Source organism: Lissotriton vulgaris, chromosome 7 (genome assembly GCF_964263255.1).
Source record: "Lissotriton vulgaris chromosome 7, aLisVul1.2, whole genome shotgun sequence".
NCBI classification, from domain to species: domain Eukaryota; kingdom Metazoa; phylum Chordata; class Amphibia; order Caudata; family Salamandridae; genus Lissotriton; species Lissotriton vulgaris.
Genome location: NC_141695.1, coordinates 1,029,662,202 through 1,029,734,290, shown reverse-complemented (window position 1 = coordinate 1,029,734,290; position 72,089 = coordinate 1,029,662,202).

Here is a 72,089-nt window from a genome sequence, read left to right as displayed (position 1 = left end):
ATGTGCTCATGTTGCATTTGCGAGTCTGTTTTGTAACACATAACTAATGTTGTTTTGTCTGTCTTATTGTCTTTGTCAACATTAATGCAGCTGATTAATTAATGGCATGTGCTCTTATCGTGTGTGCTTATGTCTTTGTCTATGTTGTGTCCGTTTATCCATGTTGTGTCTGTTTATCTTTTTATCTTTTTCAGATTTATGAAGAATCCTGCTGGACATTATGAAGAATGGTTGATTTTAAATGTGCTGCTTTATCTGTGCGCTTCTGCTAGGTAACATAAATTAATGGGTTAAATATTAGCAATGGAGGGTGGGTAACAGAATGACTTTCATTGCTTGAATTAATCACTCTTTTGTGTTTGTTTAAATACTAGCCCGAGTGAAAGGTTTGAGGCCTATGGGATTTTGGAGAGCGTTGCTTAGCCTGACTGAGAGGAGCCAAGCACGGCCATGTTGGAGCTTTTTCACGGAAAACGTTTCTCTTAAATAAACTGAAGCTCGAACAAAAGACATTCGTGCATGATGTGCTCTGAAAAGTTAATATCCCAAGGTTAAGGAAATGGCCAGAGGCAGTTTGGCCTAGTTCTGGAGGAAACAGTGAACATTTTAGCATAATGTTTCAAATCCACGGAAGCCGGAGTCTCTTCATGTTAAAGGACAATGACAAGTGACGTGTTGGTATTTGGAAGCTGTGGCCTCTCGATGGTCCGACAGTCAGCAACCAATCAGGTTGCCGAAAGACATTAAAAATATATCATTTTGTTAGATTAGTGAGTTAGAAAAAGTATAAGAACTTAGCACTTTGAGGGGAGCGGGGCTGACTGTTCCTGAGGGCAAAGTGCTGTCCGATTTCCCTTGGACACGTAAGATGATAAATGCCTTTATATATGTCTTTTTCTTTACAGGTCAGAAAGCTTAATTTAGGGAATTAGGGTTAATGTTAATTAAAATCCTTTGATTTTGGGCAATCTTGAAATGCCAGACTTTTGTGCCAATAAATTAATAGTTTGAAACTGATTTATTAAAAATGTTTTGCTATTAATAAAAGAGCTTGAAATTGAAACTTTGAATCTTTAAAAAATAAAAGACTTAAAACGTCAAGCTGGTCTTGATTAATTTAGTCATTATCATCAGTTGATCCATTGGCCAAAAGTGGTCTAATTAAAAGTGTTCTATATTTCATATGATTAAAATGTTATACTGCAGTTGTATATAATGTACATAGTGATGTTTGAATAGTGTGATTAATTAGGCCACATGATTCAGCTTCACGACTTTCTGTCTCAGTTTATGGGACTTGGTAAAAATTAGTTTGGTGAGTATTAGGCAGTGAATGGTGGTGTGGAGAGGGAATTTCTTTAGTGGCGCTGGATCAATTTCTCTGGTAGCGGAGTTCGGTTACTATGGTAACTGACATGTTACATGTTAATTACATAGGATACATGTCTAAAATATGTTGTTAGGTTTGTTCACTTCGTTGTATGTAGTCGAAAGTATTTTTCCTGCAGAGTGAAAAATTCCTGGTTGTTTGCCGGCAAAAGAGTAGTGTGACTAGAAAAGTTACACAGTGCATTTGTTCTGTTTCAAAATTGTGGTATAGAATATATCGCAAAGTGTTGTAGACGTACAGCACAAGTTTAGGAACCTTAGAAGTGACTAGTTAAATGGAACAGCGAGGATTGTCTATGATATTGTAGCATTAAGCATAGGGACCTGGTGAGCCTGTTTTAAAACTTTTTGTGAAAAGAGTAATAGATTTATTCGAGCTTGAGTGAAGGGTAAGATGGCGTCGTCTATTCTTATTAACGTTTGACGATTTTTGTGGTTGGTTAAAGTCCTGCCAAGATTTTGTGTGTGCGTGATCAGGGTTTTCTGTTTGAATGCGTGAATGATTTGTGAAAATAGCATCGTCTATTTTAATGCGAAAATAATTCTGAATGTTTGTAAAACTATTACTTTATTTAGCGAAACAGACAAGTGGTTTGTTTATTTGTAGTTACTAATTGAAATTCATTGGAAAAGCATTGCTAAAAATGGCGCTGTGAAAAATTTTGTGAAGGAGGGGTGAGTTTACGGAGTAACACACAGTGAAGCTGCAGCGGCAGTGTACGTCATTTCGGTTCGCGCTGTGATTGGCTAACATACGTCACAGCAAGCGTACTGATTGGTTCACGTGACAGTGACGAGCTGATACCAGATTGGTCAGTTCTGAATACTGTGTTTCGATTGGTTGAGTAAGGTGGTGACGTAACTTAACCTGATTGGCTTGTTAGTGCCTTTCGCGCACGGATTGGCTGAAGCAGCGGAACACCAAGAAAACATTTTGAACGTTTCGAAATAAGCAATTTTGATTTAAAATATGAGTTATTGGTATAATGAAGAGAAAAAGAAGCCTTCATGGTTTCAGAAAATGAAAAATTTATTTAAACTGGACAAGAAAATTGAAACGCGTGGTGGTAAATTCTGAGCTAGGCATTTTCAAAAAAATTTTTTTTTTTAAATGTTATAGGGGGAAATATTTTAGTTTTAGTTTTAGTTTTATAAATTCATATTACTTATATTATTTTTAAAAAAAAATAAAAAAAATGGTTTTTCATTTTTGTTGTTCTTTTTAGAAAATGCCTAGCTCAGATACTTCAAGGTGTTAAATTTTGAGAAGATGTTGCAAAATGTCTTCAATTTGTGTGGTTCTCTTAATATTGGTTTGGTTAATTTTAGCTGTAGTATACCCTTTTGGTATTGATAAACAGAAACTTAAGACTAATATAACAAGTAAGGTAGAGACTAAATAGGAAACACATGCTAGCAAGTATAGCAGAATCATTGAGCATAATCCTGAGATCCATCAAGATAGATCTGTTGGAGATTTTTCTAGCAATTCATTTTCTAGGCTTTTATCTGAATATGTTAAAGTAATGAATGTAAAGGATTGCTATGTCTGTGTGAAGCTGCCTGCTTCTGTCTCAGAGGGGGTTACTTATAATATGTTACCTCTCACTTATGGCATCACTTGCAGTGTAATTGCTAGCCTGTTTTATCAAACTGGTCGTCTGGAGTATAACTACTCAGACTTTGATGAGGTTTTTGCAAACCTCCAAGTTGTAAATAGCTTAACCGCATGCGCGCTAGCGCAATTCCACTCCTGTGCTGAGTTTTTTAAAACCGCACTGTACGTGACAAGCTGGGCTCGTCATCAGCGTGCGAGGAGGCTCGTCATGAGCGTGGAAGGGGTTAAACAAAGTTAAGCCTGCGAAGCAGACGAGGGAATTCTTTTTTGTAACTAATGAACTTAATTATGAATACGCTTATAGAAACAATTTAACATGCAAGATGAGAGCTGAGGAAAAGACTTTCCTGAATATGGTTGAAGAGAGAAGGGCAATTTATAAAAGAAATGAAGTGCTTAAGCATGCTAAGTCAAAGTTTTGGCAAATGGAGGACGCAAAGCTTAATGGTGTTAACACGAATGCAGCCATACATATAGATGAACCAGTTAGTGGTAAGTTTTGCATTAGAAGAGATAATACGCTTTATGATAACTTTTTTGTTGGTGCAAGTCAATGTGAGGATACTTAGTGTATCATAGGGGGATGGGGATTTAAAGGTGAAAGAGATCCAATTTTCCCTGGAATTTATTTTATCTGTGGCAACAAAGCATATTTTAGCCTCCCAGACCATTGGTATGGGAGGTGCTACCTTGGATTAGTTTTTCCAAAGATTTTTCATGTTGACAGAAATGAGAGGGGTACCTTTGAATTTGGTGAACACCTGAACAGATTTAAAAGAGAAAGTTTTACAGAAGTCATGGGAGACAGATTTGGTGCAGTCATTCCCATGGTTGGAATAACAATGAATTCAATCAAGATTAGAAAGGTTTCCACAATTGTAGACAGATTGTGAACAGATACTGCAAGTGGTTTCCAATTAGTAAACACAGAAGTTGTTGCTACCAGAAGCATGGTTATGCAGAATCGTCTTGCATTAGACATTCTGATCGCAAAAGAGGGAGGAGTCTGTGGGGTTTTACATGTCCAGCATTGTTGTACTTATATTCCTGATAAGAGTCGGAATATAGAGTCGCTTATTAAAAACATTACAGAATTTCATGAAGAAATAGAACCCCTGGAGGAAGAAAATTTCACTGAACGAATAGGCAAAAGAAATGGGGCAATTAAAGAATGGTTTTCAGAGATTGGTGGCTCAATCATCGGCAAAGTGCTCAGTCCAGTAATTGTCATTATTATAGTGATATTGCTGTTAAAAATTAGTTGCATGATTCACAAGAGAAAGAAGCATCAGAAGGAAAAAGGAGGATTTATAAACCCAGGAAGGAACAGGAGAAGGAATATGAGTTAGAGGAGATGTGAAGGGCTCAGTTTGAAAGTATCGAGCAAACAGCAGAGACAGAGGTTTAGGGAGACTAATATTGAAAGAACTCAAAATGTGACGTCTCTAAATTGGGTTTAAATTTTTCTAAATTTTGGGTGTTGTTTGGTGATTTTGAAATCACCAGATGAGGGAGTTGATGGAGCGAGTTTCAGAAATAATTTTATTCTGGCTCGTGAAATTAAATCCCTTCTAACATGAACTAATTTATTAATGAGTTATTGCACGATTTGTTGTATTAATCAATCTAGATTAAAGTTCTATATTTCATTACACGCGGGATTAAGGTTAATGTGCTCGTGTTGCATTTGCGAGTCTGTTTTGTAATACATAACTAATGTTGTTTTGTCTGTCTTATTGTCTTTGTCAACATTAATGCGGCTGATTAATTAATGGCATGTGCTCTTATCGTGTATGCTTATGTCTTTGTCTATGTTGTGTCCGTTTATCCATGTTGTGTCTGTTTATCTTTTTATCTTTTTCAGATTTATGAAGAATCCTGCTGGACATTATGAAGAATGGTAGATTTTAAATTTATTTATTTATTTATTTATTTAGAAGTTTTCTATAGCGCTAACAAGACCCGAAGGTAGCAGAGCGCTTTACAGTAAAGGCATGAGAAGGTGGACAAAAAGACAAGTAACAAATAAAGGTGATCATCAAATGACAGTTCGTACAGTAGGACTTCTTGGCAATAGGATACAGAGTTCTCACATAGTTCTGGGGATGGATGTTGATCCTAGTTACCCTGGACCTAGGGAACGGATGAGGAACAAGGATTTGAGTTGGCTCTTGAATTCCGCATAGGACGGTATGGTTCTGATATGTGGAGGGATAGAGTTCCATATTTTGGGGGCATTTCCTGAGAAGGAGCAGTCCGCAGTTTTCTTCTTTCTGGTTTTTGGTAGGATGAGCAGCAGGGAGTTAGAGCTTCTCAAGATTCTACTTTGGCCAGCTTTTGTGAGTTTGTTTGCCAGGTATTCTGGTTTTCCGGTGTGGAGGGCCTTGTGGGTTAGACAGGCCGTTCTGAAGGTGCTACGCATATCCACCGGGAGCCATTCAAGTTCTTTGAGTGCAGGGGAGATGTGGTCGGATTTTTTGCATCCTGTGATCATTCTTGCTGCCGCATGCAATGTTGTTTTTAATGGGGCCAGGTGTGATTTGGGGATGCCTGTTAGGATTGAGTTCCCATAGTCCAGTCTAGATAAAACTAGTGATTGCGTGGCTAGTTTGAGGTCCTTGTTGGGAATGAAAGGTTTGATTTTGTTCAGCAGTCTGAGGTTAAAGAATGCGCTTTTTGCCGAGTTCTTAATGTGGTTTGTCAAGGTTAGTTTGGGGTCTAAGGTGAAGCCCAGAGATTTTACGGAATCAGCTAGCGTGAGAGAACCTTTAAGAGCATCGATCGACTTCAGCCACTCGATGATTTGAGGGTTGTCTGCTTTGTTTGAGATGAGAAGAGTTTCGGTCTTGTCGGGATTGAGTTTCAGGTGATTCTTTGTCAGCCAATCCTGAACATCATTTAAGACGGCATTTACTCGGTGGATGTCGTTAATAGAAGAGGTTTCCAGGTAGATCTGTGTGTCATCCGCGTAAAGGTGGAAGTGGATATTGGCATTCCTGAGTAGTTTGGCGAGCGGTTCCATATAGATGTTGAAGAGCTGAGGAGAAAGTACTGATCCTTGGGGGACACCCCTGTTGACTTGCTGGGATTCGGAGGTGAAGTTCTTCATTTTTATTATTTGCGAGCGGTTGTGTAGAAAGGAGGAAAACCAATCGAGAACTACCTCGCCGAGGCCAGCTCTTACTTGCAGAGTCTTGATGAGGAGCCTATGGTCCACCGTGTCGAAAGCTGCGGATAAATCAAGGAGTATGAGGAGGCAGCATTTGTCAGCGTCAAGGGAACCGTGAATATCGTCTATGATGTTCAGCATCGCGGTTTCTGTGCTGCGGCCTTGTCTGAAGCCGGATTGGAGGGGGTCTAGGAGATTGATGTTATCCAGATGATGAGTCAATTGAAGGAGAACGCATCGTTCCAGTGTTTTGGCAAGTAGAGGGAGGTTAGATATCGGTCTGAAATTGTTCAAGTCAGTAGAGTCAAGACCGGGTTTTTTCAGCAAAGGGGTGACTTGTCCCATTTTTAGACAGTCGGGGACCACTCCACTTTGTAGGGAGCTGTTTATGATTTTGCCCCAGATAGGTGCTAAGGTGAGCTTCATTTTTTTGATTAGTGAGGGGGGAATGGGATCTGAGATGTGAGCTGATGGTTTGGAGGTCGAGATCAGCGAGATTATCTCAGTTTCCTGCACGTGGCGAAAGCTTAGCCAACGGAGGGGGGAGGAGCCGGAAGGTAGGGCCTGAGGGATGGCCGCGTTGTCCTTCGGGAGGAGTGAGTTGTTGATGTCTAGAGATAATTCGATTTTTAGGACTTTGTCGTTGAAGAAGGTGGCGAAGTTATCGCATAGTTCTTTGGACTCCTGCAGGGGTGAGGGCAGAGGCTTGGATGTTTGACGTCTGATAATGTTGTAGAGCTCCTTAGGTCTGTTTTTGGAATTGGCTAGTGCCTCTCGGAAGAAGCTGGATTTCTTGTTTTTGATGTGGTTGTTGTATTTCCTGCGTGCTGTTTTTAGTTGTAAGCGAAGGATGGCTGTTGGGTTGTTTCTCCACTTTCTTTCTTTGGCTCTCAAGGATCTTCTTTCTGCGTTGAGGTCCGCATTGAACCAGGTTCTAGAAGGGGTGGCACGGCTTCTTTTGAGCTTTAGTGGAGCTAGATTATCGAGAATGGAGACTAGCTCGGAGTTGTAGTGGTCGATGAGATCATTGGTCGAGAGGTGCAAAGAGTTGTCTGGAAGAAGTGAACTTAGTTGGCCTTCTAGAATGTCTTGGGGTACTTGGGAGAGGTTTCTTGACCATTTGGGGGGGTCTTGGGGAGGTTTGAGCGGGATGATGGGGTGATTGATGTGAAATAGGATCATATGATGATCTGACCAGTCAACAGGTAGTATGTGGTTGACCGTGATTGAGTTCTTTTGTGCGATGATGGCGTCCAGTGTGGCTCCTTTGTAGTGCGTCTCCTCAGTGCAATGTTGAGTGAGGTTGTTTTCGGCGAGGAGGCTGGATAGCGATTTGATTAGAGGGTTGTGGATTTCGTTCCATCGGAGATTCAGGTCACCAAGAATTATGTTGTTGGAATCACCGAGGGCGACTTGTGCAATCAGGTTGGATAGTTGATCTCCAAACTCGTTGTTTCTGCCCGGGGGGTGATAGAGTAGATGACATAGTAGAGAGTCGTTGTCTTTGGTTTTGATGACAGCGGATAGATATTCGAATGAGTTGTACTCGAAGGAGGAGGTTTCTGTGATGCTCCAGCTGTCCTTGTGGATGATAGCAACCCCACCTCCTCGTTGATCAATCCTGTCTTTGGAGATGAGGGAGAAACCAGGAGGTACCAGCATGTCAAGGCAGGGAGGAGATGCCTTGTTTAGCCAGGTCTCCGTGAGGAACGCAACGTCAATGTCATGTGTGAGGATAGCTTCGGCTAGGTCCGTTGCATGTAGTGAGGCCGATCTGCAGTTGATTAGGAGGCAGTTGGTGATTTTCTCCTGATTGCTGGTGGTTTTGTCTTTAGCCTCTCTAGGTATAGCGGTGAGGACTGGTAATCTCTGTCGTTTGAAGGTGGGTAGGTCTATCCGGTAGCTCGTGATTACTTGGATTTTAGATTTAGGTGAAACTGAGATGGTAGGGTCGTAGGTAGTGGCTAGTAAGGCTGCTTCTCTGTCTGACATAGGAGCTTCTGATCTGCGCGGTCTGGAGGTCCGGTGTTTTGAGCCTGCTAGGGAGTGAGAAGAGATAGTGGTCGGGGGCCTGGTGCATGGGGCTCTGGAGTGTTTGAATTTTTTGGGACTGGAAACCGGGTCCTTGGGATATGGATCGATCGGGTGGGCATTGAGGGCTACTGTGGGCCCCTGGGTGGTGTTGGTGTTGGCGTTGGCGGGGAGGGGGGTTCGGAGAGGGGGTTTGTGGGGTTTGCAGGCTATACCGAGGTTAAGAAGGATTTCTATTAAGCCTTGGGTGATAGTGTCGACCTGGTTTTCAAGAGCTGTGAGCCGCTTTGTTATGGAGTCAATGGGGGGGTTGTGAGCAGCTGTGGAGGGGCCGAGCGTGTTATAGTTAGAGAGGGTGGGTTGAGAGATAGGGATCGGGATAGTGGGAGGGGGAGGTTTGGGGAGAGGGCTAGGGGGGGTTAGACATGGGAGAGATAGGGAGAGGGACAGGAGGGGGATTGGACAGGGGGGGTTTGAGAGTAGGGGGGAGACTAGAGGGGAGGCTCGTTGGCTGGGGACTGCCTGTTGGCAGGAAGGGAATTGTCCTAGGCGGTGGTCGGTGGCTGTGGCTGGGGGGGGTGAGATGGTTAGAGGGCGGGGTGGGGGGTGAGGGTTGGGATTCCTGTTGGTGGTGGATGGGTATGCGAGGGGGATGAGATATGGTGGGCGGGGGGGGAGCCTGGCGGGCTGTGAGTGGATCGAGAAGGGGCGTGTCGAGGTCTTCTCTGTGTGGTGAGAGAGTGGTCGGTGAGGGTGAAGAGGCGAGGTGTGGAGGGGTAGGGAGGGCTGCCTTGAGAGAGGGAAATAAGGAGTCAAAAGCTTCCAGGTTATCATTGTTGGCTTGTATGAGGACTGTGCCATTGGTGAAGATAGTCACGGTAGTATAACCTCTGCCAGCTGATCTGAGCGGAAGAATCGCAGTTAGTTTGCAGCTGTGAGGAGTGGAGGTAGTTTTAGCGATGAGCATCCGCGTTCTGATCGTGGAGATCCAATATTCGGGTCTTTCGGTGTGAAATATTAGATCCATCTTCATCGGTCCTAAGGAGGTCGAGTGGTAGATGTCAGTGATTAGGGTTTCTTTATGTTTGCAGATGAGTTTCTGTTTGAAAGTGCGCCGAAGCTTTGTAGAGAGAAGGGGGGGTAGATGATGGTGAAGGCGTTCCGACTGTGAGGTTTGAGGTGGGCAGGTGGGGCTGGAGAAGGTGGAGGAGGCTGGTCCCGGGCCATCATGGGGATGGAGAGGGGGTGGGGGGGAGCCTGATTGAGTTGCGATGAGGGGCTTGGCGCTATATGGGCCCAAAGGTGGCGAACCGTGGGGTACCAGTGGAGCGAAGAGTAGAGCGAAGAGGGTGAGGCTCCAGGCCTAGGAGGGGGTCTTAAAGCCCGGGTGATTCTGCTTAGGAGTTTGTAGGTAGCCAGGCTCTAATTGGCAGTTGGACCTTTGTGAGCTAGCACCATGGGACTGGTGTGTGGTGGAGACTCTGCGCAGGAGAGGACATGCAAACTGCCTCCCGGGCAAGCACTTCGACAGTCGGAACAGTGCAGGGTCTAGCCTGATGCCGTTCTATGGTTGCTGTAAGTGGGCTCTACCAGCCCTGATCTTTCTGATAGAGCTGCACCCTGTCTGGCGTAGAGGTAGGCTTTAAGTCACAGGACCTCCTTGGCCAGTTAGGGGATAGGTGGCTGTATTTAAAGGGAGAAAGGACGTTCCGTTGCCCCCCTGTTTTTGTGCCCCACACGAGTTTAGCAGTCAGTAACTCCCAGCGAGGTCAGGCAATGTCCTCCTTGGTCGCCATTTTGAGGTCAGGCACGGAGTCGGCGGCGGTGGGGAGCAAAGGGAGCCGGTGAAGAGACTTCTCCTAACAACAAGGTGGTTAAGGCTGAAGTTTTTGCACCCCCGTAATGGCCGGTACCTTGTCAGGTGGAAGCGGTGGCTCCGGTGAAGGTTCCAGTCAGGCGGCGTCTGCTTTGTCCGCCATTTTGAAGACAGGCGTGGGGTTTGCAAGTGGAGGGGAGCAAGCAGCTTCGATGAAGGGATTATTTGCTTTAATGTTGTTGGTCTGGGCTGTAACTTGGCGCCCACATAGCCGTTCGTGCGTTTGCAGGGTGAAGAAAGCGGCTCCGGTGGGGGCTCCAGTCAGGCGATGTCCTTTTCGGCCGCCATTTTAGAGACAGGCGCGGGGAATAAGAAGTGCCGAGAGTCACCGGGACTATTAGCTTTTTAGTGATGATGGTCTGGGCTGTAACTTGGCGCCCGTGACCTTGCTGGGCAGTCCGTGACCTTGCAGGGTGAAGAAGGCGGCTCCGGTGGGGGCTCCGGTCAGGCGGTGTCCTTTTTGGCCGCCATTTTGGAGACAGGCGCAGGGTTTAGCAGTGCCGGGAGTCACAGAGCTCCGGTGAAGAGATAGATATCTTCCGCGAATTGAGCCTGCTTGCGGAGTTCGTGGTTCCTGGTGGTGGCGCTGATGGAGGAATGCTGGATCCGGCCGGTGGTCTGCAGCAAGCGGGTGAGTGTCCTGGGGTCGCGAGGAAGGCAGAGGGGCGCCGATCACCGGAGAGCGAGATCAGGCGGCGGGACTCTGCTTTCCTAGGCGAGACAGGCTGCACTTATCCGTCTTGAGCTTCGGTCGCGTTCCAGGTGTTGGGCAGCGCTAAGGGGGGCTCTCTTTATGATATTTCCAATGCAGCCAGGAGCTCGGTTTCGGAGCTCACTACCCCTGCGGCCATCTGCCCCGCCGGAGGTTATGCTAGGTGACATAAATTAATGGGTTAAATATTAGCAATGGAGGGTGGGTAACAGAATGACTTTCATTGCTTGAATTAATCACTCTTTTGTGTTTGTTTAAATACTAGCCCGAGTGAAAGGTTTGAGGCCTATGGGATTTTGGAGAGCGTTGCCTAGCCTGACTGAGAGGAGCCAAGCACGGCCATGTTGGAGCTTTTTCACGGAAAACTTTTCTCTGAAATAAACTGAAGCTCGAACAAAAGACATTCGTGCATGATGTGCTCTGAAAAGTTAATATCCCAAGGTTAAGGAAAAGACCAGAGGCAGTTTGGCCTAGTTCTGGAGGAAACAGTGAACATTTTAGCATAATGTTTCAAATCCACGGAAGCCGGAGTCGCTTCATTTTAAAGGACAATGACAAGTGACGTGTTGGTATTTGGAAGCGGTGGCCTCTCGATGGTCCGACAGTCAGCAACCAATCAGGTTGCCGAAAGACATTAAAATATATCATTTTGTTAGATTAGTGAGTTAGAAAAAGTATAAGAACTTAGTCCTTTGAGGGGAGCGGGGCTGACTGTTCCTGAGGGAGAAGTGCTGTCCGATTTCCCTTGGACACGTAAGATGATAAATGCCTTTATACATGTCTTTTTCCTTACAGTTGATGAAGCGAGCTTCAGAAAATATTTTATTCTGACTCGTGGATTTAATCTTCCATAACATGAACTAATTTATTAATGAGCTGTTGCATGATTTGTGTAATTAATTCAACCTAGATTAAGTTTGCACCACACATGAACACGCGGGAAATAATAACATGTGCTCTTGTTGCATTTGCAAGTCTGTTTTGTAACACATGATTAATATTGTTTTGTTTGTCATGTTTGTCCTATTGTCTTTGTCACTATTAATATGCGGCTGATTATTCATGGCATGTGCTTTATTATATGTGCTTACATGTTTGTCCTATGTTGTGATTGTCTGTCTGTGTATTATTTAATCATCTTTTTACTCTTTCAGATTTATGAAGAAACCTGTTGGACATTATGAAGAATGGTAGATTTTAAATGTGCTGCTTTTTCTGTGTGCTTCTGGTAGGTGACGTATACTAATGGGTTAACATTAGCTATGTAGGTTGGAAACAGAATGACTTTCATTACCTGAATTAATTATTGTTTTGTGTTTGTTTAAATAATAGTTTTCTGGAAAGTGACGTGAGCTAAAAGTGGCGCAGTGACGCAACCAAAAGTGGCACAGAAAATTGACGCTTTCTGAAAAAAGGCCTGCTGTTGAAAAGCCACATGAGAATGAACTTTTATTGTGAAAAGGTTTGAAAAGAACTGTAAAAGGCACTCTGCGGAGAGGTTTGCTAATGTGCCACGATAAGCTCAGAACGGACAGGCTCAAGGCCAGGATGTGAGTCGCTGCATTTTTGTGCACTACACGAACGATCTTTTGCTACAAAATGTAGCAGCCTAAGGAAGTGCTGCCAGGACTCTGTGCATGAACAATGGCTTTGTGTAAAAGCCTGGACTCGTGGTGGAAGATGTCACAGTTTACTGTGGCGTGAGGTGGTTCAGCCAATGGGGAGCCAGAATTCAGCTGATGGAATGTGAAAATAGTTAGTTTAACCATAGTTTTAGGGTATAAGAATAGGCTCTAGCAGCAGATTATTTTGGTAGCATTCGTACGGTTATATGTTGTTTTTGGCATACATGCTACATACATGATACATATATGTTGGTATAGTCATAGGATCAATGTTTAACATATGTTGAGTTTTTTATTTTGTCAGATTGTTATATGTAGTATGTAATCTTAAGGGTTTTTCCAGCAGTGTGAAAAATTCCTGGTTTGCCATGGCAAGAGTAGTGTGACTAGAAGAGTTACACAGTGCATTTGTCTGTTTCAAAATTGTGGTATAGAATATATCATGTGTTGTGGACGTACAACACAAGTTTAGGGACCTTAGATGTGCATGGTTGAATGTATAGTGAGGATTGCCTATGAAATTGTAGCATTAAGCAGAGGAACCTAGTGAGCCTGTTTTAAAACCTTTTGTGAAGAAAGTAGTAGGATTTATCCAAGCTTGAGAGCAGGGTGAGATAGCGTCGTCTATTCTTATTAACGCTTGACGTTTTCTGTGGTTGGTTCAAGTCCTGCCAAGAATTGGTCAGAAAGCTTAATTTAGGGAATTAGGGTTAATGTTAATTAAAATCCTTTGATTTTGGGCAATCTTGAAATGCCAGACTTTTGTGCCAATAAATTAATAGTTTGAAACTGATTTATTAAAAATGTTTTGCTATCAATAAAAGAGCTTGAAATTGAAACTTTGAATCTTTAAAAGATAAAAGACTTAAAACGTCAAGCTGGTCTTGATTAATTTAGTCGTTATCATCAGTTGATCCATTGGCCAAAAGTGGTCTAATTAAATGTGTTCTATATTTCATATGATTAAAATGTTATACTGCAGTTGTATATAATGTACATAGTGATGTTTGAATAGTGTGATTAATTAGGCCACATGATTCAGCTTCACGACTTTCTGTCTCAGTTTATGGGACTTGGTAAAAATTAGTTTGGTGAGTATTAGGTAGTGAATGGTGGTGTGGAGACTTTCTTTAGTGGTGCTGGATCAAGATCTTAGGTGTTGGCAGTAAGTATGCTATTGTTTTGATGGATTATTTTTCCAAATGGCCGGAGGTAACGTTTGTACGTGAAGTTAAATCTAGCAATGTAATTGATTTTTGGGAAGAAATTTTCTGCAGAGAAGTATGTCCAGCGGAACTTTTGACTGACAACGGTCCCCAATTTTTGCCTAAGGAATTTGGTGAGTTGCTTAAGAAATAGGGTATCAAACATTGTAAGATACCGGTATCATCCTAGGGGAAACGGTTTGATAGAACGCTTTAACCGTGCCTTAGGGGAATGTATTCAGATGGCTGTACAAAGCAATGTTTGTTAGGAGAGTTTGGTAAAAAATATGCTGTGGAATTACAGAATAACTCCACATTCTGCAATGGGTGAAACTCCTTTTTGTTTACTGAAGGGTAGATTTCCATGTTCAATAGCCGTGCCAGCTTGGATGGGAAGAAGTAGAAGGAAATTGGTCAATGAGAGTGCTATAAAAACAAAAGTAGAGAAGTATCAAAGCTTGTATGAGCAGAAACATAATGAAAAGTTAGTAAAAAAAACGAGGGTGTTTGAGTTAGGCATGTATGTAAGAGTGGAAATGGGTACCACTCACTGTAAAGGAAGTTCCAAGTTATCTGATCCCAAGAAAATGTTATTAATCAATGGTGACTTCCTGAAGCTTTCTGATGGAAAATGGTGGAATGCTAATCGTGTGGCCAAGTGCAATGAGACTGAGGTGTGTAGTGAAGAGCTAGAGACCACGAATGAGGTACAGCTGGTTTATTGAAGGAAAGCAGCAGGAAACAACCACGACACAAGCTGGCCAGGCACAAACTGTCACCACCTAGAACACTAGAGGGAACAGAGCCAACTACATTCTGGAATGGAGAACACAGGTAAGGATCGTGGTACAGCATAGAAACAGAAGAAAGGTAAATATACAACACATCTCCTTCCGTAGAATAAAAAGAAAACATGTCACAAAAAGGAAACTTAACGCATAAAGTAAACATGTCATGGAAAGGAAACTTAGCCAAAATGTCATCAAAGTAAAATTGAGCAATCAAACAAGCAAGAATCACCAATGAAACTAAGCATTGAAATGGACACACGTCACCCCTCTAAAAAAAAAAAAAAAAAACTAATCACAACAGAAATCATTAAGGTGTGCAGGGGGTCTACGGCACCTCTGAGGCCTGGAGGCAGGCAAAGGAGGGTTGGAATCAGGAACAGGGTTGGGAGAAGAGAGAACGGGATCAGGGGCATCCCCACCCCCATCGCCCCGCACCAAAACATCCACAGGAGCAGACACAACAGGAGCTGGATCCTGAGAGGGAATGAACATGAACCCAGAGGATGGGGAATCCTGGGCAGGAACAGAGGAAGAAGGTGAAACAGAAACAGGAGCAGTGCCAGCTTTCTGATAGAGAGCGACCCTCCTTAAATTCCATTTTTCTCCATTAGAGAGAACTACATAGTGAGGATAGACCATCTTTACAAGAAAGGGACCACGGAATTTGGACAAACCACCCGAAAGGCGACCGGACTTTATTTTGACGAGATCGCCTTTGGCGAGTTTGCTTGAAACAGGTCCAGGAGGCAGGCACCCAGAACCCTTACCAGAAGGCAGACACACAGAACCCTTACCGGAAGGCTTAGGAACACCTAGGGCCCGTATAGAACGACTACCAGAAACACCCTTAGTAGCAGGTAGGCTCACAGAACTCCCACCAGGAGAACACTTAGCAGGCAGACCCACGGAACTCTTACCAGGAGGCCTTGGAACACCTGGCACCTTACCCAAAACTGACTGACAAACCATGTCCTTGAGCCAAGAGGGAATAAGCTTGGTGCTGGGGACTCTACCCCTCATCATTTCAAAAGGGGATTTGGACTGAGAGGCATGAAGAGTGGTACAATACGCATACACCATCTCACGAACAAGGGAAGAGACAGAAGAACTGCTGGAAAGAGCCATCTGAACAGTGCCTTTCACCAAACTATTAAGGCGCTCACAAAGGCCATTGCCTTGGGGATTGTAGAGAGAAGTCCTATGGTGAGAAATACCGCAATCAGCCAAAAAGGCTTGCATGGCATGCGAGACTAACTGTGTACCATTGTCAGTTATAAGAACACTTGGAAAACCCTCCATAAAGAACAGGGACTTCAGGTGTTTGATGGTAGTTTCCGTAGTAATATCCTTCATGAACTCCACGGACAACCATTTTGAATGGCAGTCCACAATGACAGCGGCAAACCTCTGTGAAAGAGGTAACTCAGACATAGGACCTATGAAATCCAAACAGATGGTGTGCCACGGGATCTCAGGAAACTGCAACACACCCATCTGGGACCCCCCAGCAACCTTCAGTCTCTTTTCACCCACCTTGCAAGTATGACAGTCCTCAACCCAAGAAGACACCATAGAGTCCATACCGGGCCACCAGAAGTTTAACTTGAGACGTTGTTGTGTCAGGGTTTGGCCAAGATGACCCTCATGGGCCAAAGAAATGAGTTTGGATCTCAAATCAACAGGAGGCACAAACTTATCACCACGCATCACAACATTGTCACTGCATACAGACAAATCATCAATGACTTTTAGGAAGGAGTTGCTACTACGACCAGCCATTTTCAGAAAGAAAAAAACCTATGACAGAGCATTCTCAGGAGCTGCCCCCAGAATCTGGAATTCACTCCCTCCAACCATTCGGAAGATCAAAAATGTGGCAGCATTCAAGCGGGAAGTGAAGAGCCTTTTGATGAACAAATACAATAAATAGAGAAGAACATCGATCACTGCCCTGATCTATTGCTGCTTGACTTCAGAACATTTATGACATCAGAAAGGCGAAGTATAATCAATATTATAAAGATTTGCTAATTCTAGGTTATGGAACGGCCCAAAACCTACCTCCAAACGGTATCTTTAAATGACCTTATAACCGCATCCCTCAGGGACTTATAACTATCTACCTCACCTATGTGTATATACTTTGCTTTTGATACAATTGGAGCTGCAACTCACTTTGATCACACTGGCACATGTGTCAAGAATGATTGCATCTCATCTACCTCATATCTGTGATTCTTTTTACTGTCTATATATATGTTATGTTTTTCACCTACCCTATGTTAAGCGCTCTGATACCCACGGGTCTTGTTCGCGCTATACAAAACTCTATAATAAATAAATAAATAAATAAAATAATAAACCCAGTTTCATCAACTGGATGACTTCCTGTAAGACACTATCCCGAGACATGGCATCCACCCACTCAGACCGAGAGAAAGAGCTCTCAGTTAGTAGTAGAACATCATCAATCCAGGCAACATTCTCATCAAAACCCTCCAAACTAAAGCCAACATCAGCACCAGACGGAACAGCCAACCTAGAGAGACAATCAGCCTGGAAATTCCTCCAACCAGAGATGTGGGAAATGTCAAAGTGGTACTCCTGGAGTTTGGAAGCCAACCTCGCCAACCTTGGAGAACCAAAAGCCCCCCCGCCAGGAGAAAGGATGCGGATAAGGGGTTTGTGGTCCGTCTTAAGATTGAAACGAATGCCCCATAAGTAGGGTCGGAAATGGTGAACACCCCACGCAGCAGCCAGAGCCTCCTTCTCAATAACAGAATAATTCTGTTCACACTTGGAAAGAGTGCGTGAAGCGAAAGCAACCGGCCTGTCACCATCCCTATGAGACTGCAACAAAACAGCACCAAGACCATGAGCACTGGCATCCACTAAGAGAGTGGAAGTCTTGGAAGTATCAAAGGGTGCCAGTACCTTCGCACTGCAGATAGCTTCCTTGATCTCCTTGAAACACATTTCTAGTTCTGGGCCCCAAGTAAATTTGCAACCCTTCTTTAACAAAGCCCTCAGAGGCAAGGTCTTCTCCGAGAACCTCTCCACAAATTTGGAGTAGTATTCGATCAAGCCCATGAACGACCGCAACTGGTCCTTGTCAGACGGGCAAGGGGCTAGGCGTATCGCATCAAGAAGATTCTTCTTTGGTTTGACTCCGTTGACTGAGATCTCATGTCCCAAGTACTCAATGTTCTGGACGAGAAAAGAGCACTTCTCCCTACGCAAAGTAAGGCCAGTGTCCCAGATTCTGTGCAAAACATTTCTTAGCACAAGGTTGTGGTCCGCCACAGAGCCTCCAAAAACCAAGATGTCATCTTGAAAGAACACCACGTTCTTCAGCCCCTTGAATATTTCACTGACCAGTCTTTGGAAGACACTCGCTGCCGATATCAACCCGAAGGGAAGGCGAGTAAACTGGAAAATCCCATCAGGGGTGATGAAGGCAGTAAGGTGTTTCGAAGATTCATGGAGTTTGACCTGATGATAGGCACTCTTCAGGTCGAGCTTGGAGAAATATCTGGCCCCTTGAAGAGTGGACACCATCTCTGCAATGTTGGGTAAAGGGAAGGTGTCCGAACGACACACTTGTTCAGGGACCTGAGGTCCACACAGAATCTCAATTTTCCGTCTGATTTTTTAGAAATCACGACGGGCGAAACCCATGCTGATGCTTCTGTAGGCTCTATCACCCCGGATTGAAGCATCTCCTCAATCAGGAGTCTCACCTCATCACGGATAGAGATGGGAATCCTCCTTACACGATGTTGCACAGGCAAACTACCCTTCTTTAGTTTAATAAGAGGGGCATACCCCCGAAGCTCACCCAACTCCTCCCTGAACACAGACCCAAATTCAGAGAGGATAAATTCGATAGAGTCATCATCTACAACCATAATTTGATTCTTTGCCCTAGGGTTGATGACTATATATAGGTCATATTGATGTACCCAACCCAGAATGGGAGGACCATCAATCGAAACATAAACCTTCCCAAATATAGACCTTTTCTCAAAGACAATCTCAGACTCGAAGAAGCCAAGGATTTCAATCTTCTGACCATTGAAACCCTTAGGGGAAATGTCACTGTCATGCAAATTCACCCCCTCCCAAAAAGCGTCAAAAGTAGACTTTGGTATGATGGTATGGCGAGAGCCAGTGTCAACCATCAACAGCACCTCATGGGAATCAATCTTAAAAATGGCTTTGGGTCTGTTTTGTCTTGGATCATCACAGATAACATCGACATCGTCAATGACCAGGAGTCTATCAGGTTCGGTTACAGAGTCATCGACGTAGTCATCAACAATGGCAACTCTCTGCCTAGCTTTTGCCTTGCACATTTTGGAGAAATGTCCAACCTTGCCGCACTTCAAACATTCCTTGTTTGTGGCAAAGCAAAACCTAGCGTCAGAAGAGTGGCTACCACTGCCACACCTATTGCAGAATCTACTTGTTGATTGTTTCTTCGCAGGAGGTTTGGGTCTGTTTTTCACTACAGCAACATTGTCTCCACAGCAATGCTCACACTCCGCCACAGTACCTTTGTCAGAAACAACAGAGACCTCTTGATGAGGAGAAGACTTATGTGAGTCTAGGACCTTCATGCATTTGCTGGACTCCTCAATAACTTTAGCCAAGTCAATTGCATCTTTCAAGGTCGGGTTCTTAGCAGCCCATAACCTCTCTTGAATCTTTTTGCTTGAACACTGGACAACTAGTTGGTCTCTAATAAGTTCGTCGTTCATAGCACCGAACTTGCACTTTATAGATAACTCTCTAAGTCTAGCCACAAAGTCATCTATTGTCTCTGAGTCTTTTTGGCGTTGTGTGTAAAATTTATAGCGGTTCATAATCAGGTTCTCCTCCTTGGCAAATCTGATCTCGAGGCGATCAACCGCTTCCTTAAACTCATCAATATCTGGATTAGCTCCTAGTGTGATCGGTAAGAATCTAAAAATTCTTTGTCCTTCCTTGCCCAGAGTACTCAAAAGGATAGCCTTTTTCCTTTTGGGTGGAAATTCCTGTCCTGTCTAGCGCTTCAAGATAATTGTCAACCATTATATACCAGTCTTCCCATGGTATCTCAGGAACCCCAGGCTCGGGTAAAAACTGAGGAGGTAAAGTAACCACAAACTGTTGTGCCATTTAAAAGGTATAATAAAGTCAAAATGAGGTAAAATGAAGAAAATTAGCACAACCAGGTTAGAAATGTGATTAAAGTATAAGCATACCTCTCTTGCATGAAGATTGGCAAAAGTCCGCAAAACGATGTCTTAGCGCTGTGACAGCTGTGACAGGAATGAGGAAGGAAGGGTTTCAGCGGTGATAAATCGCGTTAAAACCAGTTAAGATGGCCGCCACCGCAACTCGATCGAAATCGAGGCTTGGCAGACAAACAGAAGGAGCTAAGATGGCCGCGCTAGGTAACAGCGAAAACGAGGCTTGAAATCCGCCTATCGAGGCTTGAACCGCAAGCTTGAGCGTTGACGGAGCTTGCCGATGAAGCGTCTCCTAGGCAACAAGCGCCAACAACAGGAAGACGATGACGTCGGAGCCACTGCCGTTGCTGGGGCTAACGCTGCACTCGAGCTTCGAAAAGTACTCACAAGTACACCACAGGAGCACCATTAGCCGGATTTGAGGGGCACCAAGTGGAAATAGGCGGAGTCCACACGCAGCAGGTTCGTTTCTTGTCGAGGATGTTCCGCTGTGTACTGCTAACTGGAACGATGTCTTCAACACGTCAGGCACCAGCTGGAGGTCTGCAAAGCTTGCTGGCCAGCGTTCAAGACGTCGCCAAAAATTGTAGTGAAGAGCTAGAGACCACGAATGAGGTACAGCTGGTTTATTGCAGGAAAGCAGCAGGAAACAACCACGACACAAGCTGGCCAGGCATAAACTGTCACCACCTAGAACACTAGGAGGGAACAGAGCCAACTACATTCTGGAATGGAGAACGCAGGTAAGGATCGTGGTACAGCATAGAAACAGAAGAAAGGTAAATATACAACAAGGTGCAGGAGTGGTTGAAATCCAATCCTAGTGAGGGTAATAAGCATGGTGATGTTCCCAACAAAGATTTCAATACGTGTTCTAATGTTCCCAATAGGGAGTTTAGTGTGCGCAGTGCGCACCTTAAAATAAAACCTAAAAAGTTGCAAGATTACATCTGTGATTAGTTATTTTTTTTGTCCTTTATTTGTTAAAGAAAGAGGATATGTTGTATTATTTTGTTGTATTCCAATTGTCTATGTCATGATGATGTATTCCTGGCAACTGCATCCTAGCAACTTAATTCTTCCACTACAAGAATCCAGTCTGTTGGAGTCACGAAGACGGAGGCAGAAGTGCTCTGGATGGCAGCTGTTGGGGGTTGCTGTAACTTATCTTATGAAAGCTATTCTTCTAAAGGTATTGATGTTTATCTCTTCAAAAGTGCTCATGTTTCTCCTAAGAACAGTTCTAATATTATCTTTACCTTGATATTTTGGAATATAGCTGAACTCGGGAATAAACTTGTCCAGGAGAACTGGAGAGCTTTTATTGACCAGATTGACGTTCTTATGTTCCAGGAAACTTTGGAAATTCTCCCTTCACACAGGCAAAGTTAGGGAACGTTTTATGTTCATGTTAACAAGCCCCAATTTGGTAGACCTTCAGGTGGTCTCGCAGTTTGGCTTAGGATTTCCACATGCTGCTACCAAGCTAGACAGCTTTCTATCAACTCTCCAGATATACTAGGTTCATAAGTTCATTTACAGGAACAAAGTAAAATTCCCCTTTATAAATGTATATTGTAGGAGTGTCCCAAAGACAACTGAGTCTTCAGTTTTACATCTTCTGAGAGACATTATAGTAATGGTAGGAGAGAAGGTTACTCTAATTCTGGGTGGGGATTTCAATATATGTTTTCAAACCCTCAGCCCTGTTAAAAGAAATAGTATGTGAGTAAGATTCATACTGGTACATACGACAACTCCGAGGTCCTTATTTTAAAACTCTTGCAATGGTGGCTCTATAGTTGCTGGACCTCTCTGTGAGTTGTCACTTGAGAGCCAGCAACGGAAGAACTGAGTCTGACACCTTTGGAAGGAATTCCTATCCAAGTCATCTTGACTACATTCTTGTAGATGTTAGTTACTGGTAAAATATGCTTGATATGTAGGTTATGCCCCAATATGAGAATGACCACTTTCCCTTGTCCCTTTCCTTCTGGTGCGACCTGAACAGTCTAGCCCAGAATCATTGTCTCTCTTGTGGAGACTTAGCGATGAGTAATAACCGGATGTAGGTCAGGTGAGAGTGCGCAGCAAACAATGAGGGCGTTCATGCCTAATTATATCAGGATTTTATCCTGATTCCGCTCTTTTTTGCACAGCCTGTTCCTCACAAAATATTGGAAGCCCATGACAAATGGTTTAGGAAATTAAAAACCCGTTTTTTTACTAAACCCCTCTCTGCCAGGAGTAAGCACTCGACCACGGATCCTACGTGGTTTAATAAGAATTGTAGGGCGGCCAAGAGCCATTTAATTAAAAATGGACTCCCCCAAGATATCCGGTCTGCCAGAACTGCCTTTAAAGCAGTCTCAAAGAAGAACACTCAGATTTCTTGGGATACTGCCACATAGGACGATATTTCGATTGCTGCTTGATCCGCAAAACAAAAAGCTATTTGGCCTTACATATCACATGGTGCCATATTGACAAAGATGAGGCCTGAAAAAAGTTAACTATTTTCAATCCCTTTTCAGTGATCCTATTGTGCCCTCTGCGCTATGTTTTAAGGATCAGGTTAAGTCAGGAATTGCTCCTCTTGCTCTTCCTGGCTCAATTCTTCCAAATTACCCTTCAAATGATATACCAGAGTTTTCCACAGTGTCAGAAACGTATTCTGCCATCTGTTCTCAGAAGCCTGGTATGGCTCAGGAGAGGGATAGAATCATGGCAGACCTCTTTATTTCAGAAGCTGACATTTGGACCCTTAGTTCAACTGTGAGGCAAATGCTATTATGGTGGGTGCCAAAATCCCTGTCACCTGGAAAGCTGAAGAGATTATACTGATTTATTGGAAGGGTCTTAAAACTGATCCAGACAACTACCTGCCCATCATCCTTATTGACTCTAGTCAGAAAATATTCTGTAAGCTGGTCTTGTTTCATCTTCTAGCCTGTATTGATGATAATCAGTTCCTGTCCAAATTCCAGGATGGTTTTCGTTCCACGACCAGCCTTGTTGACTATGTCTTTAGGTTCCAACTTATCAGGTGGAAGGAGGTTGACATAAATAAGGGAAGCTTATATATAATTTTTGTTGACCTCATAGATGCTTTTGATATAGTTCCTAGAAGTAACCTTTGGTGTATTTTGAGAGATCTACTTCTTCCAAGTCCCCGTTTTCATATCACTATGCACCTCTGTTAGAAATGGGGGTCTCTAGTTGGCAGAGGTGAGTACCTTTGTCCCAATAGGGACCCTTGCTTCTAGTCAGGGTAAGGGGGATACACTTCTAAGATAACCCCTGCTTATCCCCTTGGTAGTTTGGTACGAGCAGACAGGCTTATCTCAGAGTGTGTGTGTAAAGCATTTGTGAACACATACAGTAATACAGTGAAAACACTACAAATGGACACACACCAGTTTAGAAAAAATAGGTAATCTTGATCTAAACCAAATCAAAACCAAACAACAAAAATCCAAAATACAGTGATAACAATATGACTTTCAGATGGTAGAAATAATCAGTTCAAAGCAAATTGCAGATGCAACACTTTTCACACAAAGTACCTTGGATGCATCACGCAAACCAACAAAACGGGCCGCAGGAAAGGAGATGCATCAGTTCCTTACACTCAGGGAAGGCGATGCATCGGTTCCTTGCTCCAGGGGAGATTATGCATCGGTTCCTTCCTCTGCGCAGGTGAGGTGATGCGTTGGTTCTTTACCAGAGAGGAGGTGATGTGCCGGTTTCTTACTGCGTGGGGAGGTGATGCATCAGTTTCTTCCTGCGTCCCCCAATGATGCAACAGACTTGGTGCCTCGATGCGATGTGACAATCCAGGACAATGCGTGAATTCTGGCAGCCACACAGCAGGGCTTGTGTCGGAATCAGTGCAGTGATCTTGAACTTTGGAGATTGTTGCACTTGATGCGGCGTGTGGCGATTTCTCGAGCCGTGGCAGGCGCTGCGACGGTTTCTTCATCGATGCATCGGAAACTGGTATGGATGCTCACACTTCTTGGTGCTGCATAGATTTTCCAGCTCCCAGCGAAAAACAGTCTCTAGAGGTCCAAAACAACAGCAGGCACCTCTTTACAGGTCAGAACTCCCAACAAGGCAGTTCAGGGGAGCTGGTGGTGAAGTCTTTGTGTCTCTGAGACTTCAGGACAGGAGGCAAGCTCAGTTTCAAGTCCTTGGAGATTTTCTTCAAGCAGGTTACACAGCGAACAGCAAAGTCCTTTCTCCTTTCCTTGGCAGCAAGTAGCCACTGCAAGCCAACCCCAGACAGTAAGCAGCACAGGGGCAGTATTCCTCCTCAGCTTTTCTGGCTCTTCTCCTTGGCAAAGGTTCCTCTTGATTCCCTGAAGTGATCTAAAGTTCTGAGGTCTGGGCCCCAATATTTATACTACAAAATCCTTTGTTCTCTGGTGGCAGAGAAGCCCTGTGCTTGGTCAAAACCGGTTCTGTCCTGTCTGGTGCAGCTTCATGGCAGGAGGTAGACAGCATTGTGGAAGGCAGACCAGGAACATTCAGGTGAAAGGAAATCTCCTCCCCAACTGCAAATGTAGCCCAGGTCTATTCAGCCCAGCCAGACTAATCAGGCTCTCTGGAGCCACTGCTCCTCCCAAGCCCGTCATCCAAAAGCTAGACATGCAATACACAGACCTAGCAGAGGCACACTGGATGGCTAAGCAAGAAAATACCCACTTTCTAAAAGTGGTATTTTCAAACACCGAATGTAAAAATCAACCTCACTAAAGATGGATTTTAACATTCTGAGTTCAGGCATATCAAACTTTATTTTCCTACCTTGTTCCCAGGAGTAGTTATGTTTATAAGATTTTATAAGCAAACTCCCCATTCTATCCTATGGGAACAGGTAGCCTTGCAATAGTGTAAAACGAAATTGGAAGTAATATAGTATCAGGACAAGGCTCTCCTTTTAAGTTTTAACTTATTTTGTTTCAACTCTGGTCTGGCCATTAACACTAATAAAATGAAGTATATGGCTATGCATCGACATAGGGGTTTTAGAAGGGCATTAACACCTGGCGGATTGGAGCTGGAAAGTGTACCCTATTTTGACTACCTTGGTATTGGGCTACCCAGATCCAAGTCATAGGACAGTCAAATTACAAAAAGTGTGCTTGCGTTGAAAGATAGGGCGCCCATTATGTTAAGATTTGCCAATAAGACCTCCTTTGATGCTGTTTCTTGCATCTTGGAAGTGTGGAGAACTAAAGCAGTAGCAGCTGCTGCATATGGTGCAGAACTATGGGGCCACAGCAACTCTGACGCAATAGGGGTTGCTGAAAAAAAGTTCCTGAGGGCAGCTCTTAAATTACCCCAAAGCTCCCCTTTGGTTTTTAAACAAGATCTAGGCATTAAATCTATCTTTTCCAGAGTGCATATTAAACCTATACTCTACTGGATGCAAGTTTGGTCCATTCCTGAGTTGTCACACTATAGGATGGGCCAAACTGATGTGCTGGGTAGACAAAAATGAGTAACCACACTTTTATTGTTAGAACACATAAAACAAACACTTTACTCTTTGGGCTTTCCCGAGTTTTGGTTAGATATAACCACTATCACAACTTCCTCTGTTAAAAAGTTAAACTCCTTCTATTTGGACCAAGAGGAGATGAAAAGGCTAGGTCAGTAGACCTCAAAGATGGGAGCCAGGTTTGATTTTCGTCAGGGACGCTCAACATCCTATGATTCTAAGCAAATCACTTAATCTCCCTGTGCTTAACAAAATGAATGTGTCCATTTGTAACGCAACTTGTGCTCATGTAAAGCGCACTGATACCTTTGAGTCAAGTTTGCGCAGTATAAAACTCCCCCTGAAAAACCTGATTAACCACCAACAACTGGGCCGTCTCACCAAATGGTTTTTTAGAGTTTAAGCCCTTAGCAGTCTTTGAGACTTATATAAATGAGGTTGATCCTCCTTTTAGTAAAGCCCTCTACAAAAGGTGTAGGCTAAATACTTTTCCTTTAGTCACTTTTACAGCTCAATGAAAGGGCGATTTGGGGAGTAGTACATTTTGCCTAGCATGTAAGGGGAGTGCTGAAATTGATGCCCAGCTCTTGTTCTTTTGCCCTAACTATACTAGGCCATTAAGTGCAATGGGGTGACCCTGTAAACCTCAGAACCTGGGCGGGTAATTAAACAAAAAACAATGGTTCTGTCGGACAACAACAGTCAATTCAACGAAGTACTTAATACATAGACTTAGCCATATATCCCATGAAGGATATGTGCAAAGATTGTAAACTGACCACAAACAAAAAGGAAAAAACACATAAAAACGAATATCTTTAGTAATTTGATATATTCAAACGTTTTTGTTTCTGTAATTAATCAGATATGCTGTCCAAATTACATAAAAGCAAACATGGGATGCGAATAAACAAGGTGTCTAGGTCGTGACTGGTGACTGGGTGTGACAAGAGACAAAAAGTAAATACATGAACGTAAAAACTTTTTCAGAATATCCAATATATACAACACAATAGTCACAGGAGGTTTAAATTGTTCCTTTTGTACAGTTGGACTTTGTGCACATGGATATATAACATGGAACATCGACGTTTCGACCCTGGGGGCAATGTGCTGATTTATGCGCATCTAAGGCGGGTCTTCATCAGGACTGGATAATCGTTGGACAGCCTTTTAATAAGGTATAGGATTCGTCTGGTCTTCTAATGTGGGATGGTGCAGGTCAGCCGACAAGCACCTACGGGCAACTAACGACCCGATGGAGTCAGACGTCCTCCTTGCAAGCTAGAGCAATCGCCAGGGCGAAGCAGACCCCTAAATCAATTTGCACCGGCTGTTGCAGAACTACTACCATGAAATAAAGAGGTATGATGAGACCAAGTACATTGGCTCAGAAACATAACACGACGGTTTAATAAAACTGGTATTAAGACTTCTTCTGTACATTGACTCTAGAACCAGAGAGTGCCATAGATGGTATATTATAAATTCTGTTTAGGGCCAGTGGACCAGAATGAGGTGCAGTCCACAAACCCCAGAGGTGTAACAGAGGTTAAAGTCAGGACTGACCTTACTCTCAAAAGTGGAAGCTTGGTCGAGCAGTAAGGCAGTACCAGAGGACAGTGTAAAGCATTTGCTGTACTCACTCAGTCAGCAAAAAGGTTTCACACACTCAAGGACTGAACTCCAGGCCAATTGTTTTTATATCCAGAGATATAGTTGTTTTATTTTTAGAATCAACATGTTGGAAATATAATTTTCTCAATATGAGTACTCTCATGCAATTACTTTGCAAGGAAGCAATAAAGTTTGTGAACACAGTAGATACAGGGGTTGCAGTAGGCAACACAATTCTAAACACACTTTAGCATTGAGCTCAATGGATCGTGGAGAAGTGTGGCTCACTGGTTAGAGGAGGCAGACCTGGAAGCAGAGGTCAGCCTGGGACCAGGGTTCAATTCCCGGCTCGGCGAGTCCTAAAATGTCCATGGACTCGACAATTCTCGTTCCGGTGCCTACTCGATTCACAGGTTCACACTTTGCGACTCTGGGCAATAGCTTGCTTAATCTCCACAACGGCTCCTCGCGGCGAGATGCCTGGCTTTCACCTTGCGGATACCCTGCCGGGGTTATCTCACAGGGGAATACCAGGACGGGTTCCCTAAGCAAGCGCTTAGAAACCGCTCGGTGATTTGCGCTATATAAATTCCTGTACATTGTCATCATATAAGTACAGTTGATTACAATACAGATTACTTTAGTAGTTCCAGGTCTAGATCCTAGATTCAGTCCTGAGGTCTAAGCTGAAACCAGATTAGCAAAAACTTTTAGTTATTGTAGTGAATTTACATGAATATAAAGCTGTTTTAAAAGTTCACACTTAGAAACTTTTCAATGGAAATCCGACAATGTTATTCAATGGGAGAAAATTCGGTTGCAGATAAAGTACGATTGCGTTACGTTTGTAATCCAGTACTGGGCTCCTAGGGCCAGCACTGGGGTCTGAACTAAAAACAGGTAGGTAATTGCATTTCAGTATTTCGTATGATTTTTAAAGAATATTTCAAGTTTTCAAAAGTAGACAGAAGAAATTTCATAGAAAAGCAGACAATGGGTTCCTATGGAGAAAATACAGATTACTAGTAAACCCAGTAAGGATTACTTTTGCGTTTCAGTACTGGGCTACAAGGTACAGTACTGGCTTCTCCACTGATCACAGGTGAGTACTTCGGAATTCGGTATTCAGCTGATTTTATATGAATATTTTCAGTTTCCAAAACTTCACACTTAGAACATTTTCGAGTCAAAACCAATGTTATCCAATGGCAGGTAAGTGAGTTACAGGTTTCCAGGTGAGTACTTGGCTGGTGAAGTTAAGGTTCTGGGCATAGACTCAGGGGTCCCCCAGAGTCAGGTAAGTACAGCTAGTTCACCCTCAGCGGCACCAGGGTGGCCGGTTGCAGAGGTAGTTAGGCAAATGATATCCAACGAGGGAAAGGGGGCCTCCGGTTGGTGGCTGCTGGCTAGCAGGCCACAAGGCTGTGGGAGCTGGGCTTCTGGTCACTTGCTCAGGGCAAGGGGGGAAGTAGGATAACACAAAAGTGGCACAGCCAGCGGCGATCGGGTGGCTGGGTGCAGGGTGCTTTTGAGCCGTTGGGCACTCAATGTTATCCAATGGGTAATGTCAAAAAGGAACAAAGGCTGCAGGCTCGGGGCAGAGACTCTCCAGGGGCGACCAGCACTTCGAGAGGTAAGATGGGATCTTGGAGCACAGGTAGGTACCCCACGGGAAGCACAGGGGGCTGTAGGGCGCCGGGTGCAGGGGTGTCTTTGGGTGTCAGAAAAGCTTACTCTCAGCTGGTCGTGGTTGGGGTGGCCCCTGGTTCTGAGTCTGCAGGCATCGTCTGGTTCGTCGAGGAGGGTCTTTGGGCACTGGACTTCGGGTCCCAGTCACCGGGGGGACGTCCTCGTGGTCTTGGTTCGGTTGGGCACGGCCCGGGCTCGACGGGTGCAGAGTGGGCTGGTACGGAGCTTCCTGGCTGGCACCAGGGGGGTTGTTGCAGCAGAGCCTCTGCTGATGGGAGTCCCAGTCTTTAGGAGGTTGAAGGCAGGCAGGCCCTCTGGGTCTCAAAAAGGTTGCTGTCCGCAGAAGTCGCTGGGATTAGGCAGGAGCAGGTTCCAGGATCGACAGGCAGGTAGGGCTGGGGCCAAGTCAGGTGTTGTTGTCCTGTTGTTAGCAGATGCACTGCGGTTCTTCTTCTTCTTGATCTTCTTTCTTCTTTCAGGATCTAATGAAGGAAGGTTCAGTGGGCCCCCTAAATACTGAATTTAGGGGCGTTACAGGTAGGGCTAGGACAGGGACCAATAGGTCCCTGTCCTGGGGTGGGTACACCCCCTAGCCTGCTCCTCCCCTGTGGGAGGGGGGCAGGGGCCTAACTGTGATTGGGCAGGGCTCCCCATCTACAAGATGGCCGGAGCCTGGGGTCGTGCTTCACCTCGTCTCCCCCACCTGAGAGGTGGGGTTGGCAAAGGCTGGCAGACCCTCCTTCCTGACGTAGTTTCTCCCACCAGTCTTCCCGCCAGAGTGGGGGTCAGGACTGGTGGGGGCCAGCTGTTGGGTACAGCAAATGGTCTGGAGAAGCTCACAGAGGCGGCATGCCTTTGAAGCTTCCCCCTGCCCATCCTGGGGGAGGAGACCTAGCACCTCGCCCAGGATGTGCATTGTTGCAGGCCCAGGAGAGCGGGGGGCTCTCCACCCAGGGGTCCAGCAACATGTTTGCTGTGTGGCAGTCTCTGCAGCCACTCAGCCCAGACGTGGATTGTAGGTTAGGGTTTCAGGGGGCATCTCTAAGATGCCCTCGGATGCACTTTACATTAAATCTCACACTGGCATCAGTGGGGGTTTAATGTGCTGAGAGGTTTGATACCAAACTTGTCAGTCTTCAGTGTAGCCCTTATGGTGCTGTGGAGTTCGTAATGACAACCTCCCAGCACCATATACTCTTAATGGCATCACTGCACTTACAAGGCCCAGGAATGGCCCTGGGTACTGTAAGGAACAGGGCTCATGCACCTGTGCCCTCACCTCTGGCATAGGGCACCCAGCTAGAAGGGTGACTGAAGTATGCCAGGGAGGTGGGTTCGGTGGGCATGGCACACAAGGATGTGCGCTATGTCGACTCTTTGTTTAGTCCTGTACTTAGGCACTCAGCCTGCAAAGGCAGTGTGTGGGTGCCAGGGTACAAGGTCCATGAGGGTGGCACAATAAGTGCTGCAGCCCTCAGGGGTCTTCTCTGGTCCCCATGCCTGGGTACCTAGGGTACCATTTACTAGGAGCTGAAAGGTGGCCAGAGATGCCAATTGGGTTTTTAGTTTCAACACAGTTTTAGGGAAGGAACACAGGTCCTGGGTACCTGATTGGCAGGAACCCAGGGCACACTCAGTCAAAGCACATCAGCAGATCAGAAAAAAGTGGGGGCACACCAATGCAAGAAAGGTGGCACTTTCTCACAATGTGCTTCTAAAGCTGCAGCTGAAAAGAACAGAGACTGAGGGGTCTCAGTTAAACTAAATCCAAGTATAGGTAGATTGACACCAGTAACCTTACTAGAATTTTTTTTGAGCCCTTGTATGTTAGGCAAATTCAAAATTAAATTTTTAGATATTTAATATCTCTTATCTTAAGATATGCGATTTATATTAATTTATGTGTATTTATGTAAATTTATATTTATTTGTCTCATTTATTTGAATGTTGTAGAAGCTACGAATATTTATAAATGAGCACGATTATTTATAATAGATTTTTTTGATGGATTTTTATATTTGTCATATTCATGATTTTGATTTTGTGTATTTATAATTATATTTTATGGATTTTTTAAATGTATTATTCATTTTTTTATTGTATACCTAAACTGTGACTTTAATGGTCCATGACCAAAATTAAGAATCAAAATGAAATGAAATGATACCTTATCCCAAACAATTTCATCAGGAACTGGAACAGCTAAGATGTTCACCAGGGAAAGATCCTTTCGCACTGTGTGTGATGATGAATGGGGTTTCAAAACCTCGTTTACCAGTTCAACAGAAGAGCGTTCTGGGTGAGTGTCCATTCAGAAGCAAGAAAAAGACAGTCACAAAACCAATCTAAATGAAGAGGAAACGTAATGAAATTGTAATCCAAATGTATATCCACAGCGGAATAAGGTATGTCTTTTCGAGGCAAATAAAAATTCACATGGTGCTCTCAAGGGAGGTAAGGCAGAAAATCCGAAGAGAAGTCATAAAAAAGTCAACAAAATAGCCAGAGGCTGTTTGCACAAATGAGAGAGGCTTGTGATGCTGAGTTATTTCTTTTCAATAGACCAGTCCATTCTTGATTACATATAATCTCCCTGGGGATACGGACTGGCTACCAAGTCCTCTCTCTCTCCTTGATAAATCAGTAAGTTGTAAATACCATCATTGTCTGCTTGCAATGTTGAAATCTGTGTAGTCGTATTTGATGATGTAACAGGAAGTAGTGACACTTCAGTGTTAGCTGTCCCTAGCAGGGGAGAAGAAGCTTCATCATTGGTCAAAGCTTGTAACAGTAAGGTAGTGAGAGGAGGCAGGAAAATACCCAGGAGCCCTCAAGACCTACTATATAGAACTGGCCAAATGATATGGTTTGATGAGATCAATAGACAGAAATTGCTTGTGTTTGCTGCCGGCAAAGGGTGGTAAAAGCACAGTTTTGGTACCTTCAACAGCCAGGACAGGCACAGGCTCTCTGTAAGATGGCCCAAATTCCTTCTTGTCAATTATTTTCTCCTGTACTAGATCCTCAATCTTTTAGAATCCAACCATGAGTTGCCGGTGCTTCCTTCACTTCACCATTGGCTGGAAGTTTCTGTTGGATGTTGCTCTGAGTGTCTCTGAAGTTGTTTAGGTCATGTAAAACATCTAAACGCTCACTGATATCACAAAGCCTTTCCGCCACCACTGCACTGGGACGGCCAAGATCTGGCCTGAAAGGAACCAGGAGGACGTGCATTAGTATCCTGATAACTCTCAGGTGGTCATGGTTACGCAAATTATTGCACTTTTCAGTGGACTCCTGTTGAGGAGATACACCCTGTGCCTTTGCCTTTTCTTTATTTTTCTTATTATTCCACTTCTTTTCTGAAGACTTAGGCACCTGCTTCAAGTTATCCTTTTCATAATTACCCTTAATGTGTGGTTTATTATGTCTGTATCCCAGATTTTGTCGACCTATAGATATATAGATTTCCTCAGTAATTTTAGGTGATTCACACTCCTGATCTACAGGAGCAACCTGTCAGTCACTGACCTATAGCCAACGCTGCTGCTTCTCCTTTTATATTACTTAGTATAATTGAGGATACCATGGCAAAATTGCCCATTAATTTCATCCCCAAATTCAGGGTAGGGCCTGCCTCTTACTCATTTTGAATCTATTTAAGCACATCAGACAAAACTGCTAATGATGATGTACTGTCTGTTCTGGTATGTACTGCAGAAAAGACTGTTTCCCAAGTTGCAGAGGCTTCCACCTGGGGAGCCATCCCCATTGCAATTCTATGTTTCTCTTTTGGTCCTGTATGGGGAAACATTGCCTCAAGCTGACTTTTTTTGTGCAATCCAGAACAGAATCTCATTCCGTCTGATGGGAACCTTACCCATTATTGCATTAATGGTTACTGGACAAATACCAGGCATAGCCAATTGTGAATGTGCACCTTGAACAGCCCTTTGTGGGGTGGATAATAGGGTTTGCATATTGATTTGTACTAGATGTCTATAGAGTGTAACTAATTCTCTATATAGTTTTCCGAGTTCTACATCTATAATATTTGCTATATCTGGATAAGGTGTGTAACCGGCTAAGGCTGACCATGTTGCTCCCTCATTGCTGAGAGGACCTAGAGGACATTTTATAATGTATGTGGTAGGGCGCCTAGAAATGAATTCATGTGTTCCTGATAAGTGAGCAGGATTTCTAATTCCTCATATACTCTTTACTGGTTTGGTACTGCTACTTCAGTGTATGTATGTGACCCATGAACAGAATACCTCTGTTTTGTAAGATTTGCAGGCCTCTAACATGACGGTAACATCCCCTCCCATTTGACGGAGTCTGTGCTGTTGTAACATTTCCGTAAATGCATGTCTGAAATTATTTGGTAGAACCACCTGTCCTGGATTAGCCATTGTAGTATTTAGAATATGTGGAATTTAGAGAGGGTACATCTGTGGGGAGATCCATTTAAAGGTTTAACCTTGAACAGCATACAGCTAAAAAATAGGGGTTCCCTACTTAGCTGAGGATGATTTTTCCCTAACACTACGGACATCTGAGGTTAGTAGCTGCTTTGGGCACACAAAAGAAAAACTATATGGGAGGCCTATTAAATAAGTATCCAAGCTAGAATGTGGTGGCGCCTTGTTGAACAGTTCATAATTTCTCAATAATACTGTGCGTTTGTTGAACAACATAAACATTAAAACTGCACCAGACTGAGTCCATGCACACCATTAGGATATGTTGGCCTTAGTCCTGGCTAGCTCACAGTGCACCATCAGTATCCTTAACTGAGCAAGATAATAAGTGGTATCTGCAACCTCAGAACATGACAACACTGACTCGCAAAGGAAATTGTGGAAACAGATCTAGAACCCATTATGTTTGGTAACTGATGCATGTCCAAAGAGAAACACAAGAAATATTCAAATTGGCATTTCAATATTTATGGAAGCAATAACATTCTTGTGTAAAATACGTGTGCTGCAATAATCAATAAAAGGAAGCAAAACAGAGTAATCAGCATCACAAGAATGGTGCTGTTACACAGAATATATGCTTGCATAGAAGTACAGTTATATTTGTGCTCCTACCTATTGCTCCCTATTGAGTGTGCCTAAGGTAGATGAATCTGATAGAATCCCTGTAGGCTGATCTAATCACCAGTTACCTGAGGGTATGTTTCATCTGGGAGCTCGTCTTGGTGTAGAGCTGAGCAACATTCGCTGCCCCTACACCTCTCTGTGAAGGTAGGTGTTTGACGTCCTCCTCCATCCACAGGCTCCTGCTTGCACCTCATCCCTGGCGGACCAGTGGGAGAGCCTTGCTCTTCTGCTGGTTCGCTGGTGTCTGTCTTCGTGCCCGTTTTTCTGTTTTTTGTCTGTCTTTTTGTGTTGTTTTTTGTTATTGTGCCTTTAATTTTCTGCCTTTAATTGTATTTGTCCCTGTGCCCTTTGTTTGTGTCCTCCATTCCCGTTATTGCCCGTCCTTTTCCCGCCGATGTTGCCCCTCCCCCCTGCTGGTTCCCGCTCCCCCCACCCAGCTGCGTTTCCCTCCCCCTTCCCTATTTAGTGGCGGCCGATGCTCGGACGTGTGAGCAAGACCTCTGACCTCCTGGTCAAAGACTCTGCCCTCTGCCCCAGCAGCTCGGCTCCTGTGCTGCTGCCGCTGCCCCAAAATAGCTCTGTGAAAGTAGGTGTTCGAGGCCCTACTCCACCCGCAGGCCTCTGCCTGCGACTCATCCCTGGTGGTGCAGTGGGAAAGCCTTGCTCTTCTGCTGGTCCGCTAGTGTCTGTCTTCATGTTTGTACCTGTTTTTCTGGTTTTCGTCTGTCTTTTTGTGTTGTTTTTTTGTTATTGTGCCTTTAATTTTCTGCCTTTAATTGTATTTGTCTCTGTACCTGTGCCTTTTGTTTGTGTCCTCCGTGCCCGTTTTTTGACGTCCTTTTCCCGCCGCTGCTGCCCCCGTGATCCCTCTCTCTGCTGGTTCTCACTCCCCCCTCCCAGCTGAGCTTCCCTCCCCCTGCCCTATTTAATGGCAGCCGCTGCGTGGCAGCACCACAGGCACGCCAATGGCAAGTCCATCTGCACCCGTCCGCGACCTGACCGCAACCAGTGCCGGGGACCCTGGTTCTCCGGCCACCCGCCGCCAAGAGTCAGCTGTCCTCTTCCTCCTTCCACTCAACCCGGGATGGAACAACAACTGCCAGCTGTCTACACCGAACACCACCCACAGCCTGTTCTGCTGCAGACAGTGCAGACAAACCACCATCCTCCGCACCCCCACGGCTGCGCCCTCATGCCAGACGCTAGCACCCCTGAAGCCCTGAGGTGCATCCTCCTCAACATGCACTCCCTGCACAGACATGCTATGGAGATCTGGGACCTCCTCGACACCCACTAACCAAATGTTGCCTTCTTCATGAAAACGTGGACCAACCCCACCTACACCCCCGACATCGCTACCGCCATCCCCAATGGATACGAGATCCAGAGTAAGGACCACCCCAACGGCCAAGGAGGAGGACTCCCCATCGCACACAAGCGCTCCCTCCGACTCACCATTTCCAGCATGAGCGCCCCCCTCCATGAAGGCACTGGAGCAAGGTAATCGAGGAGCACCTCAACTCTACCTTCAACCATGATGCCCCCCCTTGACCCACACCAACTCTGTAGCCATAGAACTTCACAGATAGATCACCTACTGTGCTGACATGCTCGCCCTCCTCCGCGACCTTGACAGACAGCGCCCAGAAAGGCCATCTGGTTCACTGCCAACCTCCAAGAATCCAGACGCAACTGAAAAGAATTGGAGAAACAGCTAAACTTCGGACGACCGCACCACATACAAGAACGCCATGACAGGATACCACCAACTCATCAGATCCACGAAAAGGACCTGCATCTGAAACAAATCCACGCCAGCAACGCCAAGGAACTCTTCAACATCATTCAGGAATTCACCAAGACCCCAGTGAAGCCACATATGTCACACCCTCCCAGGATCTCTGCAACAAACTCGGCTCCTACTTCCACCTAAAAATTAGATCCCTCTACGACAACTTCAACGTACAAACTCCGGACACCCACTCCACTACTCCCCTCAGCAACGTCAACCTGCCCACCATCTCCTCCTGGACCTCGGCCACCACCGAAGATTATCCCTATGTGTAGTGATTTAGGTGATTTGACCTAAATCACTACACATAGGGATAAACTCGGACTTTGAATCTTGGTCCTATATCCTTCACTGTTTTTATGCTGTCCAATTGGCAAACTAATAAAATACTTTTTTTGACCTAATTGTGACATTTTAAACCTTTCACTTCACTTTCACGAACCAGCTGCGCAGTATTTCTGGCGTTGTAGCACACTGGGGTGGCATTCGACCACTCCCGGTGGGGCCCAATGATGAAGCATGTCACCAACTAGTGGTGAGTGAGGGCCTTTTTAAGAACCTAACATGGTTTCTTCTGTACTTGCACACTTGCTGACAAACTAATCGGTTTGTTCCTACAGTCACTTCAGCAGTGACGCTCCTTTGTTGTTTGATGTATGATTATTCTAGGGGTATAGGAGCGTCTCTATTCTTTCCCTGACTCTCTTGTTGTTACAAGTGAGTCTGCTCCTTCCTCACCAGCAGAAGCCAAAGAATCAGACTCCCGTCCTTCCTCTACGAACCCACAGAGATTTTTCAGGTGTCGATTGTAATGGCATTATTGGTCTTGACTCTTGTCGTATGCTTTTTGCGCGAAATATAGTTGGATAGATGATGCTGAGTGGATAAGTCAGGATTTAAATATTGGACACGAGAAGATAAGAAACTTGCTTAGTCACATCTCATTGGTCTGTACTATGTTCGATTTAATATATTGGCCCCCATTACGGACTTAATTTAAGTGGCCGGCTATTTAGTAATTTCACTTTTAGGGTTTCTTGGGACGAAATTTAAACTCATGAAGATCGTTTTTCTATTGACGAGACTACTTTGCTGATCTTTGTGATCTCACTGTTGGCGGTGGGTGTTTATCACACTGTCAGCTTACTACATGAACATACCGAATAATCAATTGTATGTATGCATTGAATTACGCTAATAGAAGCTAAATATGTTTTTTGTATTTATACTACGTTATACGGCATTATTCAATTTTAAGGACAGCATTTACTGATTGTGGCAGAGAACTATATTTACATTACCCGTACAGATATTGCTGCTCACAGTGAGTTTTTTTGATAGATTAGCACATTGGATATGTGCACTTGGAAGTTGGAACTAAATGTCTACCCTCTTCTTCAGAAAGAAACACATAGGGTGTGGCACTAACTGTTCCTGCGGCTCATTTGTTTCCACTTCTTTGATGAGAACTTGATTAATAATATCTGTAATCTTCATACAAATTTTGCTTTTTTCTTATCCACCCATCTCTACAGGAACACTCCAACTTCCTCTAATCAATACACACTCCTTTTGGACTGACTAATGGCTTCCTAATAGGTGCTCTGTTCTTCAATTTTTATTATGGTGGAGGTTTTTTATGAATTGAGTGGATATTGACTTTATGGATTATAATGGTATTTATGTATCTGTCTGTCTTAGCCCTGATGAAGAAATTCAGGGATAGTCAGAAGTTTTCCCAGCAGACCGGGGTGGATTGTGTGAATTCATTTTGCAAGGCATTTGATGATTGGGTGAAGGGCAGTGAGGTAAAAGGGTTGTAGAATGTGATTGCACAATAGCACCTGTTCAGTCTTTGCTTTCCAGATCTATGGCAAAACCTAGTTGACATTAGGCTCTCTTAACCCAGGGAGCTTGCTAAGAAGGAGTACTGCTGGGTCAGCACCAAGGTCCATAATACTATATCAGGGGGATCACCACAAGGGTGGGCACGGTCCAAAAGAAGGGGGGAGGACATAAAAACAAAGAGTTCTCCAAAGGGCCACAAGCTAGTTCTGTGGGTCAGGGCTTCAATCCCCTGTCACCTGTGAGTGCTGCCCTGCCAAGAGGTGTCAATCCAGTCCTTGGTCTTCAAGGGGGGTTCTGCAGCTGTTTTCTGCAAAACTCCATGCATCACCTGCTCTGCACCAGTCGGAAATGACGCACTCGCCTTCTACGCCAACGCAGTGCCACTTTGGAGACCCCACAGCATTGACAGCGTAACGATGATGCAGCACCTTCCTCATAAGGGGGAGGATGATGTGGGACCAGACTGTGGGGCGTGATGACAACACAGTGCCTCATCATAAGGGGTTCGATGACAATGTGGGACCAGACTCCAAAGGTTCAACGACTTTGCAGTGTCTTCATCGTAAGGGGTTCAACGATGGTGCGGGCCCAAATGTATGACTCAGAACCAACGCAGCTGCTCCCTGACATCAACAAATTTGGCTTTTGTACTCAACTCGCTCTGCATCGCAGTCAGCTTCACTTTTCAGAATGGACTCAGTCCAGCACAACCAGATGTCCCCGGTTGGTGCTTTATGCTTTAAAGCACTATATTCAAATGTAATCTTTAAGAATTAATAACTCCGGTACTATTTATTGGATTATTGTTGTATTGGTCTTGTTTTGTTCTTTAAATTAAGCTTTCTTTTTCTAACCTGTTGTGGGTTATTTCTTTGTCGTATTTTCACTGTTTTACATGTTGCACAAATATTTCACACATTGCCTCTTATGTTAAGCCTGCCTGCTCTGTGCCAAGCTACCAGAGGGTGTGCACAGGTTTATTTACTTTGTATCTGACTTACCCTGACTAGGATTGTGGTCCCTACTTGGACTGGGTCCAAACCGTTGCCAACTAGAGACCCAATTTCTAACAATACCATTTATAGAGAGCAGGAAGAGAAAAGGGACTAAGATGTACCCTTGCCTAACACCCCTGGTGGAGCTAATATGGGAGAACATTCGCATGAGGGGCCATAGTTCACCCTTAGTGTGAGGTCCTGATATATATTGTAACAACAAATTGTGTTATCCTGAGCACTCTGTAAACTATTTCAACAAAATTACTTTAACTTTCCTGGTGGGTGCCCTCGTCGTCGCACGTAGCCTGAACGTGCCTTTAAAAATGAAACGAAAGTTGAGGTTAGGGACACTAGCCTCTGGACTGGGCTCTCCAATAATAACGAAAACGAAGTTTTCTCATTAGATTATTCAAATGTATTCCATTTCCAACACTTCAAATCTGTGCGTTTAAACGTAGTATTCATATGTCTTGCCAACATAATAGAACTCTTATGTTGTGTTAAACATCCTTGTGTTAATCCGTATTTTCAAAATACCCAATGCATTTCGGGTCAAACAACAGCCATGACCCTTCGTCAGGGGTCTAGATAAAGGAAATCAAACAGGACCAAATTAGTCACCCAACACAATGACCAACAATATAACATTGTCACATCACTCTACAACTCACTGCATGATAAAGGAAAACGGAAGAGTCGTGGTTAAACAAGAACTCAAATGCACCAAATTAGAATACATAATGCCTGGCTAAACAATGCTTGAATGAGCAAAAGAATGCTCCACCTTCGTACTGTGGGAGAGTCATAACGTAAGCCACTGCCTATAATTTGAACACTACAGCTTTGCAATACAAAAAGAATGCAACAATCGTATACAAACTTACAAGCTTACACTCGCGTTCGCGCTTCCATGGACTTCAACAAGTTTGTGACTATCCAACTAACTTCATTCTCATAGGCTACGATGTGTGTCACGTGATCGCGATAGCAACCAATAGCGTTGCAGAACCGTGGTTACGTGAGGAGAGTGTACTGGCTTCAAAATAATGACGCTGGATCGGAGCTCACCCACGAAGAAAAGTTTACAATCACGCAGTTAGCGCTAAGCATAATAATTGACATGTGGTGCTCTATAAAATGGGAAATTCCAAAGTGAAAATAAAATGAACATGAAATAGGCATAATTAAACTTTGCTGCACGCGAAATTCATCTCATTGCAAATTGACATATATACAGGGAAACAGGACCTGGGCACAAGTCAATGACAGTCATAAGACCCACGCATGCTCAATGCGATCGTTCAAACCCATAGGCTGGGCAGAGTTCAGTTTTTTGATCCAGTGGAACTCTGCTTTTAGTCTTTGTTTCATGGGATCCATGTCTGGGCGCTGATGGATGACCTCGATCACCATGAATTTTAACTGAGAAATTTGGTGATTAAATTCTTTCCAATGGCACGCTATTGATGACTTGAGGTTACTGAGCCTAATATTGCTTTTATGTTCTGAAATGCGGATTTTCACTTTGCGTTCGGTTTGCCCGACATATACCTTGCCGCATGGGCACTTTATTAAATATATACAATTCGCTGTATCGCAATTGCCAGAATACTCCAATTCAATGGGGAAGCCTTTGGTTGGATGCATCATAATATTTCCACAGATGACGTTATTGCAATGAATGCAATTAAAACATTTGGACATTCCTTTCCAGTTCTTTTTCTCTTTACTCGGGGTGTTCAGCACTTCTTTCAAATTTTTCGATCTTTGATATGCGAAGGTAACATGATCATTATATATATCTTTCAAATCCGGCTCATTTTGTACCAGGTGCCAATGCTTATTGATGATTCTTTTGATTTTCTCTGAATCCGTTGAGTATTTGAGTACACATACGGTTTTTTGGGTAGTAGGTTTGATTTTGGGTGTCAATAGATCAATCCTCTTGATTTTGTCGACTTTAGCTATTGCTTGTATTAGAATATCATCAGGATACCCTCTTTGTTTATACTTTACTGTTTGTTGCGAGATTGATTTTTTGGCTTGTTCTCCATCCGATGTTATTCTCTTCAGTCGTGTGTATTGCGAAAACGGCAAATGTTTTTTCAATGGCTCCGGATGGAAACTTTGAAAGAGCAAACTTGAGTTTCTGTCAGTGGATTTATGGAACACTTTGGTGCTGATCACTTGATTGGCAATGTTAATATGTACATCAAGGAAAGATATCGAGTCTTTAGATATGGTGTGTGTGAATTTGATCCTTTCATTTTGACCATTGAGTGTCTTAATGTTGTCTTCCAATTTTTCTCTAGAACCGCACCAAATCAAAAAAATGTCATCGATAAATCTTTTAAACATGGTGAGACCTTCAGTCCATGTTCGATTGCCAAGTATATGATCGCTTTCAAATTTTTGCATAAAAATGTTCGCGTATGAGGGGGCCCCCCCAAAACCCATTGATGTTCCGTTGGATTGATTGTAAAATGCTCCATTCCATTCGAAATAGCTGTGATACAGTGCATACTGCATCAGTTCCAATATCAACACTCTCTGATGTTCTTCTAGATCACTATTCAATAAGCTCCATTCAAGAGCCTCAACGCCCTCTTTGTGTGGGATAGAAGTGTACAATGCCACGACGTCAATCGTGCATAACCAGTATGTTTGGCTGTGTAATAGTTTCACAATGTTTAACATATTCAAAACGGATGTAGTATCCTTAATATATGTAGCACTTTTCTGGACAAGCGGTTGTAGGAATTTGTCGACAAACTTACCAATTGGTTCCGAGATCGAACCACAGGCCGAGACAATGGGTCTGAATGGTGGTCTAATGGGGTCCTTATGTATCTTGGGCAACATGTAAAGTTGCGGTCTCCTTGGATATTTGAGGTGAAAGAAAGCATGTGTCTTCTGGCTTATCCATTTCATACTCAAAGCGTGATCTACAATCTGATGCAAAAATTTTTGATACTCTGCTGTAGGATCTGCGGTTAGTGGTAAATAGATGTCTTGATTCTGAACATGGTTATTGACGCTAGATGTGTAGAATTCAGTGTCCATTACTATCAGGGCACCTCCCTTGTCGGCTTTTTGAAAGGTTAGATCTTTGTCTTTACTGAGGTTTTTTAGAGTGTTCCATTCTGTGATGCTTAAATTTGATCTCTTGGGTTTGCTGAAAGCAATTTTTTGGATTTCAGACATCACCGATCTCTCAAATGCTTCTATTGTTTTGTGCGGGGTTGGAGCACAAAAAGTGCTCGGTGGTTTGAACTCTTGATCCCAAGTTGGGATGAGGTTGGTTTGACTTGTGTCTTTAAAGAAATACTTCAATTTCAAGTTCCTAAAAAACTTGAAAAGCGAAATTTCCGTTTCTCCAATGTTAGACCTATATGTAGGTACAAACGTGGTTCCTTTGTTTAGTACTGCCAGCTGCATGGAAGTTAATGGTTTCTCCGAAATATTAATCACTAAGTTATTTTCTGTACTTGACTCCGTGTTCGCTTTGCGATTTCCTCTGCTGTTTCTTTTCCTTTTTGCCCTTCTTGTTGCGATATAATAGGCGGAGCGTTTGCTGCTGGACTTGTATCTAAAAAAGTCGGTTGTTGCACATTTACTTGAACAGTTGATGCTACCTCTGTATGTTTGCTGGTTTTTGTTAACGGTGGTCTGTTTTGCGCAATATCTGTGTCGGATACCACGCTTTCTTGTGAGGATGTGGTTGCTGATTGTTTTTGTTGAGATTGTGGTTGCCATTTCCTCTTATTGTATATTTAAGCCCAAGAATAAACCTCTTCCAGTTTATAGTCTAACGTATCACGGCGATACTTTCTAATTTTCCTTTCGTTCACCTCCTTGGCGTATCTATCAAGTTTCAGGTTGACCTCCTCCAGTAGTTTGTCTAAATCAGGAATTTTATTCAGCTCCTCTTTCACAGTTTTAATCTCTTCTTCTATTTCTAACAACACTTTTGACAGTTCCTCGACTATCAGCAGTATCAGGTCAAGGGAACACTTGTTCAGAATTTGATACCACTTTTCCAAGAATTTTTTGTTGTTGGAGCAAAGCATTGGCTTGAGCGCTATCCTGAGTCCCCTAGGGATACTTTGGTTTCTGTGATAGTGTATTAGAGTGGTTGCATGCAACCGTTGATTTATTTCCTTTTTACTTATATATTCAAATTGCCTGAGAATTTGCGCAGTCGTGGTTTTTTGAGGGGTAATGCGTCTGGTCTCCTGGATGAGTCCATATATTTCCTTGGCGGCTTCTGTTGTATAAACTAACGTTTCAGCTCTATTGGTAGTAGAGAGTGCTATATCATCCAATTGCATTTTTCAAAATTGGTGCTCAAGGATATGTGAGGCTGTAATACTGTAACAACAAATTGTGTTATCCTGAGCACTCTGTAAACTATTTCAACAAAATTACTTTAACTTTCCTGGTGGGTGCCCTCGTCGTCGCACGTAGCCTGAACGTGCCTTTAAAAATGAAACGAATATTGAGGTTAGGGACACAAGCCTCTGGACTGGGCTCTCCAATAATAACGAAAACGAAGTTTTCTCATTAGATTATTCAAATTTATTCCATTTCCAACACTTCAAATCTGTGCGTTTAAACGTAGTATTCATATGTCTTGCCAACATAATAGAACTCTTATGTTGTGTTAAACATCCTTGTGTTAATCCGTATTTTCAAAATACCCAATGCATTTTGGGTCAAACAACAGCCATGACCCTTAGTCAGGGGTCTAGATAAAGGAAATCAAACAGGACCAAATTAGTCACCCAACACAATGACCAACAATATAACATTGTCACATCACTCTACAACTCACTGCATGATAAAGGAAAACGGAAGAGTCGTGGTTAAACAAGAACCCAAATGCACCAAATTAGAATACATAATGCCTGGCTAAACAATGCTTGAATGAGCAAAAGAATGCTCCACCTTCGTACTGTGGGAGAGTCATAACGTAAGCCACTGCCTATAATTTGAACACTACAGCTTTGCAATACAAAAAGAATGCAACAATCGTATACAAACTTACAAGCTTAAACTCGCGTTCGCGCTTCCATGGACTTCAACAAGTTTGTGACTATCCAACTAACTTCATTCTCATAGGCTACGATGTGTGTCACGTGATCGCGGTAGCAACCAATAGCGTTGCAGAACCGTGGTCACGTGAGGAGAGTGTACTGGCTTCAAAATAATGACGCTGGATCGGAGATCACCCACAAAGAAAAGTTTACAAACACGCAGTTAGCGCTAAGCATAATAATTGACATGTGGTGCTCTATAAAATGGGAAATTCCAAAGTGAAAATAAAATGAACATGAAATAGGCATAATTAAACTTTGCTGCACGCGAAATTCATCTCATTGCAAATTGACATATATACAGGGAAACAGGACCTGGGCACAAGTCAATGACAGTCATATATGTCGGGCAAACCGAACGCAAAGTGAAAATCCGCATCACAGAACATAAAAGCAATATTAGGCTCAGTAACCTCAAGTCAGCAATAGCGTGCCATTGGAAAGAATTTAATCACCAAATTTCTCAGTTAAAATTCATGGTGATCGAGGTCATCCATCAGCGCCCAGACATGGATCCCATGAAACAAAGACTAAAAGCAGAGTTCCACTGGATCAAAAAACTGAACTCTGCCCAGCCTATGGGTTTGAACGATCGCATTGAGCATGCGTGGGTCTTATGACTGTCATTGACTTGTGCCCAGGTCCTGTTTCCCTGTATATATGTCAATTTGCAATGAGATGAATTTCGCGTGCAGCAAAGTTTAATTATGCCTATTTCATGTTCATTTTATTTTCACTTTGGAATTTCCCATTTTATAGAGCACCACATGTCAATTATTATGCTTAGCGCTAACTGCGTGTTTGTAAACTTTTCTTCGTGGGTGATCTCCGATCCAGCGTCATTATTTTGAAGCCAGTACACTCTCCTCACGTGACCACGGTTCTGCAACGCTATTGGTTGCTACCGCGATCACGTGACACACATCGTAGCCTATGAGAATGAAGTTAGTTGGATAGTCACAAACTTGTTGAAGTCCATGGAAGCGCGAACGCGAGTTTAAGCTTGTAAGTTTGTATACGATTGTTGCATTCTTTTTGTATTGCAAAGCTGTAGTGTTCAAATTATAGGCAGTGGCTTACGTTATGACTCTCCCACAGTACGAAGGTGGAGCATTCTTTTGCTCATTCAAGCATTGTTTAGCCAGGCATTATGTATTCTAATTTGGTGCATTTGGGTTCTTGTTTAACCACGACTCTTCCGTTTTCCTTTATCATGCAGTGAGTTGTAGAGTGATGTGACAATGTTATATTGTTGGTCATTGTGTTGGGTGACTAATTTGGTCCTGTTTGATTTCCTTTATCTAGACCCATGACGAAGGGTCATGGCTGTTGTTTGACCCGAAATGCATTGGGTATTTTGAAAATACGGATTAACACAAGGATGTTTAACACAACATAAGAGTTCTATTATGTTGGCAAGACATATGAATACTACGTTTAAACGCACAGATTTGAAGTGTTGGAAATGGAATAAATTTGAATAATCTAATGAGAAAACTTCGTTTTCGTTATTATTGGAGAGCCCAGTCCAGAGGCTAGTGTCCCTAACCTCAACATTCGTCCTGATATATATGCCTAATAAAGGGACGTTCTTTCCCAACACCCATCTTGCCCATCAAATCCCACAGCTTGAAGCGATTAACTAGGTCAAAGGCACATGATAATTCTATTTATGTCCAGATGTAACTTACCCATTTTAGCTGTTATGAGGATGAGATTTAAACAATGTTCAACAGTGCCAATACCAGGTCTAAATCCAAATTAGATTTTCGTCAGAACATTTTTTACTGCAGCCTATTCTTCAAGGCGAGTAAGTAATTCTTGGTCCAGGATCTTAGTACTGGAGTTAAGTAGAGAGATCGGCCTATACCAGGTTGGCTGAGTTCTATCGCCCTTTTGAAAAAAGGGGACAACAGTAGCTGTCCTCAAAGAATTTGGGATAGGGCCTAACACAATACATCTAATAACATTTGTCAATAAAGGAGTGCACAAGTTTATACTAGTTTTAACAATATCGGCTGGAACTCTGTCTGGGCCTGGGGCCTTTCCAGGAAGACATTTTATAACGGCTAGGGTCACTTTGTGGACTTCAATAGGGCTTGGGAAATTGTGGGAGTGCTCAAAATGTTTGCTGCAGTCTAAGCTTAAATCCATGGGGTTGATTTTCTGGCAAAAAAATGTATGATTTTGTCCTGTTCTTCGTCACAGCAGCCCCCGGGCAAATCCAGCGCAGCAGGATTGTGAAGAGCATTTAAGCGCGATGTCGGAAGATGCGGGCAGCACCTCTGAGTAAAAAGCAGGCTGGAGCTTGTGGTCCAAAAAGCAGCACCAGAAGCCCAAAACACCAGTGTGTGCAGCAGTGGTGTACTGCACTGCAGAACTGTGAAGTGCTTTTAAGTAAGATGTCGGAAGATGCTGGTGGCTCCTCCGGGCGCTAAGCAGGCTGGAGCTTGTGGTCCCCAAGGCATCCCCAGCAGCCCAAAACAGTGGTGTGCAGCAGTATAGTCTAATTTTTGTCAATAAAGAGAGTTTGGTATGAGTTAAAGGGTTTTATTATAAATCTTTTAGTAAGTCATCTCTATTAAATCACAAGTAAATCAACGCATTTTAGTAATTGGAATCTTATTAAAAGTCCATAATTAATAAGCCAAAATGCAATAAAAAGCATTAAGTGTTTCAACAAAAGACATAATCCCTATTCTAAGAATCAGGAAAAGGAGCTAGTCAGAACCCATTAAGAGTTCTGGATCGAGAAAGTGAGAGAAATCATAAAGATTTAACATTAAAGTCAGCTCCATAGATCAAAAATAATTCAAAGCAGAACTTCCCATAAAGAGAGGTTCAATATTCTCAGTAAAGTCTCAGAGCAACGTGAAATAAAATCTGGGTAAGTGGGGTAGTGCAAATTGGGCAAAAAGTGGGGTCAAAAGGGTCTGGAAGAGTGCTCTAAGCATGTCTAAGTCGACTCTAGGAAAATGCATTAATATAGACATCACATTCTGAAACTTTGCAACATGTTGCTTCTTCCTTCTGCAGACAGACAATCAACATTTGATGCTTTCATGGAAACAGGATCACTCCCTTTTTTTCTCACCAGAATACAATAGTCCACAGACAGCAATGTTAGGTTTGAAACTATGTTGTATAAGTTATAAGTTCATGTGGGTTACTTTCTCTTTCAGGTCTTCTTTCCCACGTTTAAACTACATCTCTAACCTTCTAATATATCAAATTTGTATGTTAGCTAACAATTGTCTATGTACAAATCGAAACATCAGTATTAATGAAAAGAAAACATTCAGTGGAAAAACAAGTACAATAAAAAGGTTAGGTTCATTTCTAAAATGGTGCATCTCGATGCATGAATATCTTCATTACCTCACTAAATGACAAAACAAAATCAGCAATTAACAGTGTTCTTTTTGCAGGTAGAAACATTTTGCGGAAACATATGAAAACATTTAAGCAACTATTATTTATTATGCAAAAACATGTTAATGGAAAGGTCAAGAATTAAACAATTTATGCGTAGTCAACATTTACATACTGTTGATCCAAAATGGCCACCAAGACTTGAGAAGTCTTATGAGAATCTGAAAACTCCAAGTCTCGCAGGAATACTGAGGTCACAGAATAATGCAGTTTGGTAGCCAAGATAACTATAAACTTTGGCCACTTGGAGACCACATTTACCAGCGTGTGGGTGTACCCTAGAATTTGTCTTGTTCTCCTTCCCAGACAATAAACAAGTCATGGATAAAATGAACCCATAAAAGTTGCTTGTTCCACATTCGTTGAATTCGGTTCATTCCACGCGACTTCCGCTCCAACCAACCCATCATTAGGTCTGCATATGTCGTGTGAATGATGTCCTGATTGTCGTTCCCTGAACCCGATGGAAGGGCTTATTCTTCTAAATAAATACATTATGGTGCAAACAGTAGTCCTCGTCTGTTTGAGTGCTTCAGGCGAGATATTGGTACAAAAGGGGGTGGTGATGGACGGAACATCTGAATCAATCAAACACTCACACCCAGTCAAAAGATCTGGGTTTAAACCATCACCGTTGGGCGTGGCCAAGATGGCGGGCTGAGTGGTCGCACTCGCTGTGCGCTCCGCCGGCCCTGGGCCCTTAACCTACTAATCTAGCGCTGATCTCCCCCCCGGGACGCTGCACTTGGCGAGATATAAGCGCCGGACATCTGAGTGGCGGCTGTGAGGGCAGAGACCGCCGGAACCGGAGGCTGAGCGGTCCCGGAGTCCTCGCCGGGAACGAGGAGGGCCCTAGGCCCGGAGCGGAGGTGGAGCCGCAGCTTGGTTTTGGCGGCCGTCTACCTTGGTGACTGCGGAGGGGCAGCTGTTTTTCCCCACCTGACCCCGACCACCATCACCGCAACCCACCCTGTGGCGAATCCCGAGGAGCTGCACCGCTTGGCGCCCGGAGGCGGGGCGTCGGCGGAGTGAGCCGCGGGGCCGGACACTACGCGAGGCCGTGGCTTTGGCCTATGCCCCCGGACTGCGGAGGCACTAGAGGTCACGAGGTGTGGCGCTCACCCAACGGCCCCTCGGAAGGAGCCCCTGGGTGCGGGACTGCACCCCCAGATTCGCAAGGGCCAAGAAGGGGGTCGAGAGACTTGGTGTTGCTGCCCAGGAAGATCCCGCACGTGGCGCCGAGATTGCGGCCTGCCTTTCCTGGAGCTCCGGAGGAGCAGTGATGGGTGTTCTAGCGGCTGGCTGTGGCAGGGCTCGGCTGCCTGTGTCCTCCCAGGGTCGACCCCTCACCCGACGCCGACGCTTCGCCTTGGAGGGGCTGGAAGGGAAGCGTTTGGTGTGATATGACCTGCACGGACTTGGCGGTGAGGCGGTAGCACGCTGGAAAGTTGGCGCGGTCCCCCCTGCTGACGTACCTGAGAAGGATATACCGGACCGGTTCGAGGGGAGCCATCTGAGGAGCGAGAGAGCCGGGGATAGCGCCTCTGGTGTCGGCCGTGGTGGACGAGGGAACAGGACTAGGCCAGTCGGGCCTGGAGAGACCCGGGTGGGACGCCAGTCCCCGGGTTGGATGGATCGCGGGCCGCTTCATTGCTCATCGGAGGAGGCCTGCTGGCAATACGGACCGGCCCCCTTGGTTGTTGGTGGTGAGGTGCGGGACAGTAGCGGCCTGGCCTGAGCGTCGACCAGTGGCTTGAACAGGGCCCCACCGAACGTTCCGGAAGGTGCCCTAGCAGACTCAATGGCAAACAACAAAGGGTCCAAGAAAGGGGATCGCACCCTGCCGGACATGTTAGGCAGGAACACCGCGAGACAGGATAGGGGACAGCCGTCTCCGAGTCTCTCGGGTGGCTCCCAGGGAGCGAGTGGAGGGGAGCCCCCGGTCACGAGATCCTCCCTTGAGTCCCTCTTCGGTACATTGCGGGACGATTTCCAAACACTCAAGCAGGAGGTGGCGGGTGAGGTCCGGGAGATACGAAGGGAGGTTGATGGCCTGGGAGAGAGAGTGGCAACGGTGGAAAGTGCTGGCCATGCCAGGGACGAAGAGATCACGCAGTTACAGCAGGAGGTTATACGGCTCCGGGACCAGCATCTTGATCTTCAGTCACATGCCGAAGACATTGAAAACCGTTCCCGGAGGAACAACATCCGAGTACGGGGAGTTCCTTCCCGAGAAGGAGAGGATGTGGCTGCGTACCTAGGGGACTTATTCAGAGAGGTGCTGGGTGAATCGGCCGACTTCCCCATTCGGATCGATAGGGCGCACAGAGTGGGCTTACAGTGCCGGGCCTCGGCACCCCCACCTGACATTTTGGCCTTCCTGCCGGATTATCCCTTGAAGGAACGAATACTTCGCGAGGCACGGAGGAGATCGTCCATGGAATTTAGGGGTCACCGGGTGGCACTCTACCAGGATCTCGCAGCATCCACCCTGCAGAAACGCAAGGCCTTTAAAATTACGACTGATTTTCTTCGGGAACATGGAACTCAATACTCCTGGGGGCACCCCTTCCGCCTTATTTTCCGGTGGAATGGGACTCTTCATCAGCTGCGTTCCCTTCAGGATACATGTGGGGTGCTGGGTATCACTGCTACGGACGACGGAACATACACACCTCGCCGGCGCCGTATCACTAGGGATGGCTTGCAGACGATCCCTGGCCGGCGGTCCACGGCCTCCTCAACGCGACCGGGTTCGCCTGCTGCAGCTGCGGACCTAGACGACACAGCGCGAGACGGAGCCACCGTCACGGCGACAAGTGAAATCGCGTTGACAGCCTGAATGAACTCCGGGGGGGAGATCGACATCGCCATAACTGTAATGCAGGTTTGGGGGTTCGGGGGGGCGGGGGCGGGGAAGTGCGTAGTGGCTGGACGTCCACTTTTCTGTCCACAGGCTTGTCCGCTACGGACCGGACTGGGACAATGGTTTTTGGTGGGTTGTTGGGGGACCGGGGGGTGGGGTCGGGGTTGTTGTGACAGTCCCAGTTGTGGGTGGGGACTGGGGTCAGTTGGGCAGTTGGAGGGGAGGGAAGCAGTTCTTGGGGGATCGGGAAGGGGGTGGGACAGGCAAGGGGGGGGATCCAGGAGTTGGTGGGGAAGGGGGAGGGTCGTCCAGTGCACAATCGGGTTCCTTGTTATTCAGGCAGTGTATGTGCTTTTTGGTTTGCTCAGAATTGACTGCTGCAATTACAGCTTTGACTTTCTTTTTGATTTGCTGGAGAGTAAGGGAGGGAAAAGGAGGGCTGTCCAGTACACGTGGTGGTCTCTAGCTTTCCGGACATTGATTGGGCCTCTTGCTTTGATCGGACATATTTGCCCCACACATGTTAGCGCTTTGTTCATTATTGTGTCACCTCTACTGCATTGCAGCATTTGTGCCCTTACTGCCCTGTTGCTATGGGGCCCCATCGCTTTCTGCTACACCCTTTCACATGCCTCCTGACACTTGCAAGGTTGTGACCCTGAATGTCCGGGGACTAAATAATCCGGTCAAGAGAAGGGCTGTGCTCTCACTTCTGGAGAGTACCCAGGCAGACATTTGTCTTCTCCAGGAGACGCACCTATTATCACAGGACACGCACAGACTCCGTTCTCATAAGTTCCCGTCACAGTTCTTTTCCTCTTGTACTACTAAAACGGCTGGGGTGGAGATACTGGTGGCCCGACACTTTAGGGGAGAGGTCCTCCACAAGTTCGCCGAACAAAAAGGCAGGCTACTCGCATATCGGTTTAAGATAGGGGGCCTTCTGTTTACGATCGGGTCCCTATATAGTCCTAATGAAAGGCAGGATCATTTCCTACAGACCGCGATCGAGGACATTACTTCTTCCCAGGACAGACACATCATTCTCGGTGGTGACTTCAACATGGTCTTTAACTCTGCACTGGATAGATCGGCGCAACGCTCCCCGCAGGTCGGGGAATTCTCCGCTGACCGTAAGGCTCAGTTGGAGGAGGTGGACCTCCTTGATCTGTGGCGACACATGCACCCCGCGGACAGGGACTACTCGTACTACACCCATGCGCACAAGACGTATGCGAGACTGGACCACCTTTCAGTTACCTCCCCGGTGCGGGCGTTGACCTCGGGGTCAGAGATAGGTGTGATTTCCCTTTCGGACCATGCCCCAGTTGAGGCCACGTTGTGTTTGCCCCCGGCCGTTTCTCGGCCCAGGACGTGGCGTCTACGTGACACGCTGTTACATAGGAAGGAGGTAGTGGTCCGCATTAAGGAGGTGATCCGGGACTTTCAATCCCATAACGACAACGCTGACACTAGCTGGGCCACGCAGTGGGCGGCGCTGAAGGCGGTGATTCGAGGGGAATTTTTGGCGATTTCCTCGGCTGACAACAAAGAATGGCAGGCCAAGAGAGATGAACTTACGGGTCGGGTTAGAGAACTTGAGCAGATACATCGTAGGACTGGGGCTCCCAGGATCTGGAGGCAGCTCAAGGAAGCGAGGAAGCTCCTGGCAGCCTTGGATCTCGACCGGGCGGAGTATGCGGCACTCCGGCTGCGTCACACTTTTTATGCTGGAGGCGACCGCTGTGGTAAACTGCTAGCACACAGGCTCCGGGTGACACGTCAGAATCAACTAGTTAAGGAAATTTCCGATCAGGCAGGGAACGTAGAGACGGAAGACGCTCGGATCGCGGCCGTTTTCCGCGACTTTTATAAGGACCTCTACACGGGAGAGCCTCCGGACGAAATGTCTACGGCTGCTTACTTGGATTCGGTTACGTTGCCGTCATTGGATCCTTTGCAGGCGGAATATTTGGATAGAGACATCCGGATAGAGGAAGAGGTCTCTGCTATTGCCAGACTCAAACATGGCAAAGCGCCTGGGCCGGATGGATTCACGGCCCTCTATTATAAAACTTTCTGCACATCTTTAGCCCCCGTGCTCACGCACCTCTTCAACTCCTTTGCTGATCCTGGAGCTATCACACCTGATCTTCTCCGGGCCTCTGTTACAGTTATCCCTAAGCCTGGTAAGGACCCAAAGCACTGTCGGTCTTATCGACCGATCTCTCTTTTAAATATTGATTTGAAGTTGTATACAGGGATTTTAGCAGCGCGACTAGCTCTTCACTTGCCCGGTCTTATCGACCCTGACCAAGCAGGTTTTGTCCCAGGGAGACAGACAGTGGACAATACGAAACGGATTGTCCACCTCCTAGAGAAGGCTTCCCGGATTCCGGGAGAACGAATGATGCTGGCGGTAGATGCAGAGAAGGCATTTGACCGAGTCCACTGGCCTTATCTGGGGCAGGTTCTTGTGAAAGCGGGGATAGGGGACAAGTTCCGATCCATGATTCTTAACTGTTACAAACAACCATCAGCAGTGGTCCGGGTTAACGGGTTTACATCTGCGACCTTTGACATTGAACGTGGCACCCGGCAGGGCTGCCCGCTCTCGCCCTTGCTCTTTGCTCTTTATATGGAGCCGTTCGCTCAACGGGTGCGTGATAATCCTGCGGTGACCGGAATTCGCATGGGGGGTTTCACGCACGCTATCAGCCTCTATGCAGACGATGTCATCCTGTCTATTGACGGACCCCGAACGGCCCTCCCAGCGTGTATAGAGGAATTGGACTCCTTCGGCACGGTAGCAGGGTTTAAAATGAATATGGGGAAGTCGGTGGCTTTAGACATCGCCCTCAAGCCGGCTACTAGAGCCTATTTGCAACTCAGGTTTCCCATGCTTTGGTCTTCGGGTGCAGTACCTTACCTGGGGATTCAGATTGCTCCCACTTTGTCAGCCATGGTATCGGCCAACTATCAAGCCCTGGGTGCAAAGATTAGGGAGGAACTGGGGCGGTGGAATCGCAGAACTCTCTCTTGGCTGGGCAGGATAGCTGCTGTCAAAATGACGGTCCTGCCCCAAGTACTTTATCTTTTTCGGGCCTTGCCGCTCCAACCGCCGGTCGGGTGGATACCGCAACTACAAGCGGACGTTTCACGCTTTGTCTGGCAGGGTAAGAAGCCTAGAATGCGCAGAGCCCTCTCGCTGCTGGCCCCTGAAGCAGGCGGTTTGGGGATACCCAATTTCCGCAAATACTTTCAGGCTACACAGCTACGTTACCTCGTGGAATGGAGTAGGTGGGAGTCCGATAAACATTGGCTCTTCCAAGACCAGGCGGTGGCAGGGAGACCTTTGCAGGAGATACCTTTCCTGCGTCGTCCGCATAGGCCCAAAAACCTTTACGCCTCCTTTGTTACGAGAGTCCCCCTGCGGGTGTGGGACGCTACTAACCTCCCACACGGTCTCACCACATTCCCGTCACCGCTCACACCGCTGGTGGACAATCCAGACTTTACCCCGGGACTGGAGAGGGGAGCGTTCACGCATTGGAGGCAGGCGGGGTGCCGAGCCCTGTGCCATTTATATGGCCCTGAGGGGGTTATCCCCTTCTCCCAACTCCGTCAGGAGTTTTCACTCCCGGAGAGCGACAGACACCTCTATATGCAGGCTCGCCACTGGGCCCTCCAGCCGCAAGTTAGGGAGTCAGCCGACAGGCTTTTTCTTCCTTATGAAAAGTGGCTCCTATCACGAACATCGGATGCCAAACTGATTACAGAGCTTTACAAGCTGCTGCAACCACCTGCGACACACAGTTATCACCCCGGGAGAGAGCGCTGGGAAAGGGAACTGGGGAGGACATTGAGCCCTAAGGAATGGGAGCACATATCTTATAGGGCGAGGCACTTGGCATATCACATGGGGCTCACTGATACTCTGACCAAGGTCTCCACCTACTGATACTACACACCTGAACGAGTCCACGAATTTGATCATAGCAAGGAGGACACATGTTGGCGGGGGTGCGGGCATCGGGGTACACTCACGCACATTCTATGGGACTGCCCGTTACTGGAGCCTTACTGGAAGGAAGTGTTGGATGATATTGACTCACACTTCAACATTGAATTGCCACGCTTCCCTGCTTATACCTTGTTGGGGCTTTCGAACGGGCTGATGTACCCCCTTCGATCCCGTAGGGGCAGACAGATAGCGATAGCTCTAGGCTCTGCAGTCCAAAACATTTTAATACACTGGCACACTGCTACAATACCCTCCATCACAGGCTGGCTCCATAGGCTGTGGCACGTGTTGGGTATGGAGAGAATGTCCCTCGCAGTGGCGGGAGATGTGGAACAATTCAGGGAGCTCTGGCAACCGTTTCATTTCCTATTGCTCACGGAATTTAGGGAACTCACATGCCCTAAGTACCTCCGCCTTCTGCGGCTTCCAAGCCCGATAGAGCCTGCCCAGTGAATTGTTACTGGACTTCTTCTCCCAGAGGGACGTGGACTTGATGTATTTTCTTTTTGGTTTGGGACTGTGCACTGGACGGGGAGTGGGGATGAAGGGGGAAGGGGGGTTGGGGGAAGGGAGTTGGGTTGTTGGGGTTTGGGTTGGGGTTGCGCGGGGAAAGTCATTTCATGCTGTGACAGAACATATCATGTATTTCTGTGAGGGCATAACCCGTCATGATGATCTTTACTGATGGTGCACCTGAGATTTGGGGGTTATTTCTGCCCTGTCGTAGTGCTTTTTGAAGATGTGTGTTTGTCCCAACATGTTATGCCGAATAAAATACTTTAAACCTAAACCATCACCGTTCTTTAGCCCACTCTGCCACCCCAGTTCAGACATGGCTATATGCAAATCAGTCTGACCCTGTGCCTCATGGGAACAGTCCAGCCCGAACTGCCAAGCCATGTCTTCCCTGGACCGGAAACAATCTTCCGAGGACCAGTTTCTGGCATTCCAGCCGTCTTCACTGGGTGTGAGTATTTGATTGATTCAGATGCTCCGTCCATCACCACCCCCTTTTGTACCGCTTTTGGCCACCACAGGCGTGGCAGGGTATGCTCAGACGTGAGTCCCTTGCTCACTTTGCCACTGGATTCAAGCAAACCGGGCTGAAGACGGCTGGAATGCCAGAAACCGGTCCTCGGAAGCTTGTTTCCGGTCCAGGGAAGACATGCCTTGGCAGTTCGGGCTGGACTGTTCCCATGAGGCACAGGGTCAGACTGATTTGCATATAGCCATGTCTGAACTGGGGTGGCAGAGTGGGCTAAAGAACGGTGATGAATTAAACCCAGATCTTTTGACTGGGTGTGAGTATTAGATTGATTCAGATGCTCCGTCCATCACCACCCCCTTTTGTACCGCTTTTGACCGCCATAAGTGTGGCAGGGTATGCTCAGACGTGAGTCCCTTGCTCACTTTGCCACTGGATTCAAGCAAGCCGGGCTGAAGACGGCTGGAATGCCAGAAATCGGTCCTCGGAAGCTTGTTTCCGGTCCAGGGAAGACAAGGCTTGGCAGTTCGGGCTGGACTGTTCCCATGAGGCACAGGGTCAGACTGATTTGCATATAGCCATGTCTGAACTGGGGTGGCAGAGTGGGCTAAAGAACGGTGATGGATTAAACCCAGATCTTTTGACTGGGTGTGAGTATTTGATTGATTCAGATGCTCTGTCCATCACCACCCCCTTTTGTACCGCTTTTGGCCGCCATAAGTGAGGCTAGGTATGCTCAGACGTGAGTCCCTTGCTCACTTTGCCACTGGATTCAAGCAAGCCGGGCTGAAGACGGCTGGAATGCCAGAAACCGGTCCTGGGAAGCTTGTTTCCGGTCCAGGGAAGACATGGCTTGGCAGTTAGGGCTGGACTGTTCCCATGAGGCACAGGGTCAGACTGATTTGCATATAGCCATGTCTGAACTGGGGTGGCAGAGTGGGCTAAAGAACGGTGATGGATTAAACCCAGATCTTTTGACTGGGTGTGAGTATTTGATTGATTCAGATGCTCCGTCCATCACCACCCCCTTTTGTACCGCTCAGGAGAGCTATTGAGCGCGACTTGAGGAAGTATTTGCATGCATTGATCCCAAGTACATTCTGAATGGACGTATATAAGAAACCACATTCACTGTTACCATGTTCTTCATCATGAAGAAGACATCCTTCATGCAATTCTTTAAGTTTAAAATGAAAGGCTTTCATGTGTTCACTGGTGGGATCCCTGTGAAGCTTACTGTAATGACGCCTGTTATTTAGCTATCTGTTGACCTCAGCCAAGTGCTTGTCATGATTTTGGATCACAAGGTTGCCTCCTTTATCACTTGCTTTTATGATGATGTTTTTATCTTGTTGCAGGTCTATTAGTTTTTCCCAATCGCCTTTCGTCCTGTTACTATGCTCATCTTTCTTACTTTTTGCATCTCTCAAGCTGATCTTGTTTAGTCCCTCAATCATAATCTCCTGGAAGAGATCTACCTTGTTTCCTACCAGGAGCCGGGCAAAACACTTTGAATTTGGAATTCCCAGATGCTTACATAATCCCAAGTTTGATAGCCATCCATTTCACTGTGTCCTTCCCAACCTGCTGCCTCCATTTCAAGACTGGTTTGTTAATCCCCATCCTGCTCTGACTGTGCGAGAAAGCAGCCGGGACGATCTTGATTGCGGCAATGCCGGCTTTGATGCTGCTGGGTGTGCCTGGAGACAGCGATGCTTGCCTCAGATGGCGTTTGGCACCTAAGAAGGAGGGTCCAGCATAGACCCATATGGAGACCAGGACTTGGCTCACATCAGAACATAACTGGCTCTGTGGGGGCTTGAGTGGTGCTTCTGCGACTTCTGACACTGAAGGACTGAGCTTGTGTCAGCTGCAGCCAGGCAGAATCGTCCGGGACCTTGGTTGGCTGCCTGGTGTGGTGAGGTGCGGACTCCCCTTACAGCTGTTACAACCCTGATAGTGGAGTGAGAACTGAGCGGACGGAGGATGTGAGCCACTCCTAGGAAGCCTTGTCTGGGCGGCCTGGGTTTATGTATGACTTCCATGGCCTGGGGCCCCTCTGCTTGATCCATTAAAGAGGCACGGCGCGGATGGCTTGGGGGCCCACCTGGATCGGCAGATCCCATGCCTAATAGATCTGCTCTGTCGCTGCCACAACCCTCGAGAAGGGGGAGGTGTCCCCAAGACTGTGAACAGGCCTTGTAGGGGCCGGACGGACACTGCACTACTATGACCATGAAGTTTGTATGCCTGTGGCTTATGCCTGATTGACCAAGGAGGCCCTGCAAAATAAAGGGGGCCCTATTCCTGTCGGGGTGAGCTGCCATGGAACACAATGGACCGTGTCCCTGAGAGGCCTCCCTGGCTCCCGGTTGGGGGTGGAGATCCAGGCGAGGGCAATTCATCCTGAGGTGTGGGGCCTTCCGGCTCCGGTGGGAGGGTGCCCCTACTCTGCTCTTGCCCATACCTCGATACACCATATTGTGCGCATGTCGGAGTATGTTATATCCTCAGTATTACATTTACATGTAATCAGCCTAGGTCCTTCTAGCTGCTCAGCCAGAGTGAGAGATGGTAATGTAATGTTGGTGTGACTGTGATGCGTGTAATGCCTGGGTGCCTATGAGGATGAGTGATGACAGTTAGAGATGGGCGGAGCAGCTAGGCAGGCTGCTCCCGGTGGGGCTGGTACATTGCTGGTACTTGATCAGAGCTGGTTGGACTAAGAAAGATGTTAACTGGACGTGGAACCAATAAAGAAGACTTGGAAATACTACTAGGCCACCTGTGTCTCTATGTGCAGGGCACAACATTGTTTTGGCAACGAGCGGACCTAGACCCAAGCGTGCTTAAGGATAGTACAGAAACCAAGAGTCTACAAAGTAACTATAGTAACCAGCAAATCTACAAGAAAATTAAGCAACTACATGAAGCAGAATGGAGTAAAAGGCAAGCCAGCCCCACCAGTGTCCTTTTCAACGGACGGTCCCTACCCCTTCCACGCCTGAACTTGCTCCATAGAATTGACTAAAGGTATGGACTGTTGTGATAGTGGATGTCTGGATTAAGTATCACCACTTGCACTGCCTATTGTGTATGCTGCTTGGATTTTTCTATTGTGTAACGGATTTGTGGCTGTACAGATGTGAGTTATGGACTAACTCGGTGAATGTAATTCACAGGTACCACACAGGGACAGTGTGGCTATACATGGTTGTAAAACAGTCTCAGTGAAGTGTTTTTCACTGCTCCCACATTGGTGTGAGGCTTTGGAGGAGTAACTACAGTTCAAGATCACTAAAGCATTCTTTATGCTTTCAACTGAGGTGCACATTCAGTGTCTTGTTGTGAGCTTTGGATCAAGAGGTTATACTGCACTGAAACGTGTGTCTGCACAGAGGGATTATTTAACAGTGTCTCAATGCAAGGACGTCCAAGGGACCACACAGGATTAACTTAGTGGTTTCAACTTTCGTCTCTGGCAAACCCTTTAGATGTGTCTGTTCCCTGCAGCTGCCTGTCTACATATTGTGATTGTATGCCGTTTTCAGCTCACGCAGGAGAAATATCATGGCTGATGCTTTGGCTGGTTGCCAGATTAGAGGGACATTAGAAGTAAATTTCTTGATTTTTAATCATATTGGCCATGAGTCCAGGGGAATTTTAGTAGCTGCGCAATTGATAGCAGTTTAACCGCACTGTTGCGGTTTTTGAAAACATGGGCGCGTTCCGTTTACAGAGCGTGCGCTTACCTTCACGAGGATTCCCTCCATGGAGCTCCAACTGCTTTGGGATGTTGTGTAGCTCCAACGCGCCTGAAGCCACCCGGCGTGAAGCAAGCAGTGTGTCACCATTTTGTGATTGGCTTCTCCTTCTTATTCTGTAAGATCCTGCTTGTCTACTGCCAACCGCGCTGGTCTATGCGTGCTGGGATAACGTTTACAATAAAGTTTGTACAAAGGAATACGTCAACTACGCATGTCAAACAACATTTAGTAATGTCTTGTGCGGCGCTGGTTTGCTCACGAATGACAGCTGTGTAGCAGACTCTTCGTTTTTCCATTTCACAGGACAGTGTGGCAGAAGAGTTCTCCACCAAAGAAAAGGTTCATTCCTCTTTTAATCTCTTGGCGGTCCTCTTCTCTGTGGTGCCAGGCTCCAGCGTGCGGGGTGTCCTGTAGGGCTCACGCTGCATGAAGAGCCAAGGAAAGATACCACTGGAGACATTTATGGTGTGTCTACTTGTTTAAGCGCTCATACTTAGGGCAGATCTACATATACAACATCAGTCTTCTGTGACTTGTGTATTTGCAGTGACCAATTCATTACATGTTTTGTTTAACAAGCTTTAGTTCGGGCACACAAGTTAAAAAGCAATGTTTATTTAGGGGGGAGGGGGTTCCTTGGCACTACGTTTTATATTTCCATCATTAATATGTTTCAGGTTACATGCACTGTACCTGTGTTCACTGAGTAGCACCACTCTGGTGGTCATTGTCTACCTTTCAAATGCTTATTGTTTCCAAATAATTTGTATGTAGTCTAGCAATTTGGTTGGTGTTGTTGTGTTTTTGCTTCCCTTATGCAGGGAAAGTTCTGACCTAGCACAACTCGGGTGAGAGATCGCTCACCGGTGTGGTTTTACAGGTTTAACTAACTTCAACAGTGTATGATTCTTAGTTTGCATCGTTTAGAGCATCATTTTGAGATTTTACATTTACAGCATATTTGTATGTAGTGATGCCACAGTCTTGGTTTATTTACGTATGGGACGTCCTACTCTTCTAGTGGGTGGTCATCACAGTTGATCCCTTACTTGAGGGATAGGTTTTGGCCATAGTACACCCTTACATGTGGGATGGGTTTGGGTAATAGTCACATCACAGTTTATCCCTTTTTTCAGGGATTGGGTTGGGTTTGCGTCCCAGTTAGTGACCTCTACTTAAGGTTTGGGTCATGGGTTAGTTCCCATACATAATAATTTTCGAGTATAACCCTTACACAGGGTTAGGATATGGGTTTAGACCCCATTTATATGTTGAGCACAGTACTAAGGTAGAACCCTACATAGGGTGTGTGTTATGGGTGCTTTCCCCTTACACAGTTTCCATGGGTCACTGCCCCATATATTTGTTAGTTCCCTTGCAGTTGGGATTGGTGTTGCAGGTTGTTTTACCTTTTGCATCACCCCACATATCTTCCTTGGGATTGGGTGCGGGGTGTTTTACCTTTTACTCCATTCTATTTTATGTTTATTGAGATTGGTGTTGCGGGGTGTTTTACCCTTTCCCTTACAGTACATAATTTTACAGTTTATGTTACAAACTATTACAATTTGAACTTGAGTCTATACAAGCTTACGCTTCAAAATATTTTGATAATTTTCATGGGGGACGAGGGGGGATATTGATGCTCATATTTTTGATGTCGAATTTTGCCCATCTTTTCTTGATTTGTACTGTTCACTCTCTTGTGATGTTTTGCTTTTAGTTGAGTTCTAAACAGTACCACTTTCTTGTGCATAGTTCTCTCCTTTAGTATTGTTATTTTTGTTTTTATTTAAAGGAAAGGGATAATGTTATATCCTCAGTATTATATTTACATGAAATCAGCCTAGGACCTTCTAGCTGCTCAGCCAGTGAGAGATGGTAATGGAATGTTGGTGTGACTGTGATGAATGGAATGCCTGGTGCCTGTGAGGATGATTTGTGACAGTTAGAGATGGGCTGAGCAGCTGGCCGGCTGCTCCTGGTGGGGCTGGTACATGGCTGGTACTCGACCAGAGCTAGCTGGACTGAGAAAGATGTTAATTGGACGTGGAACCAATAAAGAAGACTTTGAAATACTACAAGGCTACCAGTGTCTCTATGTACAGTACACCACCATGGAGGACCTGGCTGCTGTTTTGTCACAACCCCTGTGGCCCAGGCTTGCCGAGGTATAGCATGCTGGCTGATCCGACAGTGAGTTCCCCTCAGATAAATTAAAAGGAACTGATGATGTTTTCAGGACCATCTTCCTACAACAAACACAGGGCAAGGCGATAATACAAATGATTGTGGGGTCACCTTTCTTGAGGACATGCAAGTCCATGCTTGTTTGTAACAGATAGGATATTATTGTGGCGTGGTGGTGTAGCTCACTGGTTTGAGGTGGCAGACCCGGAAGCAGAGGTCGGCACAGGACCAGGGTTCGATTCCCGACGCGGCTGGGGCTTGGGCCATGGTCAGCGGATTCGATAATTCTCACCTCGGTGCCTACTCCAACCATGGGTCCCACTCAGCAACTCTGGGCAATAGCTTGCTTAATCTCTACTAACGGCCCCATCAGCGCCGGGGATGCTTGTCTTCACCTTGGAGATGCCCAGGAGGGACCATCTCACAGGGAAAGCCAGGATGGGTTACCCAGCGGTGTACAGCGCTGGGACGCCCCTTTGCTGGGGCAGCTGTGCGCTTTACAAGTATACGACATTTAACATTTAACATTTATTAGAGGAGCCCATTAATCGTGAAGAGATCCTGGCCGCCATTAAAGGATATAGCATTGCAAACTTACTGGGAGGTGATGGCCTCCCATCTGAGTTTTACCAGAAATGTAAGGTCCGGATCGCAGATAGGCTACTGGAGATTTATTAGGAGGTTTGATTGGAAGCGTTCCAGAAGGGACGCTTATAAGACTCTGCGAGAAGCTCTCGTAATATTGATCCCCAAACCGGAAAAGGATCAACTGGATGCCTCATCATACCAGCCGATCTCCCTTTTAAATATAGATGTAAAAGTCCTTAGCTGCGTCCTAGCGACCCAATTGCTACCGCACCTCCCTTCCTTAATCCACAATGACCAATGTGGTTCCATACAACAGCGAAGTACTATGTATAATCTTAGGCCCCTGTCACACATATATCAAGCTACACACTGGGAAAACAGTAAATATGCCCAGCCTTTTTTAGATATGGAACAAGCGTTTGATTAGGTGAACTGGGAATATCTAAGGAGAGTACTTATTAGAGCAGGGCTGGGTCCCAGGTATTTGGCCTGGATTAAGCTACTTTATATGGATCCTGGGCATGTACGGAGGACAGTCTCCAGCAAATTCACATTATACAGAGGCACATGCCAGGACTGCCCTCTGTCACCACTCCTATTTGCTCTAGCCATGGAGCCTATGGTGGTCTCAACAAGACAGGTACTGAGACCCTGGGGCATTGTGGTTGGGGAGGTCATACTTATATGCATTGGTCTATTTGAGAAGCCCAGAAAATTCTGTCCGCATTCTTCTCAGGATAAAGTGGTTTGGGGAAGCCTCAGGTCTCTATATTAACATTAAAAAGTCTCAGCTCCTCCCATTGGGTCGATTTGCTGGCCTTACAAAAATGGCACTTTCACAACTGGGTCTCCCATGGGGAATGAAAGGAATATGGTACCTATGAGTCCAGCTGGCCTATACAGAATACTGTTGGAGGGTCTCAGAGCCTTGATCAATTTTTGGAGGGACCTCCCTCTCTCCTTAATGGGCAGAGCCACACTTGTTAAAATGGTGATCCTTCCCAGCTATCTTCACGCATTACAGGCTACCTTTTATGATATCCCCGACATTACTACATTGAACTTGACAGGCTCACTGCAGACCTCTTGTGGGCCCAAAAGAGGAAGCTGGTCAGGTTGACTATGCTTAAACAAATGTGGAACAGGGGAGGATCGGAGATATAGAACTCTATTATTTGGCAGCCCACTTACAACACGTCATCCACTGGCTGGACCCAATGGACAACTGGAAGAAGAGATTACTGTGGGGCTCCCGTGGGGAGCAGCACCTTCCCCTTCTGCTCATGGAGGGGGCTTGAGTCCCACCAGACAAGTGGAGTATCATTTTTGTCTGGAGTTGTGTGGGAACACAGAATAGTAGAACATTTGTTGTTACGAATTGGATTTCTCTGCCTTCTAAACATAAGCCAGTGTGTAAGAAAGGAGACATTTGGAAATACTCTCTGAACCACATTCTAGTATGGATACCCATAAATTGAGAGATGTACAAATAACCACTACTCTTGAACTCAGTATCCGGTTTACATTTCATAAATCCACAGGTTTCCTTCATGTCCATTTTTCACCCTATAATTTATCATACCAATTGCTGTATAGTCAGTACACAATAAAAAACATTGTAAGATGCAGTTCATTTGTTGGATCTGGGTACCTCGGGTTCTTGAAGACCCTACAAACCCTATATATCCCACTACGAGAATGGTCTAGTGGACTAAACAGTTTATTGCTTTTGTAAGTCTGCCAACGTAACAAGAAGTTACAGATCAATCATTGTCTCAAATGACAGTTTTTTCCTACTCATTTTCAATATTTTGTATTTCATTAATTAGTTTGTTTTGGAAAACCTGGAGGAATTTACACAAATGACCACTTGCTGAATTCAGAATTTTGTTTACTTCTCAGAAATATATAGCTTTCCGGTATCACCCACCGGTTTTACTGCTGTTTCCACCACAAACTGGAAGTAGTTGAAAGCACAAAAATTTGGAAAAATGTGGTACTTCTTAACCAGTTGGCTGCTAGTGGTTTTCCCCTCCTGTGCTGGAAAGTAAGATTTATCATTGTTCATGACAAGGTCAGCTCGTCATAAGCACAGCTCCACTGTGCATCATGACGAGCTGAGCTCGTCATGAGCAGCGAAGGGGTTAAACAAGCATTTACAATGCAACGGTCTCGCCTTTGCAAAAGTTAGAGCTATTGGCATTGTAAATGACAAACTTTTTATTTATGTGTTGGTTTTGAAAACTGATAAATAAATGGCATTGTTATTTACAATGCCAATAGCTTAATCTCTCGCAAATGCAAGACCTATTGCATTTACAATGCAATAGGTCGCGTATTTACGCAAGTTTGAGCTATTGACATTGCAAATAACAAAGCGTTTCATTTATATTTCAAAAACCAAAACATAAATAAAAGGTCTCTCACACTGCTGTCTCTCTCACACTGCTGTCTCTCACACTGCTGTCTCTCTCACACTGCTGTCTCTCTCACACTGCTGTCTCTCCCTAGAACACACACACTGCTGTCTCTCACACTGCTGTCTCTCTCACACACACTGCTGTTTCTCACACACTGCTATCTTTCTTACACACAATGCTGTCTCTCATACTCCAGGCACAGCAAGCCACATCCAGACACACCGAACTACGAAAGACTTACACCGGCATGCCACAGACTCATCCACCTATCACACACCCCTCTAGACACACCGACCTACCACAGACCCATCTAGACACACTGCTGTGCCACAAATTCACCAAAACACACCGATCTACCACAAACCCCTTCAGACACAAAGACCTATCACAGACCCATATACACACACTGCTGTGCTATAGACTCACCGACCTGCCACAGACTCACCCAGACACACCGGCCCACAGACCCATACAGACGTCACCCCAACAATCACTACATGCAGTCAGTCACCCAGGCATGCCGTAGCCGAATCCGCTCGCATAGTTCACAAACCCGCACCAACAATAACCCAAACACACACACCTCTTCTGAGTGCACTGCTCCATGGATGGAAAGACTCACAGACCCGTGTGTGTGACCATAGCTTGCGCTCACCAGCGTGCGCGCCCACTGACTTCCCTCATGCACACACTAACAGGAGCACAGTGTCCTCACTGCACAGTCGCACACACCAAAGGGAGTACACTGTCCTCGTACACAGCTGCACACACTATTGTCATGTTTGTGTGCTTGTCAGTCGTGCACTGGCCCTTACCAGTCAATATTGTTCATATAAACTAAAAATATGTGACCTACTGGCCAATATTTCACAAAATGTATTTGCAGAGGTGTAGTGCTGGGCAGTGATAACTGTGTTATTTATATCAGCAGAGATCTGGGGGGTTACTGGCTATTATTGTTAAAAATAAATGATAGAATGTGAGGCCTGGTCGGTAATGTTCAAAGGAACACAGAGCAGATACAGCACAGGTCAGGAATAACGTGATCATTTGGGCAACTAATCAGTTACGTAAAGGCCAGGTCTGGTTGTTATTTACATGATCTGCTTTATTGTAAAGCGCTCTGATGCCTCCGGCCCATGTTAGCGCTATATGAAATCACAAAAGTAAATAAAATGTTCAGATTAAAAACATAAAGAGCGCACAGTCCAGGCCAACATCGATCGTAGTAACGCGAATAATTAAATGCAATGTACCCTATTGTTCTAGTTAGTGCTGTTGAAATTGGTGGGGAGCAGTGACGGGGAGGCTGGGTGATGTTGTGGGGTGGGCTGGGGATGGGCCAGGGACGGGCCGCTATCCCTGAGGAGGGTCGCTGTCCCTGGGGAGGGAGAGGCTGCAGGAGGAGGGAGTGGGAGGGAGTGACGGACGAGGCTGTCTGAGGATATGGGAGGAGAGTGCATTCCTCACCTGGACTGGGGAAAAGCCGGGGTCTGTCAAGGCCCAGAGACACACAGCGTAGCAGGCTGGCACACACACACCACACCTTGATCACATGCTGACTCATGCTTACACACACACTGACACTCACACACAACTTGCACACACGCTGACACTCTCCCACACACAAAATGCTGACATACACACACCATAACTTGCACACACACACACACTGACACACATGCACACACCATAACTTTTGCACACACTGACTCGTGCTTACACGCACGCCGACACTCACAACTTGCACACAGGCGACACTCACACCCACCACTTAATCACACGCTGGCACTCATGCACACAACCATACTTGCACACTGGCACGCTCATGCAAGCACCCACAACTTCACACACACTGACACACCTACATTTAATTTACACACACACGGACTCATGGTTGTACACACACATATACACACACATACAGACACACCTACAGCTTAGCACAGCCAGGGCTCTCACATGCTGCTCAGAAAGATGGAGAAAAGGAGAAAACGAATGAAAAAAAAGAACGTGCTGTAGAAAGATAGAGACATGAAGAGGAATTCGGTAGAAGAAAATGGCACGAGTAGGAATCAAGACCAACCGCTTTGGTATTCAGCGAGCACGGTATTTGGCAGAAAACGTTACAAATTGAGAGCGTTCCCGCCCCCCGACTTACCTCACACTCTCTGGACACCCTTCCCCATTCTCCTCACACAATCCAGTGGTTCTTCCCATATCCGCAGTAGACATCACCACTAGGAGAGGGCAGAAGGAGACGGACCTTGGGCATGAGAGAGTATGTCAACTATCCGGCGGCAGATGGCAGGCCCGATACGGGCTCCTGCGCGGAGACGGTCCCAAGGGCAGTGAGATACCACCGGGGCAGGTGCAGTGACACTTCTGTGGAGGGAGTGCCCTCCTGAGACAAGCTTAAAGCGGGAGCAGGCTCTTCAGAGACAGGCAGCTCTTAGACATCCTGTGGGTGAGCAGCATGTCCTTCTGGGGACACACGAATCCCGGTGCATGTCCTTAAGTGCAGGCTGCATGGTCCTGCTGTTTTCTTACCAGTTGTGCATTCCTGAATAAGGCCTATAGATTTTACAGAATGTAAAATAAAAAACACAAAAAAGGGACTGGGAGAGTACTCACACCTAACACGGGATGCCTAGTTTAAGTCAGCCCCACCGAGTTTATCCTCGCGCTGGGTGTCGCAGGTTTGTCGACGAGGAACCGGCGGCAGCTTCTCATGCATTGGACAACAACATAGACGTGAAGATCTGCTGCAGAATCTGGGTGATCTGCTTGGTGTCCATGGCGACGAGCGAGCGGCCTGCTGGTAGTGTCCGCTGAAGCCTGGGGGCCAAAGAGGAAGAAAAAGAGAGCGCCATTAGCATTGCAAATGATGTTCCCCCCATTCAAGCGCCGAGCAGACTCAGAAAGGGCACTTTCACCTCTGAGGGCCCGGCGGGAGGGAGCTCTCAGGGATGTTGTGTCATTTGGGTCCTTTCAGGAGCTCAGCGCACGGCCCGCCCACCTTAGCATTGCAAATGATGTGCCCCCCATTCAAGAGTGTTGCATGGCTCCTGTAATCCAGGCTCGGGGTGGGCGCTGTGCGCGCACAGCTGCCGACTGCCCTACATTCGCGTGCAGGCTGAGAGGAAGCGCCGCGGCTTGCCCGGGCTTGCTTAAGCCACTCGCAGCGCTACAATCAGAGGAGCACTCCAGCTCTTCCTCCAGCTGATTCCAGGCAAGGAAGAGGAGCGATGATTAATGGATGAGGGCTCCCTCAATGTGCTTCTCTTTATCCTCTCAGCCCTCCCACCCACACCCCGTGGAGACAGCGGCGATCAGCTGATGAGAGCACAGTGGCTTAGATACAGGCGGGCTTCTGAGGTCCTCAGATAGGTAGTGCAGGACGGTGAGAGAAAGAATCAAAAGTAAGTAATCTTGGCATTCGACAACAGGTACTGACGATGTATTTCTGTTAATCGGAGCATGCAAGTAGCACCCGACAAAGCTTTCGAAGCAGCAATGGTATTTTAAAAGTAAACAAGCGCTCGGAACAAGCGCCTGACTTCCTGCTGTCGTTAAAGCTTTCTTATCTTCTTTATGGGGCCATGTGTTGGCCCCATAAAGAAGATAAGAAAGCTTTTACACCAGCAGGAAGTCAAGGAGCCCAGTCTGAAAAGGACGGGGCTAAAAGAGAAAGAAGAACGTCACTAGGACCTCTTATCCAATGGCTGGCCACCGTTTAGGAGGCCAGCCAATGGAGAAGAGGGGCAGGGCTTAACCTCGCTAGTGAAACTCACACTACCTCATTAAGTCTCGCCAGCTCGACTGCGCATGTGCGCAGTTGTTCGCAGGCGGAGACCTAAAAACTGCCAAAACGGGGGTAAAATTATTCTTTTGTAGATTCAGCTCTGCTTGTTCTTGAAAGAGAAAAAAAGCTGATTTTTTTGTGTAGAACTTTTTTCACCAATTTTTCCAAAACACCCAAACTTCGCTACATTATGGATAATTTCTCGGTCTCTCTAGGATAATCTATAAACCGTGGGTACCCTTAGAATCCCCATGATGTTGGGGGAGAGGGATGCAAATTTGATGTGGCTACCTTATGTGGAAAAAATGTTATGGGAGCATAAACGTAAACTATCCCATATAGCCAAAAAAAGGCTTTGCATTCTAGGGGGGGAAAGTCTAGCAGAAAAAGTGTTTATATGCTAGTCTTCTGAAGGAACATAGTGGGTATAAGACTTCACTAGACATGGGTAGTAGGAAGTAGGACCCTGAAACGCACCTGACAACATGGAATAGTGGTTGAAACATTTGAAACCACCTACAAAAATTCAATAGGGAGGATTAACTATGTAACATATGTAGCACCTGTGTAGTTATGTGAGCCAGAGTTTACATAGGAAGAGCGTTTTTTTACAAAACTTTCCCCAAAAAAGTTAACTCATCTCAGCTCCTTTCTGGAAAGTTTTGGGTGGTCCATAAAGTGGGGGTCGGAAAAAAGAGGAGTTCCAAAAACGTTTTCCCTATGCAATTTCCATACGAAAAATTAGACAATGATGCAGAGAACACAGCTAAACAGAGATACACCAAATATGGTAGAAAACCACATATTTACTCTGAAAGTTTGCTTTTAGTTACTTGGTGTAAATCTGTTCAGCAAGTTTCAAGAAATTAAGCTTAAAAAAATATAGATATCTGGACCGTTATTCCCAACTGCTTGCATGGGCTGGATGCAGGACCTGGCCGCAAGACGTGCACAGCAGTAGGTGGCTGCCTGCAGTGGGTTGGCTGGCCGCCTGCAGTGGGTTGGCTGGCCAAGCCCTACAGACTTCTATCCACTGTGCATGGCCGAAGGCCATGTGCAGCAAGGTTGGCTGCCTGGGGGGATTGTTAGCATGGCCTGAAAATCGGCCATCCTTTTTTCCAACTCTCCACAGCACACAGCCAAAGGCTGAGTGAGGCAGGTTGGTGTCCAACTCCTAAGCCATGCAAGACAGGGAGGTTGTCCGCAGACGTATCGTAATAAGATATTACTTTAACAAAGGTTTTAGTGAAGTTATACATAAGTAAGATAGTAAAATGTTAACTTATGTTAAAAAAAAAACTTTAAAAGTCACTGGAAAAAACAAAGTTTAAAGTGGAGTTATAAATAGGCCTTGCAATATTAAAAAAAAACTATTTTTTAAAAACCAAAAAGCCACTGAAATTCAACAGTTAGACGTAACTGACATAAGTATAACTTGCACCACTTTGATTCACTGCTTATACTGCATCACAAATGGCATGTGAAATCTACAACAGTGCAAGTATACTAATCTCAGTTACGTATAACTGGTGAATTTCATCGTTTTTTTGTTTTAAAATTGCATCTTTTTAATTATGTTGTGTTATAATGCTTTTTGTAGCGTGCACTGTTACTCAAGAGTGTCCTGGCGAGGAGGAGAGCACAGGTGAGGGCAGGGATCGGATCGAATTAGTAGATCCTGCGGAACAGATGTGTTTTCAGCAGCTTCTTGAAAGGCAGAGGTTCCGAGATTAATTGAAGGTCAGCTGGGAGCGAATTCCAGGCTTCAGCAGCCTTGACAGAGATAGACTTGCCCCCCAGCCGCACTCTTCGAAAGCGGGGAACAACTATTGGGCGTTGTACCGCTGAGCGCAGAGGTCACTTAGGCACATAGAACCGCTTCTTAAGATAGGTGGGACCCAAACCATGCGGGGCCCTATTGGGCCAGAGTGATTGCTTTAAACTGCACCCTTTGGGCCACTGGGAGCCAATGTAATTCTCGGAGATACTGTTGCGCACTGGATCTCGAGGTAGCATTGAAGAGAAGCCTGGCTGCTGCGTTTTGGATAATTTGAAGCCTGTGCAACAAATAGTCAGGCAGCCCCAAGAACAAGGCATTAGCGTAATCCAGTCTGGACAGGATCAAAGCACGGGTGACGGTTTCTTTAGCTGCTCTCAGGAGGAAAGGAATATTTTTTTTAAGTGTTTTGAGAGGCCCAAAGCAGATCCCCGTCAGTTTTTTTATATTGTCACTAAATCTGAGATCCTCGCTGAACCAGATACCCAGATTTTTAGCTGGCCCTGCCTTGGGCACCGGGCAAGGGAAGCCCGGGGGTCACACGTGGGTTTTAAAGTCATCCGGGAAATGGCCGTAGAGAAGGACTTCCGATTTATCCTCATTACATTTGAGGGAGGCTTGGGCCAGCCATTGAAATACTGAGGTCAGACAAGTCTGGGCGATGCCCGTATTCAAGTCAGAACCGTCCCAGGTAAAGAGAAGCTGCGTATCATCCGCGTACGCTATCACCTTAGCGCCCATCTCCTCTGCCAGGCAGACTAGCGGCGTCAGGTAAACATTAAAAAGAAGGGGGCTGATAGTAGAACCTTGTGGCACCCCAGTGGCCAGTGTTCTAACAGAGGAGGTGCAAGAGGCCATACAGACCTTGTTGTGAGCGGGAATCCAGAAAGGATTTAACCCATTTCCATGCCAGGCCAGAGATCCCTACAGCAGAGAGCCTGTCCAGGAGACGCTGGTTGGGCACCGTATTGAAGGCCGAAGAGAGGTCTAGTAAAATCAGGGCTGCCCTGCCGCCTCCGTCTAGACACTCTCTGATGGCCTCCGACATCTCAACCGAAGCTGTCTCTGTACTTTAGGAAGATCTAAATCCTGACTGGGCTGGGTGGAATGCTCCTGATGCTTCCAAAAATGCCTCAAGCTGCCGGAAGACCACTTTCTCACAGACTTTAGCAAGAGCAGGAAGAAGGGAGATGGGCCAGTAGTTAGTAGGCAGCAGAGAGTCCAATGTGGGTTTCTTCAGGAGAGGCAGAAGTTTAGCACGTTTCCATTGAGTAGGCACGTAGCCGGCCTGTAGGGACCGATTCACCATATCCACTACTGATGGGCAAACGACCTCTGCAACACTCGCCAAGACTCGCGCCGGGCAGGGGTCAGCTGGAGAACCAGACTTGAAAGATCTTAAAATGGCCAGTACATCTGTTTCGGTAGTGGGCAAAAATGTGGTGAACAAGGCGGGTCCTACTAGCTGAGGTAGGGAGGGTTCCGGGAAGAAAGTCTCATTAGGCCTAGAAACAAGACCAACGCTCTCCTGGATTTTAGCAATTTTGTCAGTAAAAAAAGAGGAAAGCTCTTCGCACCACTCATTTAATGCAGAATGCGCGCTTTGTTCCGCGCATGGGGAGAGAAAGCTACGGACAATCGCAAAGATCTCTTCACTATTATTCCTCGCCATCATAATCCTCCCGGGGAAGTAATCACTGTTTGCCTTTTTTATAGTCATGTTGTCGGGATCTAGCCCCATGCGCCTGCCCGATCAACTACACCATCCGACTGTACTGGGCGCGGAACTACATTACCCAGAATTCCCGGCGGGAATTCTGGGATATCCTTGGGCCAACCAGGATGTCCGGTGTCAGTGATTCTTCCTGGATCCGGAGGCGGCGGCTGCTCCTCGGATCGGCGCTTCACCAGAGGCTTCTGGTGTTCCTGATTAACTGGTATTTGCGGAGCCGTTTGGTTTCTGTTCCTCGATAGCGCGCTGGCTAGCGTGTTAAACCATGTTTTGACCTTGGGTGATTTCCGATCTTGAAATCACGGAGACGGCTAATATTTGGATTCTCGCCTCGCGGCTGCGAGGAAACATTTGGGATTGTGAGCGCTTAGCTCTATTAGTGAAAGGCTTACTGGAGTGCGAGTGTTGGTGTGACTTGGAACTTCAAGTGGCGGAGTGCAGGGGGGGATTGTAGGACCTCCGCACTGCCGTCACGAACCCATGGTACAGGGTTCATTCATAGGGAGAGTTGTGACAAGGCAATTACCAAAGCGGAGTGTGGTAGTGAAGGAACTGCGCACTGCTGTGTTTGGATTTACTTCAAGGGTACAGTTAACTTTGAACGCATAAACTTGTGGAACATTTACCAGAGCGGAGTGTGGTAGTGAAGGAACTACACACTGCCGTGTTTGGGTATTCTTGAGAATGCAATGAAAATAAGAACACTTCAGTATTCTTTCAAAACAAAGAACAGCGAGAAGTTTCATTTATCATTTAAGCACAGGAGGTGCCTTTTCATTATACTTTTTGGAATCCTTTATAAAATCCTTTGTTATCTCAGTGGGGTAGGTGTAAGTCAGCTTATAGGCTTTTACACTTCACTATCAGGCTTGTTGGTAATACCTTTTATTTTTTATTGATCAGGAAGGAAGACAGGAGATACAGCAAAAGGGTTGTGAAGAGTCAATCGTTTTCAGGTGAATACATGTGGGAATGGTGTTAGTAAGAACTAATGAGAGTAGGATTGAGTATTGTATTAACCTGTGTATTTTTGTCTTCCAGTTTCTTTATCCCTGCTGCCCCTTCCTTCTTCTCTTTATTCTTTCTGGGTTTTTTCCCCTTTTGGGGTTTTTCCCTCGCCGTATCGTCTGAGCACCCTGTGTTTATACTTCAGGGTGTTCGGTCGGTCCGGAGGTGGAGCATTGTTGCTGCTCGTGGA